Source organism: Manis pentadactyla, chromosome 6 (genome assembly GCF_030020395.1).
Source record: "Manis pentadactyla isolate mManPen7 chromosome 6, mManPen7.hap1, whole genome shotgun sequence".
In the NCBI taxonomy this organism is placed as follows: domain Eukaryota; kingdom Metazoa; phylum Chordata; class Mammalia; order Pholidota; family Manidae; genus Manis; species Manis pentadactyla.
The window spans coordinates 80,007,315-80,079,403 of NC_080024.1; positions in this window are offsets into that span (position 1 = coordinate 80,007,315).

Consider the following 72,089-nt stretch of genomic DNA (forward strand, 5'->3'; position numbering starts at 1 on the left):
GTGGGGGTAGTCTTAGGAACCATAATGTTGTTCATGTAACTTTGAAGTAGTGACAACAAAATGAAAAGGAACACACAGTACCTTGGCTCTGGATTCCATTTAGCCTGATGCTGTCAAGTTGGTCAGTGTCCACCTCACCCGAATCACACCTGCTCCTCTCAGCATACACATTATGTCTCTAGGACAGAGGCACCACTGTGACATCGTGGAATCCCCAGGCAACAGTGCTGCGCTTACAAACTCCACTGGGGGGGGGGGAAGTGCCCAGCCGGGCGGAGCTGCATCATTTTAGCAAACATTAGAGTTACTTACCTACATACATACACACACATATATATATACAGATATAAATATCTATAAATATATATATATATATATATGTACAATGATATCACTTATCATTACAGTATAAGAAAAAAGAAAAAACTGAAGAAGGAAACAGCAGCAGTCTCAGAAAACCCAAGAATGGACTAAAAGTTAACAGAGGGAAAGAGACTGAGGTGTATGGGTGGGAATGGAGGGATTAGGGAGGGGCGTAGTAAGGACACATTAGAAGAAGAATATATAATGTGGGAGGGGTGTCACAGACAGGGCGGAAAAACACAGAAAAGACAAGTAGGGATTCTACAGTATCTTACTATGCTCATGGACAGTGACTGCAATGGGGTATCTGGGGGCACGTGCGTGATGGGGGGAGTCTAGTAAACATAATGGAACTCATCTAATTGTGCATTAATGACAGAAACATCAATGGATAGATAGGTAGACAGATAATAAATGAATGAATGAATGGATGCATGGATGGATGAATACATACATACACACATACATACATACAAACATACATACATAAGGAATGCAGCAACCCAGTTCTAGAAAGACATCTGCACCCCTAAATTTATGGCAGCACTATTCACAATAACCAGTCTACAATTACATAAGGAACATTAAGGTTACTAGACTGCACAGATCATCAAGTCGCCCCCCAGACCCCATTACACTCACTGTTCACCAGCATAGTAAGATCCTACAGAATTACTGCTTGAATTCTCTGAACTATACTGCCTTCCCTATAGAACTCCCCCCCATTATGTGAGCTAATCGTAATGCCCCCTTACCAGCCTGCAACCGTCCTTCACAACCAGCCTTCTTAGTCCCTTAACCATTCCTACGTTGGTGATGGGGGAAGTGTAATAAACATGATGTTATCCACATAATTGTAGATTCATGATAAAAGAATAAATGAATAATCAGATGAATGAATGAATGAGACATTGCCGCCTAAAGTTTAAAAGCGACACGTGCATCCCTATGATCACCACAGCTCTATTCTCAATAGCCAAGCTCAGTGTCCATCAGTAGATGAACAATGGAATATTATTCAGTCATAGGAAAACAAATCACACCATTTGCAGAAACACGCATGGTGTGAGAGGGCATCATACTCAGTGTAATAAGGCAGGCAGGTGGAGAAACACAAGGATCAAATGATATCACTCGCCTGTGCAGGAGGGGAACCAAGAGACATCCGAAGAAGAAAAACGGCACCACAAGAGTGGACTCACAGTTACCAAAGGGAAAGGGATGGACGTGGACAGGTGGGAACGGAGGAAAATGTCAGGCGGAGCGGGGGCGAATGTGCACATTACCTTTGGCATGCATAAAGCAGAAGGGGGGCACGGGGAGGGACGTACGACACAGAGAAGACAGCAAGGGATTCTACAGCATCTTAATATGCTCATGGACAGTGACTGCAATGAGGTATGTGGGGGCATCTCATTGTGGGGGGCAGTTTACTAAACTACATGAGACTCACGTAGATGAAGACTAATGATAAATAAATAAATAAATAACAGATATACAAGTGAGTAATGAACTAACTAAATATATTCATACATCCGGACATACAGAAATAAACACTAGAATACAGCAGCCCAGTTTAAAAAAGACCTGTGCAGCCGTATAATTATCACAGCACTGTCCACAACAACAGACAAGGTAAGTGTCTATCAGAGGATGAAAAGTGGAATATTATTCTGCCATATGCAGAAACCAATCGTACCATGTGCAACAACATGGAGGGAGGTAGAGGGTATCATGCTCAGCGAAATAAGCCACGCAGAGAAAGACAAGTGTCAACTGATTGCACTCACCTGTGGAGTACCAGAAAAAAGAAAAGGAGTGATAGAAAAGGACAGTAGCAGCCGCACCGAACCCAAGAATGGACTCACAGTTAACAAAGGGAATGGGACTGAGGAGGATGGATTAGGAGGGAAGGGAGAGAGGGAAAATGGGGCATTATGAGTGGCACACAGGCTGTGGCCCGGCGGCAAGCTTAGGTAGGTCCGTATAACATAGCGATGATCAGCAGCACTTCTACAGCATATTCCTGGGCTGTTGGACAGCGACTCTTACGGGCTACGTGCTGGGGACTTGACAGTGGGGGTAGTCTTAGGAACCATAATGTTGTTCATGTAACTTTGAAGTAGTGACAACAAAATGAAAAGGAACACACAGTACCTTGACTCTGGATTCCATTTAGCCTGATGCTGTCAAGTTGGTCAGTGTCCACCTCACCCGAATCACACCTGCTCCTCTCAGCATATACATTATGTCTCTAGGACAGAAGCACCACTGTGACATCATGGAATCTCCAGGCAACAGTGCTGCGCTTACAAACTACACGGGGGGGGGGGAAGTGCCCAGCCGGGCGGAGCTGCATCATCTTAGCAAACATTAGAGTTACTTACCTACATACATACACATATATATATATATATAGATATAAATATCTATATATGTATATATATATATATGTATAATGATATCACTCATCATTACAGTATAAGAAAAAACAAAAAACTGAAGAAGGAAACAGCAGCAGTCTCAGAAAACCCAAGAATGGACTAAAAGTTAACAGAGGGAAAGAGACTGAGGTGTATGGGTGGGAATGGAGGGATTAGGGAGGGGCGAAGTAAGGACACATTAGAAGAAGAATATATAATGTGGGAGGGGGGTCACAGGGCGGAAAAACACAGAAAAGACAAGTAGGGATTCTACAGTATCTTACTATGCTCATGGACAGTGACTGCAATGGGGTATCTGGGGGCACGTGCGTGATGGGGGGAGTCTAGTAAACATAATGGAACTCATCTAATTGTGCATTAATGACAGAAACATCCATGGATAGATAGGTAGACAGATAATAAATGAATGAATGAATGAATAAATGAATGAATGGATGCATGGATGGATGAATACATACATACACACATACATACATACAAACATACATACATAAGGAATGCAGCAACCCAGTTCTAGAAAGACATCTGCACCCCTAAATTTATGGCAGCACTATTCACAATAACCAGTCTACAATTACATAAGGAACATTAAGGTTACTAGACTGCCCAGATCATCAAGTCGCCCCCCAGAACCCATTACACTCACTGTTCACCAGCATAGTAAGATCCTACAGAAACACTGCTTGAATTCTCTGAACTATACTGCCTTCCCTATAGAATTCCCCCCCACATTATGTGAGCTAATCGTAATGCCCCCTTACCAGCCTGCAACCATTCTTCACAACCAGCCTTCCAGTCCCTTAACCATTCCTACGTTGGTGATGGGGGGAGTGTAATAAACATGATGTGATCCACATAATTGTAGATTCATGATAAAAAAATAAATGAATAAACAGATGAATGAATGAATGAGACATTGCCGCCCCCAGTTTAAAAGCGACACGTGCATCCCTATGATTACCACAGCACTATTCTCAAAAGCCAAGCTCAGTGTCCATCAGTAGATGAACAATGGAATATTATTCAGTCATAGGAAAACAAATCACACCATTTGCAGAAACACGGATGGTGTGAGAGGGCATCATACTCAGTGTAATAAGGCAGGCAGGTGGAGGAACACAAGGATCAAATGATATCACTCGCCTGTGCAGGAGGGGAACCAAGAGACATCCGAAGAAGAAAAACGGCCCCACAAGACTGGACTCACAGTTACCAAACGGAAAGGGATGGACGTGGACAGGTGGGAACGGAGGAAAATGTCAGGCGGAGCGGGGGCGAATGTGCACATTACCTTTGGCATGCATAAAGCAGAAGGGGGGCACGGGGAGGGACGTACGACACAGAGAAGACAACAAGGGATTCTACAGCATCTTAATATGCTCATGGACAGTGACTGCAATGAGGTATGTGGGGGCATCTCATTGGGGGGGCAGTTTACTAAACTACATGAGACTCACGTAGATGAAGACTAATGATAAATAAATAAATAAATAACAGATATACAAGTGAGTAATGAACTAACTAAATATATTCATACATCCGGACATACAGAAATAAACACTAGAATACAGCAGCCCAATTTAAAAAAGACCTGTGCACCCGTATAATTATCACAGCACTGTCCACAACAACAGACAAGGTAAGTGTCTATGAGAGGATGAAAAGTGGAATATTATTCTGCCATATGCAGAAACCAATCCTACCATGTGCAACAACATGGAGGGAGGTAGAGGGTATCATGCTCAGCGAAATAAGCCACGCAGAGAAAGACAAGTGTCATCTGATTTCACTCACCTATGGAGTACCAGAAAAAAGAAACGGAGTGATAGAAAAGGACAGTAGCAGCCGCACACCGAACCCAAGAATGGACTCACACTTACCAAAGGGAATGGGACTGAGGAGGATGGCTTAGGAGGGAAGGGAGAGAGGGAAAATGGGGCATTATGAGTGGCACACAGGGTGTGGCCCGGCTGCAAGCTTAGGTAGGTCCGTATAACATAGCGATGATCAGCAGCACTTCTACAGCATATTCCTGGGCTGTTGGACAGCGACTCTTACGGGCTACGTGCTGGGGAGTTGACAGTGGGGGTAGTCTTAGGAACCATAATGTTGTTCATGTAACTTTGAAGTAGTGATAACAAAATGAAAAGGAACACACAGTACCTTGGCTCTGGATTCCATTTAGCCTGATGCTGTCAAGTTGGTCAGTGTCCACCTCACCCGAATCACACCTGCTCCTCTCAGCATACACATTATGTCTCTAGGACAGAGGCACCACTGTGACATCGTGGAATCTCCAGGCAACAGTGCTGCGCATACAAACTCCACCCACGGGGGAGAGGGGGCAGTGCCCAGCCTTGCGGAGCTGCATCATCTTAGCAAACATTAGAGTTACTTACCTACAAACAAATATATATATATATACATATATGTATAATGATATCACTCATCATTACAGTATCAGAACAAACAAAAAACTGAAGAAGGAAACAGCAGCAGTCTCAGAAAACCCAAGAATGGAATAAAAGTTAACAGAGGGAAAGAGACTGAGGTGTATGGGTGGGAATGGAGGGATTAGGGAGGGGCGAAGTAAGGACACATTAGAAGAAGAATATATAATGTGGGAGCGGTGTCACAGACAGGGCGGAAAAACACAGAAAAGACAAGTAGGGATTCTACACTATCTTACTATGCTCATGGACAGTGACTGCAATGGGGTATCTGGGGGCACGTGCGTGATGGGGGAAGTCTAGTAAACATAATGGAACTCATCTAATTGTGCATTAATGACAGAAACATCCATGGATAGATAGGTAGACAGATAATAAATGAATGAATGAATGAATGAATGAATGAATGAATGCATGGATGGATGAATACATACATACACACATACATACATACAAACATACATACATAAAGAATGCAGCAACCCAGTTCTAGAAAGACATCTGCACCCCTAAATTTATGGCAGCACTATTCACAATAACCAGTCTACAATTACATAAGCAACATTAAGGTTACTAGACTGCCCAGATCATCAAGTCGCCCCCCAGACCCGATTACACTCACTGTTCACCAGCATAGTAAGATCCTACAGAATCACTGCTTGAATTCTCTGAACTATACTGCCTTGCCTATAGAATTCCCCCCCCACATTATGTGAGGTAATCGTAATGCCCCCTTACCAGCCTGTAACCGTCCTTCACAACCAGCCTTCCTCGTCTCTTAACCATTAATACATTGGTGAAGGGGGAGTGTACTAAACATGATGTTATCCACATAATTGTAGATTAATGATAAATAAATAAATGAATACATAGATGAATGAATGAATGATTCATTGACGCCCCCAGTTTAAAAGCGACACGTGCATCCCTATGATTACCACAGCACTATTCTCAATAGCCAAGCTCAGTGTCCATCAGTAGATGAACAACGGAATAATATTCAGTCATAGGAAAACAAATCCCACCATTTGCAGAAACACGGATGGTGGGAGAGGGCATCATACTCAGTGTAATAAGGCAGGAAGGTTGAGAAACACAAATATCAAATGATATCACTCGCCTGTGCAGGAGGTGAACCAGGAGACATCAAAGAAGAAAAACGGCACCACAAGAGTGGACTCACAGTTACCAAAGGGAAAGGGATGGACGTGGACAGGTGGGAAAGGAGGAAAATGTCAGGCGTAGCGGGGGCGAATGTGCACATTACCTTTGGCATGCATAAAGCAGAAGGGGGGCACGGGGAGGGACGTACGACACAGAGAAGACAACAAGGGATTCTACAGCATCTTACTATGCTCATGGACAGTGACTGCAATGAGGTATCTGGGGGCAACTCATTGTGGGGTGCAGTTTAGTAAACTACATGTGACTCACGCAGATGAAGACTAATGATAAATAAATAAATAAATTAACAGATATGTAAGTGAGTAATGAATTAACTAAATACATTCATACATCCGGACACACAGAAATAAACACTAGTATACAGCAGTCAAGTTTAAAAAAGACCTATACACCCCTATGATTATGACAGCAATATCCACAACAGCTAAGGTAAGTGTCCATCAGAGGAGGAACAGTGGAATATTATTCTGCCATATGAAGAAACCAATCCCACCATGTGCAAAAACATGGAAGGAGATAGAGGGTATCATGCTCAGTGAAATAAGCCACGCAGAGAAAGACAAGTGTCAACTGATTTGACTCACCTGTGGAGTACCAGAAAAAAAGAAAAGGAGTGATAGAATAGGGCAGTAGCAGCCTCAGCGAACCAAAGACTGGACCCACAGTTACCAAAGGGAATGGGACTGAGGAGGATGGGTTAGGAGGGGGGGAGAGAGGGAAAATGGGGCATTATGAGTGGCACACAGGGTGTGGCCCGGCAGCACGCTGAGGTAGGTCCGTATAACATAGCGATGATCAGCAGCACTTCTACAACATATTCCTGGGCTGTTGTGCAGCGACTCTTACGGGCTACGTGGTGGGGACTTGACAGTGGGGGTAGTCTAGGAACCCTAATGTTGTTCATGTAACTGTGAAGTAGTGACAACAAAATGAAAAGGAACACACAGTACCTTGGCTCTGGATTCCATTTAGCCTGATGCTGTCAAGTTGGTCAGTGTCCACCTCACCCGAATCACACCTGCTCCTCTCAGCATACACATTATGTCTCTAGGACAGAGGCACCACTGTGACATCGTGGAATCTCCAGGCAACAGTGCTGCGCTTACAAACACCACACACGGGGAAGGGGCAATGCCCAGCCGTTCGGAGCTGCATCATCTTACCAAACATTAGAGTTACTTACCTACATGTATATATATATATGTATAACGATATCACTCATCATTGCAGTCTCAGAACAAACAAAAAACTGAAGAAGAAAACAGCAGCAGTCTCAGAAAACCCAAGAATGGACTAAAAGTTAACAGAGGGACAGAGACTGACGTGAATGGGTGGGAATGGAGGGAATAGGGAGGGGTGAAGTAAGGACACATTAGAATAAGAATATATAAGGTGGGAGGGGTGTCACAGGCAGGGCGGCCAAACACACAAAAACACGAGTAGGGATTCTACAGTATCTTACTATGCTCATGGACAGTGACTGCAATGGGGAATCTGGGGGCATGTGCGTGATGGGAGGTGTCTAGTAAACATAATGTTACTCATCTAATAGGGCATTAATGACAGAAAGATACACAGATAGATAGGTAGACAGATAATAAATGAATGAATGAATAAATGGATGCATGGACAGATGAATACATACATACACACATACATACATACAAACATACATAAATAAGGACTGCAACAGCCCAGTTCAACAAAAGACATCTGCACCCCTAAATTTATGGCAGCACTATTCACAATAACCAGTCTACAATTACATAAGTAACATTAAGGTTACTAGACTGCCCAGATCATCACGTCGGCCCCCAGACCCCATTACACTCACTGTTCACAAGCATAGTAAGATGCTACAGAATCACTGCTTGAATTCTCTGAACTATACTGCCTTCCCCACAGAATTCCCCCCCACATTATGTGAGCTAATCGTAATGCCCCCTTACCAGCCTGAAACCGTCCTTGACAACCAGCCTTCCTAGTCCCTTAACCATTCCTACATTGGTGATGGGGGGAGTGTACTAAACATGATGTTATCCACATAGTTGTAGATTAATGATAAATAAATAAATGAATAAATAGATGAATGAATGAATGAGACAATGCCACCCACCGTTTGAATGCGACACGTGCGTCCCTATGATTACCACAGCACTATTCTCAATAGTCAAGCTCAGTGTCCATTAGTATATGAACAATGGAATATTATTCAGTCAAACGAAAACAAATCTCAACATTTGCAGAAACACGGAATTTGTGAAAGGGCTTCATACACAGTGCATTAAGGCATGCACGTGGAGAAACACAAATATCTAATTATTTCACTCGCCTGTGCAGGAGGGGAACCAAGAGACATCCGGAGAAGAAAAACGGCACCACAAGAGTGGACTAACAGTTACCAAAGTGAAAGGGATGGAGGTGGACAGGTGGGAACGGAGGAGTAACTCAGGGGGAGCTGGGGAGAATGTGCACATTACCTGTGGCATGCATAACGCGGAAGTGGGGCCCGGGGAGGGACGTACAACACAGAGAAAACAACAAGGGATTCTGCAGCATCTTACTATGCTCATGGACAGTGAGTGCAATGAGATATCTGGGGTCATCTCATTGTGGGGGGAAGTTTACTAAACTACATGTGACTCACGTAGATAAAGACTAATAATAAATAAATAAATAAATAACAGATATATAAGTGAGTAATGAACTAACTAAATACATTCATACATCCGGATATACAGAAATGAACACTAGTATACAGCAGACAAGTTTAAAAAAGACCTGTGCACCCGTATGATTATCAGAGCAATGTCCACAACAGCCAAGGTAAGTGTCTGTCAGAGGATGAACAGTGGAATATTATTCTGCCATACGAAGAAACCAATCCTACCATGTGCAACATGGAGGGAGGTAGAGGGTAACATGCTCAGCGAAATAAGCCACGCAGACAAAGACAAGTGTCAACTGATTTGACTCACCTGTGGAGTACCAGAAAAAAAAAAAAGGAGTGATAGAACAGGACAGTAGCAGCCTCAGCGAACCCAAGAGAGGACTCACGGTTACCAAAGGGAATGGGACTGAGGAGGATGGGTTAGGAGGGAGGGGAGAGAGGGAAAATGGGGCATGACGAGTGTAACACAGGGTGTGGCCTGGCGGCATGCTTAGGTAGGTCCGTATAGCATATCGATGATCAGCAGCACTTCTACAGCATATTCCGGGCTGGTGGACAGCGACTCCTACGGGCTACGTGGTGGAGACTTGACAGTGGGGGTAGTCTAGGAACCATAATGTTGTTCATGTAACTGTGAAGTAGTGACAACAAAATGAAAAGGAACACACAGTACCTTGGCTCTGAATTCCATTTATCTTGATGCTGTCAAGTTGGTCAGTGTCCACATCACCAGAATCACACTTGCTCCTCTCAGCATACACATTATGTCTCTAGGACAGAGGCACCACTGTGACATCGTGGAATCTCCAGGGAACAGTGCTGCACTTACAAACTCCACCCACGGGGGGGGGGGCACTGCCCAGCTGTGCGGAGCTGAATCATCTTAGCAAACATTAGAGATACTTACCTATATTTATATATATATATATATATATATGTATATATATGTATGTATGTATATATATATGTATGATGATATCACTCATCATTACAGTATCAGAACAAACAAAAAGTGAAGAAGAAAACAGCAGTAGTCTCAGAAAACCCAAGAATGGACTAAAAGTTAACAGAAGGAAAGAGACTAAGGTGAATGGGTGTTAATGGAAGGATTAGGGAGGGGGTAAGAAAGGACACATTAGAATAAGAATATATAATGTGGGAGGGGGTCACACGCAGGGCGGCAAAACACACAAAAAGACAAGTAGGGATTCTACAGTATCTTATTATGCTCATGTACAGTGACTGCAATGGGGTATCAGGCGGCACGTGCGTGACGGGAGGAGTCTAGTAAACATAATTTACTCATCTAATTGTACATTAATGACAGAAAGATACATGGGTAGATAGGTAGACAGATAATAAATGAACGAATGAATGAATGGATGCATGGATGGATGAATACATACATACACACATACATACATACACACATTCATACATAAGGAATGCAGCAGCCCAGGTTAAGAAAGACATCTGCACCCCTAAACTTATGGCAGCACTATTCACAATAACCAATCTACAATTACATAAGCAACATTAAGGTTACTAGACTGCCCAGATCATCAAGTCGCCCCCCAGAACCGATTACACTTACTGTTCACCAGCATAGTAAGATCCTACAGAATCACTGCTTGAATTCTCTGAACTATATTGCCTTGCCTATAGAATTCCTCCCCAAATTATATGAGGTAATCGTAATACCCCCTTACCAGCCTGTAACCGTCCTTCACAAACAGCCTTCCTAGTACCTTAACCATTCCTACATTGGTGAAGGGGGACTGTACTAAACATGATGTTATCCACATAATTGTAGATTAATGATAAATAAATGAATAAATAGATGAAGGAATGAATGAGACATTGACGCCCCCAGTTTAAAAGCAACACGTGCATCCCTATGATTACCACAGCACTATTCTCAATAGCCAAGCTCAGTGTCCATCAGTAGATGAACAATGGAATATTATTCAGTCATAGGAAAACAAATCACACCATTTGCACAAACACGGATGGTGTGAGAGGGCATCATACTCAGTGTAATAAGGCAGGCAGGTGGAGAAACACAAGGATCAAATGATATCACTCGCCTGTGCAGGAGGGGAACCAAGAGACATCCGAAGAGTAAAAACGGCACCACAAGAGTGGACTCACAGTTAACAAAGGGAAAGGGATGGAGGTGGACAGGTGGGAATGGAGGAAAATGTCAGGCGGAGCGGGGGCGAATGTGCACATTACCTTTGGCATGCATAAAGGAGAAGGGGGGCACGGGGAGGGACGTACGACACAGAGAAGACAACAAGGGATTCTACAGCATCTTAATATGCTCATGGACAGTGACTGCAATGAGGTATGTGGGGGCATCTCATTGTGGGGGGCAGTTTACTAAACTACATGAGACTCACGTAGATGAAGACTAATGATAAATAAATAAATAAATAACAGATATACAAGTGAGTAATGAACTAACTAAATATATTCATACATCCGGACATACAGAAATAAACACTAGAATACAGCAGCCCAGTTTAAAAAAGACCTGTGCACCCGTATAATTATCACAGCACTGTCCACAACAACAGACAAGGTAAGTGTCTATCAGAGGATGAAAAGTGGAATATTATTCCGCCATATGCAGAAAGCAATCATAACATGTGCAACAAAATGGATGGACGAAGGGGGTATCATGCTCAGCGAAATAAGCCACACAGAGAAAGACAAGTGTCAACTGATTTCACTCACCTGTGGAGTACCAGAAAAAAGAAAAGGAGTGATAGAAAAGGACAGTAGCAACCGCACTGAACCCAAGAATGGACTCACAGTTACCAAAGGGAATGGGACTGAGGAGGATGGCTTAGGAGGGAAGGGAGAGAGGGAAAATGGGGCATTATGAGTGGCACCCAGGGTGTGGCCCGGCGGCAAGCTTAGGTAGGTCCGTATAACATAGCGATGATCAGCAGCACTTCTACAGCATATTCCCGGGCTGTTGGACAGCGACTCTTACGGGCTACGTGCTGGGGACTTGACAGTGGGGGTAGTCTTAGGAACCATAATGTTGTTCATGTAACTGTGAAGTAGTGAGAACAAAATAAAAAGGAACACACAGTACCTTGGCTCTGGATTCCATTTACCCTGATGCTGTCAAGTTGTTTAGTGTCCACCTCACCTTAATCACAACTGCTCCTCTCAGCACACACATTATGTCTCTAGGACAGAGGCACCACTGTGACATCATGGAATCTCCAGGCAACAGTGCTCCGCATACAAACTCCACCCACGGGGGGGTCGGGGCACTGCCCAGCCGTGCGGAGCTGCATCATCTTACCAAACATTAGAGTTACTTACCTTTAGGGAGGGGGGAAGTAAGGACACATTAGAATAAGAATATATAATGTGGGAGGGGTGTCACAGTCAGGGCAATAAAACACAGAAAACACAAGTAGGGATTCTACAGTACCTTACTATGCTCATGGCCAGTGACTGCAATGGGGTATTTGGCGGCACGTGCGTGATGGGAGGAGTCTAGTAAACATAATGTTACTCATCTAGTTGTGCAGTAATGACAGAAAGATACACAGATAGGTAGGTAGACAGATAATAAATGGATGAATGAATGAATGGATGCATGGATGGATAAATACATACATACACACATACATATACACAAACATACATACATAAGGAATGCAGAAGCCCAGTTCAAGAAAGACATCTGCACCCCTATATTTATGGCAGCACTATTCACAATATCCAATCTACAATTACATAGCAACATTAAGGTTACTAGACTGCCCAGATCAACAAGTCGCCCCCGCAGACCTGCCTTGTATGTAAATTATACCTTGATAAAGATGTTATAAAACTATATGTTTGATGTTCTTCAATGCTTGAAGCTCAGGATCCTTTTCCTTAAAGGATCCTTCACCACTCAATCTAGTGACCACCATTCTTTTATCTCAACTCCTGGTATTATACCTTTTCCTATCACTCACTTAGCAATTAATTTTATCCCCCATATGACAAATCTCTGGTGTTTTTTAATTACCATTACACCTTAATTATTTCATTATGCTTTGTTTACAAAACTAGTTTCGTTGCTCAAATTATCAAATTAAGACCCATATTTAATTTTTGTTTTTACTATTTTTCAAACAAGATTAATAACAGCTCACTCTTAAATCAGGATCCAGAAGCCCTCTGCCTTCTTCAAATCATCAAAAATAATTCAATTTTATACTTGTACAAATACATGAAGTAAAAATTTCAATTATGTTAAGAGAAAGCATTCTGGGAAAAAATAATCAGAATATTCATTACTTGGGCTCTCCAATTAATAAGGGATGTAACAGATTTAGTTCAGTAAAATTATTTTTAAAAATAAGATATTTTCTACAGAAAATTTTCTGATTGACTTGTCATTTTTCTTTTTCCCCAACTGAATTAAAGACAAAACCCTACACATAAAAAATTAAAACAAAATAGTCAAAGAATACACAAACATTCAGCACATGTACTGATATATTTTATGTATAAGTAGAAATGTTCAGGATATATACTTCTACTCCTGGATGGAATTAACTAAAATATGAAATTACACAGATTATTTAGTTACAATAAAGAAGGGTGTTTTGGGGCCAATGAGTATTTTTGTTTACTTAAAAAGTTCATTTAATGATTACAGTGAACTTAAATTATACTCAAGTATTTGGGGTAAAATAATGAAAGAGTAGACTTTAAAGAAAGGAAAAAGATGGATGAATATGTATTTTTTCTTTCTTTGAAAAACAGCATAAAATGTTTTTAAATGTAAAAACCAGTACACTTGAAATAAAGCCATATACTTACAGAACAGAAACATAAAGGCTAGGTGAATTTCCTACCTATGTCCTAAATTATAGGCTTTGTGAATCCACAGCAGGGCTTTAATATTTCTTGTCTGAAGAATATCTGAAATTACTTGCTCTTAAGTATGTCTTTCAAAACATATAAATACATACAGTATCAAGTTTCATGAAATTTAAGACATAATTTTGATCTAAAGGCAAACGTTTAAGTATTTGAAATATGGCATCATTACCGCAAAAGCAAACGTTTCAATGGACACCAATATACCCATTTCCTACTGAAATAGAAGGACTTATGTTCAATTTCACAGTGAAAATAGCCATTGGCATCTCAGAGAATATTGCTTTTCCAGTCAGAAAAACAGCTCTTTATCAAACTCACCTCCCCAGAAAACAGCCAATAAAGGGAAAGAAACAAAAAATGGCTTCTGTCAGACAAAATACATGCGTTAAAACTAATGGTTCATTAATTAGGAAGTCCTTAATCTCTGAGGTTTTATAATTTACACGATTCCAATAAGCTTGATTTGCTATTGCCCAGGCCACAACATGCTAGAGGGGGAGATAAAGACGACGATGACAGCAGCTGTGGTTTTCTAAGTACGTATTAAGCACTACACGTGGGAATGGAGGCTGGGGGAAGAGGAGCTTCTGTAAGAGCCAACTGTACTGACAGCTGCAGTTCAAAAAATACTAACCAATGATAGGACTCCACTTCCTTGCAACATTAAACAAAAGTTTAAAAATTCACAAAGTTAAAAAATAGACATTTAAAAAATAAGGAACATGGGCAATAGGATCTAAAGACCTACATTTTAATCCACACTGATCGCTTAATATATCACTGACCTCTGGCAATGTTAATCTCTCTCAGACCCAGTTTCTCCAAATGTAAAATAGGAGTAATGTTTTGTTAAGGAACTATGGTAAAAATCAATATATGTAAAAGCACCCAGTACAACTTATGGATACAGCAGCCGCTGAAATACTCTGAAAACTTGACCCAGAATAATTTGTTGAGATAAAAAATCTTATTGCTTTTTAAATAATACTCTTTAGATGTTTAGATATTACCATGTAGTAGTGAAATAGAGAATGCGTAAAGTAGATAATGCCAAGATTCATTTAAGTGTATAAAGAATGCTTTCAAATCTCATCATAAATCACCTCTTTGGTATGTCCAATTTATTCTTCAACCTCGATTTAGATGGTATTCCTCTGGAAAGTTTTCAACAATCTCCACTTGTGTATCTACTAGACACTTAAACACCTACTATATCCAAAACCAAAGTCCTGAATTCCCCATTCCTATCCCAAACCTGCTCCATCTGACAAACTTCAACATCTCACAGTTGATGACAACACCATCTTGCCAGTTGCTCAGCCAGAAAGTCAAATTGGGATTCATCTTGTCTTCTCGTTTTCTCATATCACATATCCACCCAATCAAAGAAACTTTTTTGTACCTTATAAACATTCAGAATTTGACTGCTACCACTATTATACAAGCCACTATCTTCAAATACTGACTCTTTGTTCCTTATGCAGACGTCCATGTCACACAAAACTTGTACCACATAAATTTGTATGCTTTCCTCCTGTTGAGCTCTTATGTCAGTTTAACCCCCAGGCCCAGGCAAAAGAACTCTAAAAAGGTGAAAGTTTACCTCTCTTACAACAGAATTAGCCCAGTTATTTGCACATACTAGGTATCCAATATATGACATTGTTATAAATTAAATAGAGGCACTACATAGGCACTACTGTTAAGTCTCACTTCATTAATCTCACTAAGCTAGAATATTTGCTAAACATCTTAGAATCTCCTTAGGAAGCACCAATAATTTATATTTAAAAATCCTGAGTTACTAAATAACTCTGATAAGCATTTTGTAAAATAAGGTACCTTTAACTCTCTCAATAAAAGTAGGATTCTATTTACATCATCAGAGACTATACCTGTATAATATAGTAAGAGCATTAAATGTCAGCTATTTGAATGAATTAATAAATGCAGGTAATCTAGTCTGGCTGTGTATAGACCATATGCAGAAAATAGTGGTTGAAAAGGTAGTTTAGGACCTTATAATAGATAACCCTGAATACCACATTAAGTGTTTAAATTTAACACTGCAAACAATGGTAAACTACTTACATGAGAAATACTGATCTAGCACTTTTAAGCAGGATGGATTGGAGCAGGAAGAGATTTCCAATAGAGAGACTACAATATTCACTCCGGTGCAATAGTTTAGGAAACAAGTAAGGGTCTCATCTAAGGTTGTAGCAGTAGAGTCAAAAATACAGAGATGATTAGGAATACGAGATAAAATGAATCAAAAATTTTTCTCACTTCGTGGCTGGGCAAAGAAGAGCTAGAAATAAAAAATTGTTGAAGTAAAATCTACTGGACTTCATAGCAAGTTCTATATAGAGAAAGTGGGAAGGCAAAAAACAAGGAACTCCCAAAGATTGGCAAAAATGTAGAGCAGGAAATCTCTTAAGCACTGGTGGTGCCAACGGGTATCAACACTGTCTAAAAATATTAAGCAGTACATTGTAAAATCAAAGCTGAATGCCATTTCCATCACAGCAATTCCACTTCCAGATATAGAATCCAGAAAAGTTCTCATCCATGTGCACAAGAGGTCATTTACAAAAATGTAAATTTCAGCACTATTTGTATACTGAAATATTGGAAAAATAAATTAAGAGGCTGTGGTATGTTTATAAAACAAATTAGTATATACCAGTTAAAATGAATGAACTAGAGCTACACATATTAACATGGACATGTATCTTTAGTATATAAACACAACCACCTGAGGAAAGAAAAAGTTATGTTTATTTACTTCTATTCATCATTTTTAAGACAGAGCAATCCTAATAAACCAGTGAAAAAAGGAAATGGGTATGTCTTATGAATGATCAATGAAACAAGTCTCTGGAGAACATAGAAGAGGAAGAAAATCAAAAAGTACGAATAGTCTCAGGTTTAGTGGGGGGATGAAACAGTTTTTTGTTTGTTTTGACAAATATAACACTTGAAACCATAGAACTCTGGAGAGAAAGAATAGGTAGTAAGCGCTTGGATGTCGGTTTCAGCAAACTTTTTCTGCGTATGTCTCCCCAGGCAGGGGAAACAAAAGCAAAAGTAAACAAGTGTGGCTACATCAAACTAAATGGCTTCTGGGCAGGAAATGAAACCCTCTAAAAGACAAAAAGGAAACCTACTTGTTAGGCAGGAAAATAGCTGTAGCGAGGTGGAAAGAGAAAAAGGCCAGAAAGTCCACTAAAAAGACCCAAAATTAATCAATCAAAGCTCAAAACGCCAAGAGCAACTTAGTTACTTCTGGGCAAATAGTGAATCTGTGGCATCTTACTACACTGATGGACAGTGACTGCACTGGGGTAATGGGGGTGGCGTCTAGATAATATGGGTGAATGTAGTAACCACATTGTTTTTTCATGTGAAACTCTCATAGGGGTGTATATCACAATACTTTAATAATAATAATAAAAAGAATCTTACTTCTCAACTGCCTGGGTGTTAAAATGCAATCTCATCTTTAAGATGGGATGCTTCCTGCCTTTTACTATGTTGTCTGTGGCTGGGCTTACTTGCCATATTAATTGCCCAGGTTATACATTACTTGATTAGGGGCTGGAGGAGGAAAAGCAGCATCTGGGCAAAGTTAAAGGTAAACTGGGCCTTTTACTGGGCTTAAGTAAATTTCACAACAGCCTCATTTAATTGACACAATGAAGACATGATCTATTGAACTTGCTGGGTGTAAAAATGCAATCTTATCCTTAGGATGGGGTGCTTCCTGCCTTTTAGTATGTTGTCTGTGGCTGAGCTTACTTGCCATATTAATTGCCCAGGTTATATAGTACGTGATTGGGGCTAGAGGAGGAAAAGCAGCATCTGGGCAATGTTAAAGATAAGCTGGACCTTTTAGCGGCTAAAGTAAATGTCACAACAGCCTCATTAAATTGACACAATGAAGTCATGGGCTATGTGGAGGTATTTTCTTATCTGGGGGATATTTAATCAAACATTCCAGGACAGGTTACTCCTGGCTTTTTAGTTTTAAATAATCTTCACTGAAGAATGCTTATACTCATAATTTGGTATTTTACTTTAGAGAATTAATGTGATCCTGACTTTGCTGAATTGTTTAACATGGAATTTTGGTAGGGGTATTTTTCCAGAGGCCCCCACTCTACTGTGACTACACCCACGGTCCCTGTCTCAGAATCTCTGTGGCTAGTTATAAATTACCCAACTGAAGATTACAAACAGAAAAGATAGAAAGATAGGAGTTTCTAAATACAAGAGAATGCACTGTCAGTTCCCAGACCAAAGTAAAGAAACTTGATTCAAAAAAAAAATACAGGAGGTGCCTCATGAAAAACTTCTAATTCTAAAGCTGCCCCACCGCGGGTCACACTTGAACCTCAGCCCACCCGGCCCGCGCCCTCGAGGCCCCCGCCGAGAAAAGCCACACACGTCAGGGCGTCCGCCAGCCTCCCCATCTGCCCGGCCCAGCCCGGCCCCTCTGCCTGGAGCCCCGGCCCGGGCGGCAGCGCGACACCGGGCCAGGCAGACGCGCGCCGCGGCGCGGAGAGCAGCCGCTCTCATTATACGGGCCGGACGGAGGAGCAGCGGCTCCAGCGGGCCCCTTTATCCCCACCCCGGCAAACTTCGCAGGCCGGTGGGGCGTCCGCCCCGGGCCCTCCTACACCGCTCCCTCCCTTCCCGGGCGGCCCCTTTGGCGGAGTGCGCCAACTCCTGACCCCAGGCCGGGCCCCGCGAGTCCCCCACGCGTGCTGGCCGCCCGCACGACCCCGCGGGCCACGCGCCGCCCGCCGACCTCGCACGGCCTTCCAACTCCGGGCCCCGCGGCCACGTACCTTAAGGCCCGCAGAGCCGTCGCTGTCGCCTTCACCCCTGAAGAGGGGCCCTATCTAGACGCTCCGCCGCAGGTCTGACGGCGACAGGCTGGAGGCGGCAGAGCTGGACGAGCGCAGGTCAGCCCGGGGCGGCGGCTCCAAGTCCGAGCCGGTCGCCGCCCTCCGTCCGCCGCGGGAGAGCCGCGAAGGGGCGAGTGCAGCGCTGGGAGCCCAGCCGGCCCAAGGAGGAGATACGAGGCCGAGGGCGAGGTCGGTGCGGCCTGGCGCCTGCGCGCCGGTAGGACGGCGCAAGTCCGCCATCTAGGCTCCGCCGGTCTCGCTGCGCGGACGGGACGGCGGCCCAGAGGCGCCCGGACAGGGATCGCTGGCCGGAGGATGGACTGAGCAATGGGAGCAGCCCCTCCCAACGGCGCTCGCAACGCTTCTGACTCTTCAACATGGCGGCGGCGGCGCCGGCGGCTACAACGCAGCCGCTGGAGTTACGTGTTTGGCGCACGCGCCCAATGGCGGCCTGCTCCACGGAGCCGCTCCCTCATTGGTCGCGAGTGCCGCCAGTCGGGGGCGGGCCCGAGCGCGGCGCCCCAAGCTCATTGGCCGCGAGGGCTGTCAGGCAGGTGCTTTCATTTTGTTCAAAGTAGTTTCCAATTTTTCATGAGATGACCCACTGGTTATTTTTTACTTATTTATTTTAATTAATTTTGCTGTCGTTAATCCACGATCACATGAGCAACAATGTGGTTACTAGAGTACCCCCGTTATCAAGTCCCCGCAACACACCCCATTACAGTCACTGTCCTTCTGCGTAGTGAGATGCTGTAGAGTCACTACTTGTCATCTCCGTGTTGTACCGCCCTCCACGCGCCCCCCCTGCATTATGTGTGCTGATCTCAATGCCCTCATTTCCCTTCTCCCTCCCTTCCCACCCGCCTCCCCAGTCCCTTTCCGTTTGGTAACTGTCAGTCCATTCTTGGGTTCTGCGAGTCTGGGGCTGTTTTGTTCCTTTAGGTTTTTCTTTGTTCTTATACTCCACAGATGAGTGAAATCATTTGGTGCCTGTCTTTCTCCACCTGGCTTATTTCACTGAGCATAATACCCTCTAACTCCATCCATGTTGTTGCAAATGGTTGGATTAGTTTTCTTCCTATGGTTGAATAATATTCTACTGTGTATATGCACCACCTCTTCTTTATCCATTCATCTACTGATGGACACTTAGGTTGCTTCCATTTCTTGGCTATTGTAAGTAACTCACGTGTTATTAAGTTACTTAATTTTCAAGTGACTGGGATTTTCTAGATATCTTTCTGAAGGAACAAAACAGCAGCAGACTCACAGAACCCAAGAATGGACTGACAGTTACCAAATGGAAAAGGACTGCGGAGGGTGGGTGGGAAGGGAGGGATAAGGTGGAAAAGGGGCATAAAGATTAGCACACATAATGTAGCGGGGGGACACGAGAAAGGCAGGAAATACAGAGAAGACAAGTAATGACTCTAGCATCTTACTACGTTGATGGACAGTGACTGTAATGGGGTATGTGGGAGGGGACTTGATAATAGGGGGAGTCTAGTAACCATAATGTTATTTACGTAATTGTACATTAACGATACCAAAATAATAATAATAATAAAAATAAGCAAATCCATTTAAGCACTACTGTTGTTTTTGTGTCTGTTCTTTGGATCCTCCCTTAAAGTACTAGTGACATCTACTGGTTCCCTTGTTAATTAATGAATTTAATAGAATCTTTACAAATGTTCGTTTTATGTTTGTATGAAAGTCATGATCGTACCTTTTTAAAATGATTATCCCCTACCAGCATTTCAAATACTAAACTATGATAGGATTATAGTAAATGAAACTGCAGAGAAATCAGAGTGAATTTTAGAATTACTTTCTGCATGGCCAGCGCTATGCCAGAGGCTGGAATAAATGAAGCTCAAGACCTGGCATCTGGCCCTGGGAGCTTAGATGCTGTCATGCACGGCCAACGTATGTGGCTCTTATCCCATCAGTGTTCCTCAGGGATTGGTTAGTTTTTCTCATCCATTCTCCCCTCTCCTGTGCTCTCAGCTATGCCTTAGTTGTCACTCCCATCTTCACAAGATCCCCTCATCCATTGCTTCTCCACCATCCACTTCTTGCCCCCCCCCCACCAGAGCCCTGTAAACAACCACCTGCTTGTACTATTTCACTTTGATGCCCCACCAGTGCCTCAAGCTCAGCATGTTCAAAGCATTTGCAAGGTCCATCCAGGAGTACCAGCCTCCTCCAACCTGCTGTACTTTCAGTATGGCTGAGACCATGCCTGGAACTGCTGGGACTATGGGCAGTACCCACTTTAGCTAAGCCTGAATAGTCTCTATGTGCCATCCACCTTTGCACAGGCCAGACAGGACCTACTGTACAGCAAATCTGTGGACACCAGCGCTCCAGCTTCCAGCATGTCACTCCTAAGAATGGTGATATGTTTGTCACCTTCCAGCCATTCCCAATTTAGCATGTCCGACTAAACAGGCCTGAGGGCAGGCTTACATGCCTTCTGTTCTACTGTATTAGGCAGGGGAAGCCAACCCCAGTCAGACATAGTATCCATACCAATAATACTTTCAGGTAAAGGGGATGCAACCACCTCAAGAAAAACCTGATCAAACACCCAATTTTCACCCAAACTTCCACCTCAATACCATCAGCCACTGCATCTCCATACCTTCTCAATCTAACCTTAGCCCTGCTAGGACTTCACCAACAGGTTTTGGTATCACAGAGCATTGGGCTCCTGTACCAAGGAGTCCCAGGGCCATTTTCCTCCTCTCCTGGCCATTTTTCTCACACATCCAACTAAAATGCTCTGTACTGCGAAGGACACCATCAACCATACAGAAGAATAATGTACTGAATGGTAGAAGATGTTCGCACAGGATATGTTCAATTTGGGGTTAACATACAAAACATACAAACTACTCCTACAACTACTATTGAAAAGACAATCCAATTAAAGAAATGGTCAGAAGACCTAGACAGGCACTTTGCCAAGGAAGATATGTAGATGGACAACTGACAGGAAACAAGTCTCAGTATCACTAAACGTCAGGGATATAAAAATCAAAACCACAATGAGATCTCAATTCAAACCTGTTAGAATGGAAGTTAGAACTGAAGACAAAAAGTAAGTAGACAAGGATGTGGAGAAAATGCAACCCTTGATTATTGGGAATTGGAATTGGCATATCCAATGCGAAGAACAGTATGGAGGCTCCTCAAACAATTCAAAATAAAACTCTCATATATCCCAGCAATTTTGCTGTAGTATTTACCCCAAGACAGTGAAAATATTAATTTGAAAAGATATATGCACTTCTATGTTCACTACAGCATTATTTACAATAGACAAGATAAGGAAGCAGCCTAAATTTCTGTAGATACATAAATGGATAAACATATCACACACACACACACACACACACACACACACACATACACAGTGGCATATTACTCAGCTTTAAGAAAGAAAAAAATCCCTGCCATTTGGGACAACATCAACAATATCAGTCTCTTTCAGAGCACTTGCCCTTGACATGAAGTGCTGTGAACTGGACTTGCCCTCTGTGACCTTCTTCCCCATAAAACACAACTCCAAGTAATCACAAGAGAAATGTCACAGTAAGTGTCATTGGGGAAAAATTCTACAATATTAATAGCAAAGAATCTTGAAATGGAAAACATCATCCAAAACAAAGAATGTCTCAGAAATGCCAACAACAAAGAGTGTCCTAAGAAGAAGAGGTCACTGGATGTACTGAGGTGTCATGAACTGGATCTTCGAGAAAGGGTCCAACTATGGAAATCTGAGGGAAAGAATGGATGGTGGATGGTGACAGTGCAGCATCACTGTTTGTAACTGTAACAAAGAACTGTAATGATGGTAGGAAGAGGCAAGGTGATCTGAGCAAACTGCGAAACCCTGCCCCGTCTTTGCAAATTTTCTGTAAATCTGAAACCATCTTAAAATAAAAATGTACTAAAACACTTTTCATAGTTCAACACTTATTACCTTTCAACTATCTGCTAGAAATTACTATTATTTTTGATTGTCAACTAGTTCTGTTTTGTTTTTTAAAGATACTATTTACGTCACAGAGAAATAATTAACCCAGGAAGATAATATCCAAACTATGTTGCAGTTTTCACATCTAATGGAGAATGCACGTGCGTATTTACTTATTACACATAACATTTGCAGGGTCTTTTTTAAGTCACTGTTTCACTGGTATGGCTGTGTCCTGGGGTCCCACTGTAAAAGTGTCATCATAAATATATGTAGAGATTCAGATACTATGGGTGTGTATTTCACTTCATGGCTGAACATATTCAAAAGACTGCTTAAAAGAACACAAAATAAAGTGGTCCAGTGTGACTGGCTCACAAACTCCAAGAATATCTCTATATTTCAGTAGTAATGAAACAAAATCAACTGTCTGTGACTCAAATACTCAGATTACAATAACGAGAACAGACATGTGACCATGAAGAGATTCAATGTTTCATCTCGATATTTTATAATCAGAAAATGTCTAAAACATATTCAAACATCAGTTCCTATGTGAAAGTGAGCAAACAGTGAAAAAAATCAAAGAATTAGAACTGGCAGACATTCCTGCAAATGATAGTAGGGGTTGTTGATACACTGTGTGCCAGACGTAAGTGATTCTTAAGCGATCACAGATAATTATTCAAAGCTAGAACACTGGTATGCTCCACAATTTGATAAAACTTACAAGTTGATGTAATTCTTTATACCTAATGATGTAGGTTAACACAAAAAGTGATCCATTGCTTTATGCTTACAATTCAAAAGGAACATATAACGTGCCTAAGAAACTGGGTTAGATCTGAAATACAACTCAGAACATAAAAATCTAATCATTTTCCTACACTTTTGATTGCATAAGAGAAGTAACCCTGCATGAATACGTCAGAGGACAAGCTATGTTTAAGGTAAGAGGACTGCCATCACCACAGAAGCACGGCCCCTCAACAGACCCAAAGGCACATCTAGCAGAGATGCACCCCACTGCCCCTCTCAGTCTACAATCACAGGAAATGCAAAAATAGGAAAGAAACGTGGGACAGAGAGAACTCCTGGCAAACAAACAGTGATCAGAAAGAGTAATTTTTTCAATAGCCTCTGGGAATATCTTGCCAAGTGTTTCTATGCAGTTTTAGAAAGATTTTGCTTGAAATGTGGTGGGGACCACTCTGAACTATGAAGTTAGTTAACGTAATAAACCAGGACAGGAGAGCAAAGAGCACCAATGGTGTGTCTCCTGTGTATTAGGCCAAGGTGTAGGGGCTTTATTTCTACTACATCACTTCATCTCGACATGACTGATGTGACTTTACTCATCACTTTCATACATGTGTAAAAAATTACTTCACAATCATTTCCCTAAACAGAAATGCAAGGACATAAATATTCTTAGAATTCCTGCCACCTTCACCCAACTCTTTAGGCTCAGCACCTTTTTCATACAAACAAAAATAAACATAGCTCTAAAAGCTACAATTCCATTTCAAATAGAACTCACTCAAACCTAAATGCCTAAATGTAGTGAAATACCACCTCCACCTTGACAGAAGAGAGGGAAGCAATTTCCCAGCAAGCTAGCTGGCCTGCCACCTCAGCAAGCTCAAGGGCCACTAATCCAAACTAGGCCTAGGTATCCCCAAAAGGTGACTCCCTTACCTGTGACTACCCATACACTCTGGAGATGGGCCACCAGGCAGGGCCATGGGGGTGACATCAGTGCACAGGCACAAAGACCTACTGGGCCTGCACCTGCCTCGGACCCCACAGGCAAGCCAGGGTGCTCCCTCTGTGGGGCCTCACATCCAGCACCTGGTCAGCCTCTCTCTCCATGAGGGTGTACCCTCGCCTTGTAGCCTGGGTGACAGTGGTCGATCACCTCCTCTGCCAGGCCTACTGGGCTTCACCACTGCTAACCACCATGGCCTGCACCTTGCCTTGATTTCCCTCTTGCCTTCCTACTAAGCAAGAGTCACCTCAGAGCTCTGGATTTTTAGTGCGACCTTACCAGTGTGCTCCTACTTTATGCCTTTTGGGAGTTCTAATCTAGATCCTACTTTTCTCTGCACAAGCTTTAGCATAGTACACTCTGGATCATTCCTTGAGAGCCCCCTGCCTGTCTGATAAGTGCAGGGACTGTGTGACCTCTCACTGCCAGAGCCTTGGTCAGAGTCACAAGCCTTCTACTAGTCTGGTCTGCCCTCGCAGTCTGCAGATCAGGAGAGGAAAGGAAGAGATTTGCTCTGCCACTCCCTGACATACCTGTCCATCCAGAGGCGGGGGACCAAGGAGTGGCAGACACTGGGAAACCTTTCACACGAGACTTAAGACTGGTAGACGATGATGATTGTCTTTTAAGTGGCTAACTGGTGTCCACACACACTTTTAGGACATACACACAACAGCATTTAGTCAGGAATAAAAGTGACCCGAAGATCTCGTACCTTGTGGTGGTGAGCATTGGGTTCTGTGACATTGATGAAGTTAGAAGAGAGTTAGGGATGCCCCCTGCCTCACAAAGAGGCCAGAGCAGCCTTAAGAACCAGACTGTAAGTGAAAGAGAGACAGAAAGAGAGACACTCCTCATGGATACCCAGTTGGGCTGCCGGAGTCTGATTCCAGACATGCGGGCCTTTAAGGAGCCGCAGAAGTATAGCCTCAGCCTAGACTCTGGCAGTTGCCCATGGCCTTCCTCAGTCCCTCGCATCCAAGGAGATGCCTCTCAAGGGGAATCCTGGCCTCCACTCAGGTGACATTCCTGGCTCCCAAGGGAGATGGGGGATCCACTGAGGGAGACACAGGGGAACCTGTCACTCGAGACTTTGAGATCGGCAGCTGGGCTAGTCCCATTTAAGTGGCTGACGAGTGCCCAATGTTCTGTGCCATAGACGGCTTCCTTCTATAAAGACAGTGAAAGAAAAGGCAGGCTGGGATGCTGATACTCACCTCCGAAATTATCCCAGATGAGCCCTCAGAAATGATGCAGCTTCTCACACCACAAGGGTATGAAACTAGAAATAACTTGCATGAATAAAATGAAAAAGCATACCATCATGTGGAGACTTAACAACATGCTCCTAAATAACCAACACATCAATGACCAAATAAAAACAGAAATCAAGCAATATGTGGAGACAAATGACACAATAATTCAATGACGCAAAATCTGTGGGACACAGACAAGGTGGTGCTATGAGGGAAGTATAGTGCAATACAGGCCTACCTCAGGGAAGAACAATCCCATATGAACAGTATAAATTCACAATTATCACAACTAAAAAAAGAAGAACAAATGAGGCCCAAAGTCAGAAGAAGGAGGAACATAATAAAGACTAGGGCAGAAATAAAGAAAATTGAGAAGAAAAAGCCATACAAAGAATCAATGAAAGCAGGAGCTGTTTCTTGGAGAAAATAAGCAAAACAGACAAATCCCTTGCCAGACTAATCAAGAAAAAAAGAGAGCCTGCACACATAAACAGAATCAGAAATGAGGAAGAAAAAATCACTACAGAAACCACAGAAATACAAAGAATTATTAGAGAAAACTATGAAAATGTATATGCTAACTGGATAACCTACAAGAAATGAACAACTTTATAGAAAAATGAAACCCTCCAAGGCTCACCCAGAAAGAACAGAAAATCTGAACAGATCAATTACTAGCAACAAAATTGTACTGCTAATGAAAAAACTACCTGAGAACAAAACACCTGAACCAGATGGCTTAGCCGATGACTTTAATCAAACATGCAGTGTAGATTTAATAGTCATCCTCCTTAAACTTTTCCAAAATGTAGAAGAGGAAGGAATACTTCCAAACTCATTCTACGAAGCCAGCATCACCTTAATACCAAAACCATCCAAAGCCTGGAAAAAATAAAATTACAGACCAATATCGTTGACAAATATACATGCAAAAATACTCAACAATCTACTTCTAGGAATTTACCCTAAGAATGCAGCAGCCCAGTTTGAAAAAGACAGATGCACCCCTATGTTTATCGCAGCACTATTTACAATAGGCAAGAAATGGAAGCAACCTAAGTGTGCATCAGTAGATGAATGGACAAGGAAGATGTGGTACATATACACAATGGAATATTATTCAGTCATAAGAAGAAAACAAATCCTACCATTTGCAACAACATGGATGGAGCTAGAGGGTATTATGCTCAGTGAAATAAGCCAGGTGGAGAAAGACAAGCACCAAATGATTTCACTCATGTGGAATGTAAGAACAAAGAAAAACTGAAGGAACAAAACAGCAGCAGAATCACATGAACCCAAGAATGGACAAGCAGTACCAAAGGAAAAGGGACTGGGGAAGATGGGTGGGAAGGGAGGGATAAGGGCGGGGAAACAAAAAGGGGGAATTATGATAAGCATGTATAATTTAGGTGGGGAGCATTGGGAGGGCTGTGCAACATAGAGAAGAAAAGTAGTGATTCTACAACATCTTACTACGCTGATAGACAGTGACTGTAATGGGGTTTTTAGGGGGGACTTGAAGAGGGGAGCCTAGTAAACATAATGTTCTTCATGTAATTGTAGATTAATGGTAACAAAATTAAAAAATTATTAGATAAATAAATAAATAAAAGAAGAGCATCAGAGTAAATATTGTTACCTTTTTGGAAAGATACAGCTAACCTTAACATAGTGCTCCACTTATTGTTATAAGGCCACAGATTAACTGTTGAATAGCCTTAGTTTCTTCACTTTTAAAATAGGGAAGGATAACAGAGCCAACCTCATAGTATATAATTCAACATGATTAGCACAATTCCCATTGCACAGCAAAAACACAATAAGTATTAGCATGTATCTATTATAAGTCCTTCCTATCAAACATGAACTCATGGAGGTAAACTTTTGATGGAGATAATAGGACCAACCTTAAATAGGCTGAAGACCAGACTCTATTCAACATCCTGGAGATGTTACTTTTGCAAAGGCAATGTGCTATAAAGAATTTTTTCTTTCTCTTTATTTTTCCAGTCAGCTCACACAACACACTTCTTGTTTCTGAGGGCCACCAGTAGGGAATCTCACTGTAATTAAAATATTGATCTTCTGGAAACAATGCTTAATAACAGGCATGAAAAAGTGTGAGTAATTCTGCATTTTCAAACACTGTCCTCAAGTTAATTTAACCTGAGTTGTTTGTGAACAACCTAGAAAGTCTACAATCAGTATGTCCAGGCTGAAATCAATGGACCAGAGAGAAGAGGAGACAAACTACAATTTGCCAGTTCATTCGGATCAGGGGAGCCTAGTTAAAAAAAAAAAAGAGGTGAACACACATTTTATATGCTCCAGATGCTAACAGTTCAAATTTGCAATGGTAATTTTTTTGTATTTTCTGTGTTCTCTAAAGGAAAAATCTATCCTTATACATATGTGTGTGTGAGTGTTTGCGCACGCGTGCTGCAGGTATAGTGGGAAAATCACTTTGTATATTGAAAGGCAAAAAATAAAAGTGGCTCTGTTTTTTTTTTTGTTGTTGTTGTTGTTTTTTGTGAGGGCATCTCTCATATTTATTGATCAAATGGTTGTTAACGACAATAAAATTCTGTATAGGGGAGTCAATGCTCAATGCACAATCATTAATCCACCCCAAGCCTAATTTTCGTCAGTTTCCAATCTTCTGAGGCATAACAAACAAGTTCTTACATGGAGAACAAATTCTTACATAGTGAATAAGTTACATAGTGAACAGTACAGGGGCCGTCATCATAGAAACTTTCTGTTTTGCTCATGCATTATGAACTATAAACAGTCAGTTCAAATATGAATACTCATTTGGTTTTTATACTTGATTTATATGTGGATACCACATTTCCCTCTTTATTATTATTATTTTTAATAAAATGCTGAAGTGGTAGGTAGATACACGATAAAGGTAGAAAACATAGCTTAGTGTTGTAAGAGAGCAAATGTAGATGATCAGGTGTGTGCCTGTAGACTATGTGTTAATCCAAGCTAGACAAGGGCAATAAAACATCCAGGTATGCAGAAGATTTCTCTCAGAACGGGGGGGTGAGGTTCTAAGCCTCACCTCTGTTGATCCCCAATTTCTCACCTGATGACCCCCCTGCGACTGTGCCTGTCTTAGGTTGTTCCTCCCTTGAGGAATCTTACCCGTCTCTGGCTAACCAGTCATCTTCCGGGGCCATACAGGGAAATGTAAAGTTGGTAAGTGAGAGGGAAGCCTTATTGTTTGAAATGGTTAGCTTTTTATTTCTTTGCATATTTTTGCCCTGTAGCTTCTATGCCCAGCATTTGTCTTGAGGTATCTTTACCACTTGGAAGAATTATGATAATTGGTAAATTTGATATGAGGCACGAATTCTATTTAAGGGTTGTAATTAGGAAGGAAGAAGAAAAGCTATAGAAGTAGCAGGTGGAAGAAAACATGGGAAGATTGATTATTTCTTTGACATATCTTCTTGTAGAGTAACTTCAGCATGTATAGGTTTTAAGCTACTACTTAAATTGCGCACACACATTTACATAATAGGAGTATAGTTACATAACCAAAGCATACCTGTAATTACCAGCCATCTCCAGTGAAACCAAGAAAACCAGTTAGGCACCTTAGGCATTTGTGAAAACTTATCTATGATATGGTGGATATTGTCCAACTGAACTTGACAGTCTGAGAGAAATCAGAAAAATTAAAACAACCCACTCCTGGGGAATGTACACATCCCTTATGTTCTTTTAACAGTAAATAGTCTGTAGTTGTAAGATTTTGGAGCGCTACAATTTGCACTTCTCCTAATTCTTGAATGAGTTCCAACAGTATAGATCCAGTCAAATTTGTTGTTTTACTGTATGCACAGGCCAGCTTAGATATCTCCTTCCTCATTCCCATGGCAAGTCCAGGAACTGGTGGGATGAGTGCATCTACAGCTGTAGCAGTGCGTGGATCTTTGTTGGTGTTTTTTGATGATCATCTTCTGGCATGAGTCTTCCAGAGAGTGCTGATGTTGGAAGTTATTTTTCATATCGTATCTTAGTTCATTTTTGGGGTAGCCCAATTAGGCTTTGATCCTCTGTATAAACACAAACAGACCCTTTGCCTGCACTTTTATATGCACTTTATACTCTTGTGTAGAATTCATTTGAGGTTACCACACAGGAACTGCCCGTTTTTGTTTTTTTTTTGGTATCACTAATCTACACTTACATGACGAATATTATGTTTACTAGGCTCTCACCTATACCAGGTCCCCCCTATAAACCCCTTTACAGTCACTGTCCATCAGCATAGCAAAATGTTGTAGAATCCCTACTTGCCTTCTCTGTGTTGTACAGCCCTCCCTTTTTTCCTACCCCCCCATGCATGCTAATCTTAATACCCCTCTACTTCTCTCCCCCCTTATCCCTCCCTACCCACCCATCCTCCCCAGTCCCTTTCCCTTTTGTACCTGTTAGTCCATTCTTGAGTTCTGTGATTCTGGTGCTGTTTTGTTCCTTCAGTTTTTCCTTTGTTCTTATATTCCACAGATAAGTGAAATCATTTGGTATTTCTCTTTCTCCGCTTGGCTTGTTTCACTGAGCATAATACCCTCCAGCTCCATCCATGTTGCTGCAAATGGTTGGATTTGCCCTTTTCTTATGGCTGAGTAGTATTCCATTGTGTATATGTACCACATCTTCTTTATCCATTCATCTGTCGATGGACATTTAGGTTGCTTCCAATTCTTGGCTATTGTAAATAGTGCTCCAATAAACATAGGGGTGCACTGATCTTTCTCATACTTGATTGCTGCATTCTTAGGGTAAATTCCTAGGAGTGCAATTCCTGGGTCAAATGGTAAGTCTGTTTTGAGCATTTTGATGTACCTCCATACTGCTTTCCACAATGGTTGAACTAACTTACATTCCCACCAGCAGTGTAGGAGGGTTCCCCTTTCTCCACAGCCTCGCCGACACTTGTTGTTCTCTGTCTTTTGGATGGTAGCCATACTTACTGGTGTGAGGTGATACCTCATTGTAGTTTTAATTTGCATTTCTCTGATAATTAGCGATGTGGAGCATCTTTTCATGTGTCTGTTGGCCATCTGTATTTCTTTTTTGGAGAACTGTCTGTTCAGTTCCTCTGCCCATTTTTTAATTGTGTTATTTGTTTTTTGTTTGTTGAGGCGTGTGAGCTCTTTATATATTCTGGACATCAAGCCTTTATCGGATGTGTCATTTTCAAATATATTCTCCCATACTGTAGGGATCCTTTTTGTTCTATTGATGGTGTCTTTTGCTGTACAGAAGCTTTTCAGCTTAATATAGTCCCACTTACTCATTTTTGCTGTTGTTTTACTTGCTCGGGGAGATATGTTCAAGAGGTCACTCATGTTTATGTCTAAGAGGTTTTTGCCTATGTTTTCTTCCAAGAGTTTAATGCTTTCATGACTTACATTCAGGTCTTTGATCCATTTTGAGTTTACTTTTGTATATGGGGTTAGACAATGGTCCAGTTTCATTCTCCTACATGTAGCTCTCCAGTTTTGCCAGCACCATCTTTTGAAGAGACTGTCATTTCCCCATTGTATGTCCATGGCTCCTTTATCAAATATTAATTGACCATATATGTCTGGGTTAATGTCTGGATTCTCTGGTCTGTTCCATTGGTCTGTTGCTCTGCTCTTGTGCCAGTACCAAATTGTCTTGATTACTATGGCTTTATAGTAGAGCTTGAAGTTCGGGAGTGAGATCCCCCCTACTTTATTCTTCTTTCTCAGGATTGCTTTGACTATTCGGGGTCTTTGGTGTTTCCATATGAATTTTTGAATTATTTGTTCCAGTTCATTGAAGAATGTTGCTGGTAGTTTCATAGGGATTGCATCAAATCTGTATATTGCTTTGGGATGGATGGCCATTTTGACGATATTAATTCTTCCTAGCCACAAGCATGGGATGAGTTTCCATCTGTTAGTGTCCCCTTTAATTTCTCTTAAGAGTGACTTGTAGTTTTCAGAGTATAAGTCTTTCACTTCTTTGGTTAGGTTTATTCCTAGGTATTTTATTTTTTTGATACAATTGTGAATGGAGTTGTTTTTAAGGAACCATTCTTTTTAAAAGAGGCCAATAGCCTTTCTTAATGGAAACTATTTTGACAGACATTTTCAAGATTGAAAAAGTAAGGCTCAGCTATTTTCAGTGAGTTCACGAACATCATAAGACCATGGCAGTGACTTCAAGTCCTGTCTCTGGTTCTAGTCTCTTGCCTATATGACATTACCAAGCCTGCTCCCGTATTTAGATTCGGCTCTATAATCCCCTGCAGTTTTATGTCAAATCTTCTCCTTCTAATTGTCACTATCATTTAAAAAGTTTCATTTGGTTTTTGAAACAATGCTCTTGCACTCCCTCTGCTGGCCTAGCTGATTAAAAGAGCCAGTGCCCAAGCAGGCCTGGTGTGTACCCAGGGGTCATCCGTGGCTAGCTGATCCACTGAGCTCCGCTTTTGGGTTGGAACCCAGTAGGGGAGTCATGTTGGTTGGCCTTCATATGAAACAAACAAGCCAAAAGAAAATGTGTTTGTAGATGGTGAAACAAAAAGCATGATTATTTTAATACTCTTAAGAAAGACTTTAATGCAATGGACAAATTCAGAAATCTTAAAAATGTGTCTATTTTTCAAAACAATAAACCTGTTATCTATATTCTATTAAAATGTATATGCATTTACTGAAAGGCATATTTTACTACAGGGTGTATCACTTTTGCATCTCTGTGTTTGAACATTGGAGGATTAAATGAAAGGTTGCCTGGCTCTGTTGGTAGGACTCTGAACCTCAATTAGATATATATGTAGCTTCCCACATCCTAGAGTTCCATTATGGAGGTACAGAGAATGACAGCGCTTGGTAAATCCCAGGCCTAATCATAGCATACAGAAGTGACTTTTGGAAGGTACATTACCAAGAAATTAGGACCCATTTAATAAATCACCCCTTATGGAACACTTTGAACCCTAGTGGTCTGAAGAGGCTAATGCACATCTCACAACTGAGTGCTACTCACTTTCCAGGGGTAACTTCAATGCCACAGTTAATCCAAACCTTCTTCTCATCAATGGCCTCTTACTCTTGAGCCACTTCTGTAGTCTGGCATCAGTGAGCACCACACACTTGCATTTCCCCATGCGCATTTTACATGCTTTCATTTTCTTGCAGCTGAATCTGCTGGGTGGAGTGTCAATGTGGCCAGATGACCCAGTGCTGCACATTAACTCCCTTTGGCTTCCATGCTTCCTATTTGGAGTCTTTCTGTTTTTCTTAATTACAGAGAGTTTTAACTTCTGGGTTTAGTGTAAATGTTACACCTAATGTAATAAACTTTCCTCCAAAATTGTTGAGTAGCAACCACATTTTATATGAATCTAATACACAAAATTAGGCTTTAGGGTATTATTAAATTTGGAAAAAACCCATAGTAGACATGTATTTGTAAACTGGAATCTTAACTATGGATAGACACTAAAAAATATTTAAGATTTAACTGTAAGGGAGAAAAAGACTGATGCTACAATATAGTTAGACCTTTTAGATTCTATTTTAATTTTTGAAAATTCAACTTGAGTTTTTGGAATAAAAGTGCTGAGGAAACTTTACGTACTTTTTATTTAAAAAGATATCCCAGGAATGGAACTGGAATAGATAGAAATATAAAAATGTTACTGTGCATCAGTAATGGTTGACACTGCTGTCACGTGTCCCTGGTCTGCTGAATGACACTCCTGTAAGTCATGATTAAAATCATAACGATCTCTAGCACATGTATTGAATGTTTTTTCTATCCAAGCTCTGCTGAGAGCTACAAGAGATGAGCAAGAGATGGCTTATGCTTTCAAGAAGTTTACAACTGTATTGTAGAGCTTGGATATACAGGCATGCAGAAAAAGAACTCACACCCTTAATTAGGATTTTGATAGGAAAGCTGAAAATTAGAAAATGAAAGGAACTGTTCCAACACTGAGAAGTAATTAAAGTTGCCTTCAGATGTGTCTATGAACATATTTTGCAGGATATACTGGGGAGGCAGCTTTTCAACATGAGAGTAGACAACAGTAAATTTTTTGGAATATTCTACTTTACCTTTATTACATACAGAGAAACAAATAAGACACAACATTTTCCATCAAGTAAGGTGATATAATATGGCAAGTATTGTCTGTTGTCAACTCGATAATCAGGATATATTTTAAAGTTTTTTTAAAGCCAATATAACTATAAAATGACAAATTACCCTTTCCTAGGGTTTTCAATGATTCACTGGATGAGTCATACCTTTTAAAATCCCTTCTCCACTCATTGTAATGTGAAAAAAAATTTCCATATTGTAAATTGGGTTATCTTACATGCCTGTAGAAACAAAGACTATGTTTGGAAATCCAGCTTCCACCATATTTGTGCTGTACAACTTGGTTCTTCCTGAATTTTTTAAAATTACAAGGCCATAGATGTGGCAAATTCTTTACTATGCCACAGTTTCAAAGGTTTGTAGAAAGACCTGAGTATTGTGTAGCACACTAGATGTGGTACGCCAGTGGGTGTGATTTATCTGGTTGTACCTTGAAATCAACCTCTACTTCTATTAACAGAGTTGCACATCAGAAGTGAACTAGTATTTTTTTTATCACTGGTAAGTAAACAGTTAAAAAACTGGAACCCCACCTTAGGTGTAATGGTGAGATTGTATTGCTCTTCATTCATACCTAGAAGAACCTTACTCTGGTTACCCCATAAGCAAAGCATTACTTGTGCAATACTCCCTCTTGTTTTTGCCTCTTACATTATTCACAGTAATGCCATTACAGATTTAATAACACCAGTCTGCAAATGGCATTAATCCACAAACTCCAATAATTTGCCTTCTGGAATTAGCAACATTTATAGAGTGATTAAAGTAGTATCAGTGGATAGAAATCACACTGTCTGCTGCATTTTTCCTTCTAGGATTTCTAAATATACCCAGACTGTTGATCAGCAAACCCTGACTTAAAGACCACTGCGTTTGGGCACTGCATCCCAGAGGTACAGAACTCTAAGAAGAGTTCCCTACTTCAAAGAACCTAGAGACTAGCCTGGAATGGATCGACATTTAGGAAACACCAGCAAACACAATGATGCTCTATAATTACATACTAAGTACTATGGTACAAACTATTCATGTTATAGACATGCATGAGCCATATGGCAGCTACTAGATACATGTGGCTATTGGGTATTTGAAATATAGTTATTCTGACTTGAACGAGCTATCTGTGCAAAATATATGCTGGGTTACAAAGCTATGATGTGACAGAGGGAATATAAAGTATCTCACTAATCATTAAAAATAGAGATATGCTGAAATAATATTTTGGATATATTGGGTTAAATAAAAATATTATTGAAATTAATTTAATTCAATTTTAATATTTTTAGTTTCTTAACCTGGCCATATAAAATATAAAATTACAGATGTGGCCCACATTATATTTCTATTGGACAGTGCTATAATAACCTTCAAAGAACGGATTCAGCAACAAGTTGAAAAAAATGAAAAACTAGGGAGAACAGGTGAGATCTCAAGCTGGGTTTGAAGAGATACATGGGCTTTGAATGGAAAATGAAAGCCAGAGAAGGGTTAGGTGGCCTCAGGGACTTGGTGGAGGTCACACGGCTAGGTAGGGATTGAAACCTTGGTGGGCCTGGCCCCTAATCTTGTGCTTTTAACTACTGCAGCTGAGGCAGATTCCTCATGAAGTTCATGAAGGTTACAATCTCAGGTCCCACACTTGTGTGTACACTTTCCATGGGAGGCACACAAGGGATATGTTCCTATGGTTATATACTTTTGGAAATTTTGCCATATTAAACTATTTTAACCAAAATCAATTATGATTCTCTTTGTTTCCACTCTGATGTTCCACTAGTCATAAATTCTTTCACTTCAGGCAAAGATTGGCATTGGATTGGCATTTGGGGAGATCTGGCTAAAGGGAGAGTTCAGGAGGCCATATACTTGATTTGGGTTTACTGGGTTATTTATGTGTTTCACAGTTGCTTTTATGTATAGTTAACTATTTCTCTAGCCCCCCCCCCAGGGTAGGAATGGCAACTTTGAGTACTCTTACTTTCACTCTACCAACTTACCTGGGTTCTTGGCCAAAGATACAGAGCAAGTGTTCAAATTGTACTATTAACTTGTCCTATGGTATCAGAAGGATGTAGATCATTGAAGAAAGAAAGACACTAAATGCAAACAGACAGAACTAGTTTGTGAAATATCCTTCCAATCCCCAGGTGTGTAAAATTAGAAGTAGAAAATTCAATTATCTTGAAATTTAGTCAAAATGGAATACTTGATTTAGGGGCTTATACAATCATGAAATAAGGCATATTAATTTTCTATTTTTATTTGAGTCATGCAAAATAGAATGTAAGAATCATGTGTTTGTAGACACAGACCTGTAACATGACTCTGAACAATGAATGTGGCCATGTGAAGTCATAATATATGGGATTTTGTTTTAGTCCATCCAGCAGGCCTTGTTCTGACAGAGTGTGGTGGTTCCAGATATTGTAACACATCAAAATTGCTGTCAACAGAGCAAAAAAGACTGAAGCTTTTCTAAACTATTAGTAATAAAAAGTTTTTGATGACCATGCTAGATGAAAGAATGAACTTCTCCTCTATTATAAAATTATTGTAATATGTAGTATACAGCCAAAAAGTAGTAGAGATGTCAGATAGTTAATGAGGAGGAACATTATATTATTTTTTCTGAACTTTATGGTGTTTCTGGTACTTCTCATTCCTTAATATTTGTATTTTATTGTGATTTATTTCTTGTCCTATAGAAATATTTACTTTTAGACCTAAGTTACCGTTGGCAATTTTTTCTTACATACAGCTTCCCAAATTGTATATGCATCAGGTTTTATAGGACATGGACTCATCCTTGAGCTAAACTGTATAACTTCACAGGCATTATTGTGGATTCTGGAGAAGCACATATGAAATATTTAAAGGTCACAAAACCCTAAAGGATGTGTAGAGGGAAAGCCTATTATGTTATTGATTCTTGCAACTTCCCTTTGCATAGCAGTGGATCAGACAACGAGCTCTCTAATTTGCAAGAAGAGAAAGTAGATCCAAGACAGATTCCATATTATGTATACCAAAATCCATAGCTGAGGCTGATAATCACATTCATTCCCATTACCAAGAGATTAGATTGCCTACTACAATGTAGTGAAGCAGCAATAAGATGATGGCTAATGAGAGAGAGAGAAAAAAAGAAGTGAGGTGAAGGAGAGTGAATTAAGGAGGGTAGGAAGAGATGAAGGTAATAAATGAACATTTATTGAGGGCCTGACTCTGTGTCAGGATGTGTGTTATTCACTCTCACATGATAATCTTAGCTAATGAATCTTGAATGTCTGTAATATATAAAGAAATACCTATGATGCATTACATTCTTACTAGTTGATTTTGTGACTTCTTTAGACCCATCTGGACTGCTCATAATTCAACAGAAAATAGGGTAAAGAAAGAGGGCTTTTGAGACACACTCAGAATGTTTAGATAGATGGATCATCTTAAAATTCACCCATCACATTGAATGACACCATAGAGATATTTTCCTTGAGAGTTCAAATACTTTCAACTCTGGGAAAACATTACCTCACCCAATACTTGTCAGGCACTACAGTGTAGGACCCATGATCCGGGTTGGCAAAAAGCAATTATTTTATTCATCTAAGGAAGCAACTTAGGAGAAAGTCCAAGGTGGTGGTGTAGAAAGAGCCTGGACTCACCTCCTCTCACATTTTTCTGAATTCACACTTAGATACAGAGCAATTCCTCCTGAGGAAAAACTAAGGGCGAGGGGAACACCTTCTGCACAACAAGGAATAGAAAGGCCATATAAAAATAGGAGAGACAGACCCAGTAACGTGGGAACCTCATCCCCAGTCCCATTACCTGAGGTAGGGAGGGATTATCACTGTGGGACCCATGCACAGATTCTCCTGCCCTGGGCACAGGAGAAAAAGCATAACAAAATGCAGCTAGCCTATAAGTGAAGGAAGCCAACTTAAAAAACAAAGCACATATCAAATGGCTGGGGAACTGCTACAACTCCCAGATAAGAGGTGCTGGCAAGTGCCATTGTTTACACTTCCCCTGCACACTGATAGCATGGAGCAGGATGCCCACACTGGCTCTGGATGTGCCCCAAGTTACCTATCCACCTAGGCCCAAGTGTGCCCACTGGTGATCTGGCAGTCTTACCAAGGCAGTACCAGTAAGCAGAGGGACTCTCTTGGCCTATTCCTTATTGGCCCCTGGCTGTCCCTACAGAGAAATCTTGGCCCAAGGCATACTGAGATACGATTGTCTGATGCTCTGTTGCCCCCCAGTCCCTCCACCAGGGTGACTGCAGTGTGGTGCACACTGGGACACCCCCATCCCATGCTTATCCAGACTCTACTCAGCCAGCCAAAGCTGCCTGGAACAGGCAGTGCACCAAGGGGACATTCCTACACAAGGCCGCTCCATCAAGACTGGGACAGGTAGCTATTGCACCTAATTCAGAGAAACAAACACAGAAAGTCAGACAAATAAGGAGATGGAAGAACATGCTCCAAATGTAGAACAAGACAAAACTTCAGAAGAATAGCTAAATGGAACTGAGTAAAGCAATCTAACTGATAAAGAATTGAAAGTAATGGTTATAATGACATGCACTGGGCTTGATAGAAGAATGGATGAACTCATGGAAGATGTCAGCAAAGAGAGAGAAAATATAAAGGGAATCAGTCAGTTGAAGAATACAACAAATGAAATGAAAAAATAAACTAGAGGGAATCAACATCAGATTGATCTGGAATTAATCTGGAAAAATCAGTGATCTGGAAGACAGGGTAATGGAAAGCACCTAAGCTGAACAGCAAAAGGAAAAAATAATATAAAGAAATGAGGATAGGTTACGGGATCCCAAGTCAACATCAAATGTCTTAACATTTGCATTATAGGAGTACCAGAAGGAGGAGAGAGAAAGGGCTGGAAAACTTATTTGAAAAAATAGCAGCCAAAAACATCCCTATCCTGGGAAAGGAAATGGACATCTGGGTCCAGGAAGCACAGAGAGCCCAAGCAAGATGCACCCAAGGAGGTCCGCACCAACACATGTCATGATTAAAATGTCCAAAGCTAAGGGAATCTTACAATCAGCAAGAGAAAAACAATTAGTTATATATATATGGGAAACCCCATAAGGCTATCAACTGACTTTTCATCTGAAACTATAGGCCAGAAGGGAATAGCATGACATATTCAAAGTGCTGAAAGGAGAAAACCTACAACCAAGAATATGCTACCTGTAAAGGTCATCATTCAGAATTGAAGGAGAGAGAGTTTCCCAGATAAACATAAGTGGCTTTATAAAAAAATGTTAAGGAGGAAAATAAAAGGCCATAACTAGAAGCAAATAAATTATGAAAGGAAACAATGTCACTGGTAAAAACAAATACATTAAAGGTAGTAGGCCAATCACTTAAAAGCTAATATGAAGTTTAAGTTAAAAGACAAAAAGTAGTGAAATAAATTGTGCCTAAAAATAAGGGAATCATCAAATTAAAAGGCATAAAGTAAGACATCACGTACATAAAATGTGGAGGAGAGGGAGTAAAAATGTAGTGCTGTTAGAATGTGTTTGAACTTAAGCTACCATCAATTTAGCATAAACTGTTGTATATGTAGGACATCACATATGAACCCCACAGTAACCACAAACTAAAAGCCTATGATGGATACACAAAAAATACAGAGAAAGAAATCCAATTATAACACAGAAGAAAGTCATCATGCACAAAGGAAGGGAGCAAGAAAAGAAGAAAGGATCCGAGAAGAATGACAAGAACAAAAAGAATACTTTACAACATAGCAGTAAATATATACCTATCAATAATTATTCTAAATGTAAATTAATTAATGCTCCAATCAAAAGATTAGTGACAAAATGGGATAAAAAACAAGACCCATCTTTAAGCTGCCTATAAGATACTCTCTTCAGACCTCAAATAAACAATCTAACACCACATCTAAAGGAGCTAGAAGAAGCACAAAGCCCAAAGTAAGTAGAAGGAAGTAAAAAGTAAAGATTAGAGCAGAAGTGAAATAGAGACTAAAAATATTTATATATAAAAGAACAATGAAACTAAGAAATGTTCATTGAAAAGATTTTAAAAACTTATAAACTTTTAGCTAGACTCATCAAGAAAAAAAAGAAGACTCAAATAAAAACAGTGAACAGTGAGGAGAAGTAACAGTGAACACCACAGAAACACAAAAGATTATAAGAAACACAGAAACAAAGAATTATAAAAGATTACTGTGTAAACTTTATTGCCAACACATTGGACAACCTAGAAGAAATGCATAAATTCTTAGAAATATACAATCATCTAAGACTGAACCAGGAATAAATAGAAAATCTGGACAGACTGATCATTAGAAATCAAGTTGAATCAGTAATAATAATAAATTAAAAAACCACCACACAAAAGATGGCTTCACAGGTGAATTCTAGCAAACATTTAAAGAAGGGTTCATTCCTATTCTGCTCAAACCATTCAAAAAAAAAAAGAGGAAGAAAAAGAAGAAGAAAGAATGCTTCTAAATTCATAGTGGCCAGCATTACCCTGATACAAAAAGCAAAGACACTACAAAAAAAAAGAAAATTACAGATCAATTACATCCCTGATAAATACAGACATAAAACTCCTCAACATAATATTAGCAAACCAAATTTTAAAGATACATTATAAGGACCATTCACCATGACCATGTGGGATTTTTACTAGGAATGCAAGGATAGGTCAATCACAAATCAATCAGTGTGATACACCACACTACCAAAAGGAAGGATAAAAACCTTAAGTTTATCTCAATAGATGCTGAAAGAGCATTTGACTGAATTTGACATCCATTCATGATTAAAACTCTCAATAAAGTGGGTATAAAAGGAAAATATCTCAACATAATAAAGGCCATATATGACAAACCTGCAGCTAACATCATACTTAGTGGTGAGAAACTGAAAGACCAGGAACAGGACAAGATGCCCACTTTCACCAATTTTATTAAACATAGTTTTGGAAACCCTAGTCACAGCAATCAGACAAAAAAAGAGAAATAAAAGGCACCCAAATCTGTAAGGAAGTAGTAAAACTGTCACTATTTACAACATGATACTATATATATAAAACCTTAAGGACTCCTCCAAAAAACTATTAGAATCAGTACACGAATTCAATAAAGTTGTGGAATATAAAATCACTATACAGAAATCTATTGCATTTCTTTATGCTAATAAATAAGTAGCAGAAAGAGAAAATAAGAAAACAATCCCACTTAAAACTGCATCAAAAAATACAACACCTAGGAATAAATTTAACCAAGGAGATAAAAGATCTGTACTCTGAAATCTGTAAGACAGTGATGAAAGACATCAAAGAAAACACAAATAAATGGAAAAATATTCCACGCTCATGGATTGGAAGAATTAATACTGTTAATATGGCCATACTGCCCAATGCAATCTACAGATTCAGTGCAATCCCTATCCATATACCAATGACATTTTTTATAGAACTAGAGAAAAAAATCCCTAAAACATGTAGGGAATGACAAAAGACCCCAAATAACTAAAGAAATTTTTAGAAAGAGGAACAAAAATGGAGGTGTCATGCTCCCTGATTTCAAGCTATACTATAAAGCTACAGTAATACAAACAGTATGGTACTGGCACAAAAAAGACACATAGATCAATGGAACAGAATAGAGAGCCCAGGTACAAACCCATACTTATATGATCAATTAATCCATGACAGAGGCAAGACTATGCAATGGGAAAAAGACAGTTTCTTCCATAAGTGGTGTTGGAAAAACTGGATAACTATGTGAAAAAGAATGAAACTGGACTGCTGTCTTATACCATACACAAAAATAAATTTGGAATGGAATAAAACCTACATATAAAACACCTGAAACCACAAAACTCCGAGAAGAAAACAGGCAGTAAACTCTTGAACATCAGCATTAGCAATTTTTTGGAGAGGTATGTCTCCCCAAGCATGGGAAACAAAAGCTAAAATAAACAAATGGGACCACATCAAACTTAAAAGCTTTTGTATAGAAAAGGAAACCACCAAAATGAAAGGCAACCGATTTAATGGAAGAATATACTTGCAAATAATATATCTGATAAGGGGCTAATATCCAAAGTATACAAATAACTCATACAAATTAACACCAAAAACCCCAAATAATCCGATTTAAAAATGGGCAGATGACCTGAATAGACATTTTCCCAAAGAAGACATACAGATGTCCAACAGACACATGAAAATATGCCTGACATTTTATTAAAAACATCAGGGAAATGTAAATTAATATCACAACAAGGCATCATCTCACACCAGTCAGAATGGCTAGTGTCAAAAAGACAAGAGTTAAGTGTTAGCAAAGATGTGGACAAAAGGAAACCCTTGTGGACTGTTGGTGGAATGAAAATTGGTGCAGCTACTATGTAAAACTGTATGGATGTTTGTGAAAAAATTAAAAATAGAAGTAACATATGACCCAGTAACTCTACTTCTGGGTACTTAATTAAACAAGATATATGCACCCCTATGTTTGGTGTAGCATTATTTGCAATAGCCAAGATATGGAAGCAGCCAAAGTGTCCATCAATTGATGAATGAATAAGGAAGATATGGTACATAAACAGAATGAACAAAACAACAGTAAACTCATAGATACTGAGAAGTGACTGGTGGTTACCATGGTGGAGGGGTTGGGGTGGAAGGGTGGGAAGGTTGAGGAGGATAAAGGGGATCAAAAAAAATTCTCAATCATAACATAAGCTGGTCATGCGGATTGTAGTAGAGCATGGAGAACATAGCCAATGATTCTGTAACATCTTTCAATGTTAACAGAGAGCAACTGTACTACTGAGGGGATGAGGATTTAATAATATGGGTTAACTGTTGAACCACTGTGTTATATACTTGAAAATACTATACGATTGTATATGATTGATACTTCAATAAAAATAAGAAGAGGTATAAACACACAATGGAATATTACTTAGCCATAAAAAGGAATGAAATCTTGCCTTTTGTAGCAAAATGGACTGACCTAGAGGAATTATGCCAAGTGAAATAAGTCAGAGAAAGACAAAAGCCATGTGATTTCACTTATATGTGGAATCTACAGAAAAAAAGAAACAAAGAAACAAAACACAAAAAGACTCATAAATACAGAGAACAAGCTGGAGGTTGCCATAGGGGAGGAGGACAGCATCTTGACTGAAATAGGTGAAAGGTATAAAGAAGTACAAACTTCCAATTATAAAATAAATAAGTCATTGGGGTGAAAAGTATAACTCAGTGAATATAGTCAATAATACTTTAATATCTTTGTATGGTGACAGGAGACACTGATACCTTTATACTTTAGACATGGCTCTGCCCTATTCTGGGGAGTGTGATACTTAGTCACACAATGTAGTACTAACAGATTTTTATTTAATGCAAGGAAAGGAGAGAAAGTCTTTAAAAAATTCCATTTGTATACATCGTCATATTTATTACTTAATAAAATAACTTGAAATTTGACAAGTGGATCATTCTTCAGAATACGATAACTTAATTTATAAGTTTACTGCCAGTTGTAGCTCTTCTTCAATTTTAAAACTTGTGTCTCCACTGTGGGCAGAAACTGAGGCCAGGCTGGCATAATAAATCAATAAATGGCTCTGTGTACAAGGAGGGAAGATACGGGTTTCTTGGCGCATGGCATACTACTAAGGTTTCATTTTCAATTCTTTTCAAAAATGGCCAAATAATCTGATCAAATTTTCTGGATTTTGACTTGACTGTGTAATAAATTATTGAGCATCTTTTGTGAACTGTACTGGAATGCTAAAAAGAAAAAACCATTACCAGCTGCTTCCAAGGTTACAATCTTACATCTGCCATGTATTTGTGATTGATGCTACCAGAGCTGAAACCAGACTTCTCTCCCTGGGAACCAGTTTATAGGTCTTTGTTTTCTGTTTCAAAGTGGAGTATTTTAAGTGCAATGGGTTGTTTGGACTCTTGAAAGAACTTATCTTATCAACCTTAGGGAATCTTTGTTTCTGAACCCCGGGCATCACAGAAAGGTGGAACTATTTATCAGATGATTTGACGTCATAGATGGGGACACTAGGGCAGCAATTTATGTTATTAAACTGGTGAACATAAAACAACAGTAGTTTGGAACTAAAATTTATAGTTCATTAAAAATGGCAGAATTCTGAAGGTTTGGTTTTAACTTACAACATTTCCTCAATGATTCATTGTAAATGCTCAGAAAAGGTTAGCCATTACACTCAATCCTTTTTCTACTTTACTGTTCTTTTAGAAGAATCTTGCTTGTTATTACTGAGATAGGAATTACTTTCCCATGAGCAAGTTATTACAGATTTATCTAAATTAAATCTCGTTCCATTAAAAATTTTCCACCTATGATCTTCCTTTGTGCTTGCAGGCCTTTCTACTTTGGTATGTTCACAGCTGTTTGCTTTTCCATTAGGGCATTAATTTGGACATTTCATTTAGCATTGGTCCCAACCCTATTTCTTCAAAACCCCACTGTCCCCAATTTAATGATGTATTACTAACAGTCGCTTATTATTTATAGCCTATCAGTCCATTTGAGAATAATCCTAATGTGACAGAATATTACCAATGTCTATAATTTTTATTTGTTTCCAGCAGAAATTCTGGGAACTTTAAGAAGCTGCTTATAGCAATCTATTAAATAGTCTTCATGGTATGTTTTAGAAAGAAGATGGCATATTTATGCCATTTTTTCTTGCTAAATGATGCTATTTGGAATAAAGTCCTTAGAATAAGGAATCATTCAGGGTAAAGAAGAGGAGAGGATAGGGCATCCTCTTCTGGAGAACCTGGTGCCTTCTTTATCACCTTAGGTGTATCACAAACTTTCTTTCGCCTTAGTCCCCTTCAGGCCACCGTCCCTCCCATTCAGTTTTGCAGAAACTGGGGATAAAATAGTAACCCAACTCTATGACACAGTGAGAGTAACATGAAATATCAGATATAAATGAATTTGGAAACACAAAACCACTTACATGCAATCCTTTCACAGGAAGATGACTCTGCTAATCCAATTTGAAGGACATGCACGGTAGGAGGCACTGAGACCTTCCTACTATTTTGCCTGATTCTTGCAATATTAATGGCATATATGCACATGGAGTATGTGGCCTGTGCCTGTTTCATTTGTTAAATAAGAATATCTGAAAGGAATGTTTTAACATGAAATTCACTGCTATCAGTGTTCCATATTGAGCTTCAGAGGTGCCTGGTTCTAAGAAGTGTTAGAGGGAGTTCTTGGGGCAATGGTAGGCTCTTCCAGAAATAAGTGCCAGGTGTCTAGTGAAGCCCTGTAGGAACTCAGTCGCTCAGTTACCCTCTGGTCCTTTGCTGCCTTTAATCTTCCCTCCTCTTCTGTCTCAATTCTCATGATATTCCAACAAATAAGGGCTTTCTCTACCTTATAAAGTGTTGGCTTGACTTTCCTATTTGCAATATTTAAATTTTTGAGTATCCGATTTAGAACCCCTGCTACTCATGCTTTTCTGCAATCTTTTATCTGGTCTCTAGTTCTCAGTCCATTCTCATGAAATAGTTCTTGTACAAATGCCTCCCTAAAGCCTTTGTGGATGGAGTGTGGACAGGTAAATAGATGAAGTGGAGCACTTGAAATGTGACCGGGAATGGTATGCTCTTTTAGATTGGGCTGAGGGTTGCTGCTGGCTGGAGCAGAAGTGGTCTTTTTGGAAGACAGTCAGTTAGGTGCAGCTGTTCAAAAAGAACCAAGATGCTACAAAACTGCTGGAGCCTGGAATTCCTCAAAGAAAGTCCAATTTATAAATTCATACATTCATATACAGAAAACTGTTGAGACTCTGAGTTGACACCTAAATTTCCTGATCCAATAGACAAAAATCCCAAGTTCTGATATCAATTGAAACAGCTATAAATGAACTGTTTTCCCTGTATGTTATAAGATCTAGTCCATGAGTAGGAGGTTCTTGACTGCATGAGAACAATGGAGGAAATTACAGTGACCCCTAGGCTGCATGCATTTACCCTGCCACTGTCTTTCTAAGCATAGCAGAGGTCATTCTCTATGTCTCAATTTATGTGAATGAGAAAAATACCAGGTAAAACTTTATATTACTCAACAACATGAAAACAGTTCACTATATAACCTTTGCAACAAAAAGGCAGTTTCTCTCGAAATTTGTGAGAAAATGAGAAAGGGTGCTAAGAAAACACAAATCTTCATTAACACAAAATAATTAAATAAGTGCCATGGATGCTCATCTAACTTGAATGTCAGAAAAGGGTAACAAGGTGGTGAAAGAAACAGAACATTGTACAAATAATGGAAGATGTCCAGGAAAGACAGAAATAGAAAGAAACCTGATGGAAATATTTAGCTTTTTGAAGGCTAGAGTGAAATCTGCCAACTAATAGAAGAGGAAGTCACACTGTGCAATTAATAACCAGTAAATTTAGAACAAATAAAACAGAAATGCTTCTGCACAGCCTTTAAGCAGCCCATGGTACTGATAACTGCAGGAGGTCAGAGAGCTAAATTCTGCCAAATCAGAATTAAAGAAGTGAAGAGCAACATTGTCATTCTTACCACCATCATTGGCAGCTAGGTGGACGGTGATTCGGGTAACTTCATTGTTGGCTTTAGAATTTAATTATGATTGCACTTTGTGGAAGGCTAATAAGGATGTAAGATAAAACAGCACGAGTGCAAGTAGATAAGGGCCCCTCTCTGTGAGGCTACCGACAGAGTGAACACGGGAAAAGTATTTGATGATACGGACAACTGCTGAGTTTCACAATCTTGCAGCTATGTAGGGTAGTCTGATTCTTGAGTTTTCATTCAACCTTCTCATCTTCAGCAGGACAATGTATAGTGATTCTTGGGAAATCAGAATTCCTTTCAATTTACAAAATCTACATGAAGAAGGAGATTTATTTATTATCCTACTCCCCTGAAATCTAGTATTTAGTAAAATCATTGTTTTCTCTGGATCTGTTAATCCCAGTTGGGGCCCCCCAAATGATACCTTTTGGCAAATATTGGGTTTGATGCTAATGCTCTTGGTCAGGGTACCCCTGGCTTTTTTCATAGCACAGGAGTGGCATCATCTCAGGTGTAAAAGATGCCTCACCTAAGCCTTACCTAAGATCATTAGCACATCGAGTACTGTAGCAGCCAAGCCCAAGCTCCAGTTCTAAAAATGAGCCTTAAATGTGACTTTGAGTTTCATTGCTAACTATAATCAATGCCCAGCCACTGGTCGGCACTATTCTTCCTATGCTCAGAAGGAGCTGTGGGTCCCCCTCCTCCCTTCTCCACCCCCAGCATAACCAGTTTGAGTTAATGTTCAACTAGGAATTACTTGGTGTGGTGAGGAGGTAAAAACATGTGGACACTTGATTTTTCATTAATCTTTTCCTTGCCATAACTAGCAAAGGTATAAATATTAACATGTCTGTTCTAGACATGAGTAGAAACTATTACTCATAAACTTGTTACCACAGAGGGCACATCCTTCAAAGACAATGACACCTGACCATTTCACCCAGTATCTTAATTTGTTCACATTTTGGCCACTAAGCATTCCGCTTTCCTGCTACTGTAATATAAACAATTGTGCTCCATTAGTTTGCATTATTTTTCACTCACTTTAGAATTGTTAGGTTGAAATTGAACAGTATGTTTTTTTGGTTATTCTTTCTATTTTTGACTTTAAATGCAGTTGGCCTTTTGTTTCCTTCCCTATGTTATATATGTATTTTTTATTTTTATTTCACTATTTACATTGTGATCATGGTTATAATCAACAGCTTTATTATACCGGGGGGCACAGTTGAGGTCTTTCTCTTTTCAAACACTCTTCTCAATCCACAGCAAGGGCTGTTTTCCTTTGTTTCTTTGCTGTCTGAGAAGAGGCAGAAGATCAGAGAGAGTTCCTGGTGGTGGTAGACTATTACATTCCATTGTAACTGGTAGTTTACATAGACTGTGCTGCTAAATATTCTGTGAAAACAATTGAAAAATACTTTTCTTTTTCCTGTGCAAATACAAGGTTTTCAAAAACCAGGAGGAAAATACTATGGTTTTGAAAACCTGAAATATTTGTATCTACTTCTTAATTGTTGATGTGCTGATGTCAAACCACCACACTGAGTATTTTTAGTACCTATTCCTGTGACTGATGGTGTGTGTAGAAATCAGAAGTAAGGGTATTACTCCTGGCAGAACTGGAGTGAATTAGAAATTCCATTTTCAAGGCATTTAAAAATATTCACTTTATACCCTCCTTTTAAAGCTGCCTCTTGCTGCATTTTGCAAGGGTGAGGACTTAATGCGTGATGCCTACACATGTGTACATAATATTCTCTATCTTTTGTCTTTAATATTCCTCAGTTTTTAATTATTAAAGATAAGTATTTGAATTATAAATATTCTAGTTATACAGGAATAGGCAAAGCAGGCATGTACCCTTCTGTCTCCTGCCTCCATTTCTCTGCTTCCTATCTTTATGTTGCCTCAAAAAACAGAGGCATTCTTTTAAACCAACCTTCTCCTCCCCACTTAAACCATAGAAATCCCTTCTCAATATGTATAGGGGCCTCTTCCTTGAAGTGTTATGTCATACTTGTCCTAAATATAATAAAGTGCTATCTTCAAGGCATTTCTGCATCCAAAACACTCCCCAGAAACCTGCCGAGCCCTCCCATCTAACCAGTCTGAATGTTACAAATCAGAGCCCAGAAACTGCTTTATAGTGAATCATTAACATTGTCAGGAATGAGGTGGCAGAGGAAAGAAAGCTTTCTGTTAGAGAACTGAAGGAGAATATACAAATGACAGCATTGTCATTCTACTCCTATTGTTTTATGAAGCTCAGAACTGATTAGTAAGCATTTATTACAAAGGAATATGACTGTGTATTTTATAGACAGCATGCATTGTGCTAGGTATTTTCATCTTAGAACTTCATGGCTTATTTTAAATGTTTTGTTTTTGAATTCTACTTGCAGTGCTGACTGAAACTTTACAGGATGAATGAAGGTGGTGAAAATATATAGAGAGATGTATGTAAAAAATATATATACATATACAGCTATATTGATAGACATATAGACGTATGCAAGACAGCTGAGCTGATTATTTGGTAAGTGAGAAGCCACTGTCATGGCTGCCTGTTGGGATCTCAGTTCTGCTGGTTCTTCTGCCCAGCAGGGGCAGGGATGCCTCAAGCAGACAGCATGCTGCACCAATTATGGGATGGGCAAGAGTGAGTTTGGAGGAGTATTCTTTGCCAGCAGGGCTTGCATTACTTTCAAAGGGTAGGGTTTAGAATCATTTGTTGCTTAGTATTTATCTGAAGTTGCATTCTCCAACATTAGAACAGCTAGTTCTAATTGACACTGATGGTTGAACTGACAGTTCTTGTTGATCACCTGGTATCTCTCTGTCTCCTTCACCTTGTGTTGACAGGTGAACTGAATGTGGCGGTATGCTAGCAGATTTCTGCTGGGATGGACACACTCACTCCCCTAGGCCACAGTGTTCCTTGTCACTGGCTCACTGTCATGAGCGACCCTAGGAATTACCTTGGCCAAAGGAAGTGATCTTTCCCAAAGTTATAACCTTTCTCCAGGTCCAGCCTGAACCCAATGACTGACCCAGCTTCAGAGCCCCCTGGGGGATTGGCTGAGGCTTCTGTTGTGACCCCATCACAGTTCAACATCTCTCTGACAAGTCCTGATACTTTTACTCTCTTATACATCATGTACCTGAAAGTGTTCCCCATTAAACCCCTTGTACACAAATCCTAGTCTCAGAGTCTGTTTATAGGAAACTCAATCTATGACAGTTGATACTGGAGATGGTCCTATGGAAGCAGGCTCTAAAAGGGGATTTTGGAGTTTAATTATCTGCTGGCTGGTTATACCTAACTGGTGGTAGGTAAGGTATCAACAGCACTGGGATGTGGCAGTGGTGCAGTTGTTAAAACCTTTACTGATACTGAATTGTGATGGAATATCAGCAGAAAAGAGTACTTTGAAAGGTGTTAATAGCTCAGGCATTTGAGAGTTTAAGAGTAAATCATTAAAGGACTATAGAATTGGATAGCTGTTGCTGCAAGCTATCCATGCATTGGAGAAGACATGAAAAGTTGATGGGTGATTAATTACCAAATCGAGGTGAAGTATAAAAGCCAGAGGACCCCTTGGCAGCATACAAAGAGACTGCCATCTCCTGCAGCTGGGAAGTGAAAAAGAAGAGGATCTGAGTCAGGATTTGATAATGCAAGAAGACTATCTCTAGAGATGGCTGAGTTTTTAACTCCACGTTGTCTCTGCCAAGGTTTGGGGCCTGGTTGGGAAGGAGTGGGACCCTGGCTCAATATGATTCAAAATCTTGAATCCCCAAATTTCCCTGTCTGAGCCTGCAGAAGTGGCCCACTCTTCCCCATTGAAAGCTAATGCTCTTCCCTTACTTGAAGGAATGCAGACACTTCAGTAAGGGTGGATGTGCCCTTTCCCTCGGTTTCTACTCTCAACTTCCCTTCTGGTTACCAAAACCACAATGAGGATTTAGGCATAGCACCTTCCAGCCGGAGATGTGTTGGGCCTGAGTTGCTGCACAATGTAGCCAATATGTGCCTGTGAAGCCCAGGAGAATACGTATGGAAACTGGATCCTGAAGTGATGAATAAAGTGGGCAGAACATAGAGTTGGAAAGGAGAGAATTTACTGACAAGGGAACATTATCCTGTGATAGGTTGTAACATTCTGTTAAGGACTCCAAGAGGAGGAGCTAATATGAATCTAATGGCACTCTGAATTTTAAAGAAAGTGATGGCTCACACAAAGTGGAATAGAAAGTGCCATGGATGATGGTAGAAGAAGGGATCAAAAGATCCAGGGAGTGGGAATCCTATAGTGGACATCCATAAGGCCCAAACGCCAACCGAATGTGTTCCTTTGCAGGGCCTAGCTGAAACTGGTTAGAAATTTATGGCAAATCACAATAGGAGAATCACAACACTGAACTCATGAGTTCTGAAGAAAGGCCAATGCTCCTCAGTGGAAAATTTTACAACATTTCAACATTTGAGAAATTATTCCTGGCTTTCTACTGGGCCTGATTCCAACCCTAGAACACCACACAGCTAAGTGGACAGAAATGCCCATCCTGCCCTGAGCACCCCCAAGATCCATAGCAAGGTGGAAGTGCCACATCTCTGAGCTGGAGCTGCCAGAGCCAGAGAACATGATCAAGCACCTTGGGCAAGCAGCCCACTGTCCCAGGAACCGACCACTGCTGCATCAGTGCTTCTCTCTCAGCTCACACGGAAGGCCGTGGCAATGACCCTTTGGTTAGCTAATCAGCAAGAAAGAGGACACATTTGGTTCAGGGCTCAGTATGAGAGTGCATGCTAACAGCAGACTGCTCTGACCTACATCCCCACATGGGTGCTGCCCTGAAAGCCTATAGTGAGGGGGATTCTCCCAATGGGTGTACCTGGTCATTCACTTCACGTGGAAAGGGAAGAGGCCCTAGGTTAGAAAATATGTGGACTTTTGGACAGTTGCAAATTGCTTGAATGGTTGATCAAGGTCCTTGAAGGAGAAAGAGTAGAAGGGTGGTGGGATCAAGGAGTTTTGGAGAAAAGGAATTTATATAGACACAGGAGAATGGTCACAGAGCATGAAGAAATTTGTATCACATGTTGATACTCACCAGAGAGCACCTATCATGTACTAAATGACCAAGTAGATAGAATAACAAGCCAGTGGATATCAGCCAGCCTGTCATTGTTTATCCACGGGCTGGTGCAGTGGATGTATCAACAGAATAGTCATGGTGTTGGAAACGGGAACTGAGCATGCGTCCAGCAGCATGAAATCCCACTTACCAAGGCTGTTACAGTAACTAGAACTGCCAAATGTTAAATCTGCAAACAACAGAGATCTACTAAGCCCTCAGTATGCCACCATTTCTTGAAGAGATCAACCAGCTACTTGTCAGCAATTGATTACAATGGATCCCTTCTACCCTAAAAGGGCAACAATTCATTTAACTAGCATAAACGATGTTCCAGATTTGGATAAGCTTTTATTGGTCCACAGGGCCTATATCAGTTTTCTAAGCTGCATTACAAATTACCACAAATTTAGTGGCTTAAAATAACACATATTTGTTATCTCATCGTTTCTCTAGGTCAGAAGTCTGGGTGTGGATTAACTGGGCATTGTGTTTCAGTGTCTCACCAGGCTGTGCTGCCAAGTGTCAACCAGGGCTCTGGTCTCATCAGGGGCTTTGTGTGTACAATCAGTGCCACTACCTGAAGACCTTCAGAGACTCAGTATTCCGACATGAGATTCCACATCACACTTAACAGATCATGGACACATAGCCACAAGACTCCCTGGTTCTATCACTACCATACCATCCAGAAGCTGCTGGCCCATAAAGCAATTAAATAGCTTTTTGAAGATGTATCTAAGTCACACGCTTGGAGATGATACCCTGAGAGGTCAGCATCTCAAGGATGCAGTGGAATGCAAATGCCCTAATCCAATGACCATTTTATGATGCTATGTACCCAAAAGGTAGAATATATCAGCTTGAAACCAAGGATAGAAGTATGCATGGATATTTTTTGCCTTCAGTTGTAGTAACTCACTTGGGAATTTGTGCTGCTTGTCTCCACAACTCTGCAAGTCTTGAAGTGTTTGTTCAGAAAGGGGGAATACTCCTACCGGAGTACACAGCAGGAGTCCCATTCAGCTTTAAGCTATGATTGCCAACTGGTCGCTTCACAGTTCTTGTGCCAGGGAAATAGCAGACAAGGAAAGGAGTCACTCTCCTGGCAGGTGTAATTGACTCTGGTCATTAGGACGAGATAGGGCTGCTATTTCATAACTACAGGAAATAGCTGAAATTCCATTACAGGAAAAATACATTTAGCCCTCCTTTTGGCACTCTCCTGTCCAGTGGTGGTTAAGGGGACAAGAGCATAAACGACATCCTGAAAAGGATACAGTGATCAGGGGCTCAAGGAAATGAAAACAATATCCCAAAAAGACAATGTGCCCCCCAATGTTCATAGCAGCACTATTTACAACAGCCAAGGCATGGTAATGACCTAAGCTTGCATAGATGGATAATGGACAAAGACGTTGTATACACACACGAACACACACACACACACACACTACTATTATGCCATAAAAATGAGGAAATCCTGCTATGCTACAACATGCATGGACCTAATGGACTTATGCTAAGTGAGATGAGGTGCACAGAGAAAGACAAATACTATATAATCTCACTTATGTTTGGAATCTTAAAAAAAACACAGAAAAAAGACAAACTCATAGAAAAAGAGATCAAATTGGTGTTACCAAAGACAGGGGGAGAGGAGAGGAAATTGGAATAACGTGATATTCAACTATAAGAAATAAGTACTGATCAGAAGATACAAAACTTTTAATTACAAGAAGTACAGTATGAGGATACCAGACTGCTGGGTGTGATAGGTATGGAAGTTGTTCAGAGTAAATTCTAAGAGTTCTAAGATCCTAACAAATTGTTTTCTTTTCTTGCTTTCTTTGCATTCTATGTATATGAGACGACAGATGCTGAAATCAGGAAAACAATTCTATTCACAAATGCATCAACAAGAATAAAATACCTAGGAATAAACCTAACCAAGGAAGTGAAAGACCTACTATACGCTGAGAAACTACAAGACACTCTTTAGAGAAATTAAAGAGGACACTAACAAATGGAAACTCATCCCATGCTCTTGGCTAGGAAGAATTAATATTGTCAAAATGGCCATCCTGCCTACAGCAATCTACAGATTCAATGTAATCCCCATCAAAATACCAACAGCATTCTTCAATGAACGAGACACATTTTTATGAGATAAAAAGTACAGCATTTTGTCAGGAATGAGAGCAAAGCGTACATCTCCTACCTTGCGGTGGTGAGCATTAAGTTCCGTGATGTTGATGATGTTAGAAGAGATTAGGGACGCCCCCTGCCTCACTCAGAGGCCTGGGCGGCCTGAAGAATCAGGCTGGAAGTCAAAGAGAGACAGAAAGAGAGACACTCCTCATGGACACCCAGTCGGGCTGTCAGGGTCTGATTCCAGACACACGGGTCTTTGAGAAGCCGCTAAAGTGTAGCCGCAGCCTAGACTCTCACAGTTGCCCACAGCCTTCCTCAGTCCCTCGCATCAAGGGACATGCCTCTGAAGGGGAATCCTGGCCTCCACTCAGGTGACTTTCCCGGCACCCAAGGGAGATGGGGGATCCCCTGAGGGAGATGCCGGGAACCTGTCACTAGGGACTTTGAGATTGGCAGCCGGGCTAGTAACATTTAAGTGGTTGATGAGCGCCCGATGTTGTGTTCCACAGATGGCTTCCTTCTATATGGACAGTGAAAGAAAAGGCAGGCTTGGATGCTGATACTCACCTCCAAACTTATCCCGGACGAGCCCCCAAAAATGATGCAGCTTATCACACCACAAGGGTATGAAACTAGAAATAAATTATGCAGATAAAGTGAAAAATCCTACCATCACATGGAGGCTTAACAACATGTTCCTAAATAACCAACAGATCAATGACCAAATAAAAACATAGATCAAGCAATATATCGAGACAAATGACAACAATAATTCAACAATGCAAAAATCTGTGGGACACTGAAAAGGAGGTGCTAAGAGAGAAGTACACTGCAATAAAGGCCTACCTCAGGAAAGAACAACAATCCCATATGAACAGTCTAAGCTCACAATTATCACAGCTAGAAAAAGAACAAATGAGGCCCACAATCAGCAGAAGGAGGAACATAATAAAGATTAGAGCAGAAATCAATAAAATCAAGAAGAATGAAACAGTACAAAGAATCAATGAAAGCAGGAGAAAGTTCTTTGTTTATTTCAAAATAAACAAGGTAGATAAACCCCTAGCCAGACCAAACAAGAGAAAAGGAGAGCTTGCACACATAAACAGAATCAGAAAAGAGAAAGGAAAAATCACTACGGAAACCACAGAAATACAAAAAATTATTAGATAATACTATGGAAAATTATATGGTAACAAACTGGATAACCCAGAAGTAATGGACAACTTTCTAGAAAAATGCAACCTTCCAAAGCTAACCCAGAAAGAATAGAAAATCTGAACAGACCAATTACTAGCAACCAAATTGAACTAGTAATCCAAAAATTACCTAAGAACAAAAGACCTGAACCACATGGCTTCACCGCTGACTTTAGTCAAACATTTAGTGAAAATCTAATACCCGTCCTCCTGAAACTTTTCCACAAAGTAGAAGAGGAAAGGATACTTCCAAACTCATTCTATGAGGCCAGCATCACCCTAATACCAAAAAACAGGCGAAGACACCACAAAAAAAGAAAATTACAGACCAACATCCCTGATGAACACAGATGCAGAAATACAAAAGATTAGCAAACCGAATTGAAAAACACATCAAAAAGATCATCCGTCGTGAACAAGTAGGATTTATTCCAGGGATGCAAGGATGGTACAGTATTAGAAAATCCATCAACATCATTCACCACATCAACAAAAAGGAGGACAAAAACCGCATGATCATGTCCATAGATGCTTAAAAAACATTCGACAAAATTCAACATTCATTCATGATAAAAACTCTCAACAAAATGGGTAAAGAGGGCTAGTACCTCAACATAATGAAGGCCATTTAGGACAATCCCACAGCCAACAACATACTTCACAGTGAGAAGCTGAAAGCATTTCCTCTAAGATTGGGAACAAGACAAGGAAGCCCACTCTCCCCACTTTTATTCCGCATAGTTCTGGAGGTCCTAGCCATGGCAATCAGACAACACAAAGAAATAAAAGGCATCCAGATTGGCAAGGAAGAAGTTAAACTCTCCCTGTTTACAGATGACATGATATTGTACATAAAAAACCCTAAAGTATCCACTCCAAAACTACTAGAACTAATATGTGAATTCAACAAAGTTGCAGGAGACAAAATTAATACACAGAAATCTGTTGCTTTCCTATGCACTAACGATGAACTAGCAGAAAGAGAAATCAGGAAAACAATTCTGTTCACAATTGCATGAAAAATAATAAAATACCTACGAATAAATCTAACCAAGGAAGTGAATGACCGGTGCCCTGAAAACTATAAGACAGTCTTCAGAGAAATTGAAGAGGACACTAATAAATAGAAACTCATCCCATACTCTTGGGTAGGAAGAATTAATATTGTTAAAATGACCATCCTGCCTAAAACAATCTACAGATTCAATGCAATTGCATTCAAAATACCAACAGCATTCCTCAATGAACTGGAACAAATAGTTCAACAATTCATATGGAACCACAAAGACCCAAACTAGCCAAAGCAATACTTAGAAGAAAGAAAAAAGCAGGGGGGACTTCCCTTCCCAACTTCAAGCTCTCCTACAAAGCCACAGTAATCAAGACAATATAGTACTGCCACAAGAACAGACCCACAGACCAGGGGTACAGAATTGAGATTCCAGATATTAACCCAAGCATATATGGTCAATTAATATACGATAAAGGAGCCATGAATACACAATGGGGAAATGACCGCCTCTTCAACAGCTGGTGTTGGCAAAACTGGACAACTACATGTAAGAGAATGAAACTGGATTATTGTATAACCCCATATACAATAATAAACTCAAAATGGATTTTAAAAAGACCTGAATGTAAGTCATGAATCCATAAAACTCTTGGGAAAAAGCACAGGCTAAAATCTCTTAGACATAAATATGAGCAATTTCTTCATGAACATATCGCCCCAGGCAAGGGAAACAAAAGCAAAAATGAACATGTGGGACTATATCAAACTAAGAAGCTTCTGTACAGCAAAGGATACCATCAGAAGAAAAAAAAGACATCCTACACTATGGGAGAATATACTCATAAATGACATATCCGATAAGGGGTTGACATCCAAAACATATGAAGAGCTCATGCATCTCAACAAACAAAAAGCAAATAATACAATTAAAATTTGGGCTAAGTATCCGAACAGACAATTCTCCAAAGAAGAAATTCAGATGGTCAACAGGCACATGAAAAGATGCTCCACCTCACTAATTATCAGGGAAAATCAAATTAAAACCACAATGATATATCATCTCATACCAATTAGGATGATCAACATCAAAAAGACTAGGAACAACAAATGCTGGAGAGGATGTGGAGAAAAGGGAAACCTCATACACTGCTGGGGGGGAATGTAAAGTAGTTAAACTACTGTGGAAAGCAGTATGGAGGTTCCTCAAAAAACTCAAAATAGAAATACCATTTGACTTGGGAATTCCACTCCCAGGGATCCGCCCAAAGAAAACAACCTCTCACATTCAAAAAGACATGCACCCCTATGTGTACTGCAGCACTATTTACAGGAGCCGAGATATGGAAGCAACCTAAGTGTCCATCAGTAGATGAATGGATAAAGGAGAGGTAGTACATTTATGCAATGGAATACTACTCAGCCATAAGAAATAAACAAATCCTATCAATTGCAACAACATGGATGGAGATAGAGGGTATTATGCTCAGTGAAATAAGCCAGGCAGTGACAGACAAGTACCTAATGATTTCCCTCATTTGTGAAGTATAACAGCAAAGAAAAACTGAAGGAACAAAACAGCAGCAGTCACAGAACCTGCTGCCTGGGGCCCACATCCCACTAAACACACAGCCCACCTGCCTGCACCTCAGGGGTCCCCGCGCCCACGCCCCGCCTACCTTAAACCAGCGCCTGGAGAAGGTGTAGCTGGAGCGTCATGAGCGGCCATCACCTGCGCCGCCAGGCTGCTCAACTTTGGAGTCGGCCGCCCGCAGCAACAGCCCACGTCCTGTCAGGGCTCTCGGGCACTGCGCAGACTCAGCAGCGCAGCCGCCACAGCCGCTCGGGGTGGGAAAGGGAGCCCCGTGGGCCATATTGAGGGGCTGCAACCTACCCATGGCTTAGGGCCCTCACGTGCTCGCAGAATGGCCCATTAATGGTGGAGGGGTGCAGGCTTTGAAGGGCATGGCAGCGGCGGCGGCCAAATTGTCAGCATGGCAATTCCCATCGGAATGCCTTCAGCGGCCCTGCAGCAAGAGCACCCGGTCCATGCCACGCCTCGCGAGGAGTCCGACTGCAGCTGAGGAGACGCTGCTTTTGTTTTCCTCCCCTCCCGGTGCAGGGGAGAAAGTGCACCCCCACAGGTGCCCGCTGCAGCTGCTGATTGGCCAAAGGGAGGTGGCTCGTGGGCCCCGCGTGCCCCACCCTCCCCGCCACCCTCATGTGTTTTCTAACTTATCGAACTGCCTGCTTGGAATTTTGCACAGACCAGCAAGCCCAGGCGGCTGGCCGCATGGCTCGCTCCCTAAGGACATGCGGCAGGCCCTCCTGCCCTTAAACCTTTGGTAACCACATATCCAAAGCCTGCGATGGCAGTAAGTATATATCTATCAATAATTACCCTAAATCTAAATGGACTGAATGCAACAACCAAAAGACAGAATTGCACAGTGGCTAAAAAAGCAAGACCCATCTATATGCTGCCTACAAGAGACTCACTTCAAACCCAAAGACATACAAAGACCCAAAGTGAAGGGATGGAAAAAGATATTTCATGCAAACAATAGGGAGAAAAACACAGGTGTTGCAGTACCTGTATCAGACAAAATAGACTTCAAAACAAAGAAAGTAACAAGAGACAAGGAAGGACAGGACATAATGATAAAGGGGTCAGTCCAAAGAGTGGATATAACCATTATAAATATCCATGCATCCAACACAGGAGGGAGCACCAACATATGTGAAACAAGAACTAACAGAATTAAAGGGGGAAATAGAATGCAATGCGTTCGTTTTAGGAGACTTCAACACACCACTCAAAGGACAGATCAACCAGACAGAAAATAAGGAAGGACACAGAAGGCCTGAACGACACCCTAGAACAGATGGACCTAACAGACATCTACAGAACTCTACACCCAAAATGGCAGGATACACATTCTTCTCAAGTGCACATGGAACATTTTCAAGAATAGATCATATACTAGGCCACAAAAAAAGCCTCAGTAAATTCAAAAAGATGGAAATTGTACCAACCAGCTCCTCAGACCACAAAGGTATGAAACAAGAAGTATATTATGCAAAGAAAATGAAAAAGCCCACAAACACATGGAGGCTTAACAACATGCTCCTAAAAAAACCAATGGATCAATGACCAAGTAAAAACCGAGAACACGCAATTTATGGAAACAAATGACAACAGTAATTCAACACTGCAATATCTGTGGGATGCAGCAAAGGCCATGCTAAGAGGGAAGAACATTACAATACAGGCCTACCTCAGGAGACAACAACAATCCCATATGAACAGTCTAAACTCACAATTAATGAAACTAGAAAAGAAGAAAACCTGAGGCCCAAAGTCAGAAGGAGGAGGGACATAATAAAGATTTGGGCAGAAAAAAATAAAACTGAGAAAAATAAAACAACAGAAATCAATGAAAGCAGGAGCTGGTTCATTGAGAAAATAAAATAAATAAACCCCTAGCCAGACTTATCAAGAAAAAGAGTGTCTACATGCATAAATAAAATCAGAAATGAGAAATGAAAAATTACTACAGGTGCCACAGGAAAAAAAATTATTAGAGAATACTATGAAAAATGATATGCTGACAAACTGCATACCCTAGAAGAAATGGACAACTTTCTATAAAAATACAACCTAGCAAGGCTGACCCAGGGAGAAACAGAAAATCTGAACAGACCAATTACCAGCAACGAAATTTAATTTGTAATCAACAAACTACCTAAGAACAAAATCCCTGGACCACATGGCTTCAATGCTGAATTTTATCAAACATTTAGTGAAGACCTAATACCCATCCCCCTTAAAGTTTTCCAAAACGTAGAAGAGGAGGGACTTACACTCATTCTATGAGGCCAGCATCACTTTAATGCCAAAACCAGGCAAAGACACCACAAAGAAGGAAAATCACAGTCCAACATCCCTGATGAGTATAGATGCAAACTACTCAACAAAATACTCCAAACCAAATACAAAAATACATCAGAAAGATCATCCATAATGATAAAGCAGAATTTATTCCAGGAATGCAAGGATGGTACAACATTTTAAAACCTATCATTATCATCCACCACATCAACAAAAACGGTAAAAACCACATGACCATCTCCATAGATGATGAAAAACTATTCAACAAAATTCAACATCCATTTGTGATAAAAATTCCCAACAAAATGGGTATAGAGGGCAAGTACCTCAACATAATCAAGTCCATATATGACAAACCCACAGCCAACATCATACTTAACAGAGAGAAGCTGAAAGCATTTCCTTTAAGATTGGGAATAAGAGAAGGATGCCCAATCTCCCTCCTTTTAGTCCACATAGTTCTGGAGGTCCTAGCCATGGCAATCAGACAACACAAAGAAATAAAAGGCATCCAGATTGGTAACGAAGAATTTAAACTCTGACTGCTTGCAGATGATGCGATATGGTACATAAGAAAACAAGAAGAATCCACAACAAAACTATGAGATCTAATATCTGAATTCAGCAATGTTGAAGGAGACAAAATTAACACATAGAAATCTTGCATTCATATACAATAATGATGAATTAGGAGAAAGAAATCAAGAAATCAATTCCATTCACAATTGCATCAAAAAGAATAAAATACCTAGGAATAAACCTAACCAAGGAATTGAAAGACATATACCATGAAATTACAAGACACTCATTAGAGAAATTAAAGATACCAATAAACGGCTAGGAAGAATTAATATCATCAAAATGGCCATCCTGCCCAAAGCAGTATACAGATCCAATGCAATACCTATCAAATTACCAACAGCATTCTTCAATGAACTGGAACAAATGGTCAAAAAATTCATATGGAACCGTCAAAGACCCCGAATAGCCAAACCAATCCTGAGAATGAAGAATAAAGTGGGGGGGATCTCGCTCCCCAACTCCAAGCTCTACTACAAAGTCACAGTAATCAATACAATTTGGTACTGGCACAAGAACAGAGCCACAGACTAGTGGAAGAGAATAGAGACTCCAGACATTAACCCAAACATATATGGTCAATTAATATATGATAACGGAGCCATGGACATACAATGGGGAAATGAAAGTCTCTTCAACAGATGGTGCTGGCAAAACTGGACAGCTACATGTAAGAGAATGAAACTAGATCATTGTCTAACCCCAAACACAAAAGTAAACTCCAAATGGATCAAAGACCTGAATGTAAGTCATGAAACCATGTAGAAAAAAACATAGGCAAAAATCTCATGAACATAAATATGAGTGACTTCTTCATGAACATATCTCCCCGGGCAAGGGAAACAAAGGCAAAAATGAACAAGTGGGACTATACCAAGCTAAAAAGCTTCTGTAGAGCAAAGGACACCATCAACAGAACAAAAAGGTATCCTACAGTATGGGACAACATATTCATAAATGAAAGATCCGATAAAGGATTGACGTGCAAAATATATAAAGAGCTCACATGCCTCAACAAACAAAAAGCAAATAATCAAATTAAAAAATGGGCAGAGGAGACTGAAGAGACAGTTCTCTAAAGAAGAAATCCAGAAGGCTAACAGGCACATGAAAAGATGATCCACATCGCTAATCATCAGAGAAATGCAAATTAAAACCACAATGAGATATCACCTCACACCAGTAAGGATCGCCATCATTGAAAAGACAAACAACAACAAATGTTGGCGAGGTTGTGGAGAAAGGGGTACCCTCCTACACTGCTGGTGGGAATGTCAACTAGTTCAACCATTGTGGAAAGCAGTATGGAGGTTCCTCAGAATGCTCAAAATAGGAATACCATTTGACCCAGGAATTCTCCTTCTAGGAATTTACCCTAAGAATGCAGCAGCCCAGTTTGAAAAAGACAGATGCACCCCTATGTTTGTTGCGGCATGTTTACAATAGCCTAGATATGGAAGCAACCTAAATGTCCATCAGTAGATGAATGGATAAAGAAAAGGTGGTACATATACACAATGGAATATTATACAGCCATAAGAAAAAAACAGATTCTACCATTCGCAACAACATGGATGGAGATAGAGGGTATTCTGCTCAGTGAAATAAGCCAGGCAGAGAAGGAAAAGTACCAGGTGATATCACGCATATGTGGAGAATAAGAACAAAGGAAAACTGAAGGAACAAAACAGCAGCAGTATCACAGAACCCAAGAATGGACTAATAATTACCAAAGGGAAAGGGACTGGGGACGATGGGTGGGAAGGGAGGGATAAGGGCGGGGAAAAAGAAAGAGGGCATTACGATTAGCATGTGTAGTGCGTTTGGGGCACGGGGAGGGCTGTGCAACACAGAGAAGACAAGTAGTGATTTTACAGCTTCTTACAACGCAGATGGACAGTGACTGTGATGGGGAAGGTGGGGGTTACTTGGTGAAGGGGGAACCTAGTAAACATAATGTTCTTTCTGTAATTGTAGATTAATGATACCAAAAGAAAATAAAGCAGTAAAAATAAATAAATAAATAAATATAGGAAAGCATGCTGGCAAAATGTAGGAGGGAAGCTCAAATAGTTTGCAGAACGTCTACTTCTGTGTTATTATCTTCCATTGATGATAAAGTTCTTAGCAGTTGTTTATGTTCAGTGGCATACACAACACTGAGCCAGAAAATATGTAAATTATGCGACATACATACATACAAGTTTTCTTTGGTATCTATAGTCTTAGTTGTATAAAGCTGAATTTGGAAAAACTTTTTGAGTTCTTGCATTTAATGCCCTATGAATGGCTGATGCACACGGATGAGAAATAACACTGAAAAACAGGCAGGCCATGTGACTGCAAAGAAATGGGCCAGAACTGTCACATTCTCTCTAGACCTGAGCTGTCTAGTATGGTATCCACCAACTGCAGATGGCTACTAGTACTTGAGATGCGTGTAAGTCTGAAGGGAGGTGTGCCACAGGGCATAATCCACGCTAGATGTGGAGGACTTTGTGCAATAAAACAGTGCAAAGGATCTCAAGAATAATTTTATATGAATTTTATGTTGACATATTTTGGCATGCTGGGAGAAATAAAATACATCATTCAATTTAAAAGAAAAGATACCAATAAATGGAAAAAAGCACAGTGCTTATGAATAGGATAATTAATACTGTCAAAATGTCCATACTGCCTAAAGCAAAGTACAGATTCAATGCTATCTATCAAAACACCAACACCATTCTTCAACAAACTGGAACTAACAGTTCTAAGATCATATGGAACCACAAAAGATCCCGAGTAGCCAAAGAAATACTGAGAAGAAAGAATAAAACAGCAGGGATCTTGCTTCCCCACTTCAAGCTCTACTACAAAGCCACAGTAATCAAGACAATTTGGTACTGGCACAAGAACAGACTCAAAGACCAGTGGAACGGAATTGAGAGGCCAGATATTAACCCAAACATATATTCTCAATTAATATACAATAAAGGAGTCATGAATACACAATGGGGAAATGACAGCCTCTTCAATAGCTGGTGTTGGCAAAACTGGACAGCTACATGTAAGAGAATGAAACTAGATCATTGTCTAACCCCATACACAAAAGTAAATTCGAAATGGATCAAAGACTGGAATGTGAGTTATGAAACCATAAAACCCTTAGAAGAAAACATAGGCAAAAATCTCCTGGACATAAACACAAACAACATCTTCATGAACAATATCTCCCCGGGCAAGGGAAACAAAAGCAGAAATGAACAAGTGGGACTATATCAAACCATAAAGCTTCTGTACAGCAAAGGACACCTTCAGAAGAACAAAAAGACATTCTACAGTATGAGAGAATAGACTTATCAATGACATATCTGATAAGAGGTTGACATCCAAATTATATAAAGAGCTCATGACCCTCAACAAACAGAAAGCAAATAAGCCAATTAAAAGATGGGCAGAGGAGCTGAACAGACACTTCTCCAAAGAAGAAACTCAGATGGCCAACAGGCACATGAAAACATACTCCACGCAGCTAATCACCAGAGATATGCAAATTATAACCACAATGAGATATCACCTCACACCAGTAAGGATCGCCATCATTGAAAAGACAAACAACAACAAATGTTGGCGAGGTTGTGGAGAAAGGGGAACCCTCCTACACTGCTGGTGGGAATGTCAACTAGTTCAACCATTGTGGAAAGCAGTATGGAGGTTCCTCAGAATGCTCAAAATACGAATACCATTTGACCCAGGAATTCTCCTTCTAGGAATTTACCCTAAGAATGCAGCAGCCCAGTTTGAAAAAGACAGATGCACCCCTATGTTTGTTGCGGCATGTTTACAATAGCCTAGATATGGAAGCAACCTAAATGTCCATCAGTAGATGAATGGATAAAGAAAAGGTGGTACATATACACAATGGAATATTATACAGCCATAAGAAAAAAACAGATCCTATCATTCGCAACAACATGGATGGAGATAGAGGGTATTATGCTCAGTGAAATAAGCCAGGCAGAGAAGGAAAAGTACCAGGTGATATCACTCATATGTGGAGAATAAGAACAAAGGAAAACTGAAGGAACAAAACAGCAGCAGTATCACAGAACCCAAGAATGGACTAATAATTACCAAAGGGAAAGGGACTGGGGACGATGGGTGGGAAGGGAGGGATAAGGGCGGGGAAAAAGAAAGAGGGCATTACGATTAGCATGTGTAGTGCGTTTGGGGCACGGGGAGGGCTGTGCAACACAGAGAAGACAAGTAGTGATTTTACAGCTTCTTACAACGCAGATGGACAGTGAGTGTTATGGGGGTATGTGGGGGGTACTTGGTGAAGGGGGGAACCTAGTAAACATAATGTTCTTTCTGTAATTGTAGATTAATGATACCAAAGGAAAATAAAGCAGTAAAAAAATATATATAAATAAATATAGGAAAGCATGCTGGCAAAATGTAAGAGGGAGGCTCAAATAGTTTGCAGAACGTCTACTTCTGCGTTATTATCTTCCATTGATGATAAAGTTCTTAGCAGTTGTTTATTTTCTGTGGCATACACAACACTGAGCCAGAAAATATGTAAATTATGTGACATACATACATACAAGTTTTCTTTGGTATCTATAGTCTTAGTTGTATAAAGCTGAATTTGGAAAAACTTTTTGAGTTCTTGCATTTAATGCCCTATGAATGGCTGATGCACACGGATGAGAAATAACACTGAAAAACAGGCAGGCCATGTGACTGCAAAGAAATGGGCCAGAACTGTCACATTCTCTCTAGACCTGAGCTGTCTAGTATGGTATCCACCAACTGCAGATGGCTACTAGTACTTGAGATGCGTGTAAGTCTGAAGGGAGGTGTGCCACAGGGCATAATCCACGCTAGATGTGGAGGACTTTGTGCAATAAAACAGTGCAAAGGATCTCAAGAATAATTTTATATGAATTTTATGTTGACATATTTTGGCATGCTGGGAGAAATAAAATACATCATTCAATTTAAAAGAAAAGATACCAATAAATGGAAAAAAGCACAGTGCTTATGAATAGGATAATTAATACTGTCAAAATGTCCATACTGCCTAAAGCAAAGTACAGATTCAATGCTATCTATCAAAACACCAACACCATTCTTCAACAAACTGGAACTAACAGTTCTAAGATCATATGGAACCACAAAAGATCCCGAGTAGCCAAAGAAATACTGAGAAGAAAGAATAAAACAGCAGGGATCTTGCTTCCCCACTTCAAGCTCTACTACAAAGCCACAGTAATCAAGACAATTTGGTACTGGCACAAGAACAGACTCAAAGACCAGTGGAACGGAATTGAGAGGCCAGATATTAACCCAAACATATATTCTCAATTAATATACAATAAAGGAGTCATGAATACACAATGGGGAAATGACAGCCTCTTCAATAGCTGGTGTTGGCAAAACTGGACAGCTACATGTAAGAGAATGAAACTAGATCATTGTCTAACCCCATACACAAAAGTAAATTCGAAATGGATCAAAGACTGGAATGTGAGTTATGAAACCATAAAACCCTTAGAAGAAAACATAGGCAAAAATCTCCTGGACATAAACACAAACAACATCTTCATGAACAATATCTCCCCGGGCAAGGGAAACAAAAGCAGAAATGAACAAGTGGGACTATATCAAACCATAAAGCTTCTGTACAGCAAAGGACACCTTCAGAAGAACAAAAAGACATTCTACAGTATGAGAGAATAGACTTATCAATGACATATCTGATAAGAGGTTGACATCCAAATTATATAAAGAGCTCATGACCCTCAACAAACAGAAAGCAAATAAGCCAATTAAAAGATGGGCAGAGGAGCTGAACAGACACTTCTCCAAAGAAGAAACTCAGATGGCCAACAGGCACATGAAAACATACTCCACGCAGCTAATCACCAGAGATATGCAAATTATAACCACAATGAGATATCACCTCACACCAGTAAGGATCGCCATCATTGAAAAGACAAACAACAACAAATGTTGGCGAGGTTGTGGAGAAAGGGGAACCCTCCTACACTGCTGGTGGGAATGTCAACTAGTTCAACCATTGTGGAAAGCAGTATGGAGGTTCCTCAGAATGCTCAAAATACGAATACCATTTGACCCAGGAATTCTCCTTCTAGGAATTTACCCTAAGAATGCAGCAGCCCAGTTTGAAAAAGACAGATGCACCCCTATGTTTGTTGCGGCATGTTTACAATAGCCTAGATATGGAAGCAACCTAAATGTCCATCAGTAGATGAATGGATAAAGAAAAGGTGGTACATATACACAATGGAATATTATACAGCCATAAGAAAAAAACAGATCCTATCATTCGCAACAACATGGATGGAGATAGAGGGTATTATGCTCAGTGAAATAAGCCAGGCAGAGAAGGAAAAGTACCAGGTGATATCACTCATATGTGGAGAATAAGAACAAAGGAAAACTGAAGGAACAAAACAGCAGCAGTATCACAGAACCCAAGAATGGACTAATAATTACCAAAGGGAAAGGGACTGGGGACGATGGGTGGGAAGGGAGGGATAAGGGCGGGGAAAAAGAAAGAGGGCATTACGATTAGCATGTGTAGTGCGTTTGGGGCACGGGGAGGGCTGTGCAACACAGAGAAGACAAGTAGTGATTTTACAGCTTCTTACAACGCAGATGGACAGTGAGTGTTATGGGGGTATGTGGGGGGTACTTGGTGAAGGGGGGAACCTAGTAAACATAATGTTCTTTCTGTAATTGTAGATTAATGATACCAAAGGAAAATAAAGCAGTAAAAAAATATATATAAATAAATATAGGAAAGCATGCTGGCAAAATGTAAGAGGGAGGCTCAAATAGTTTGCAGAACGTCTACTTCTGCGTTATTATCTTCCATTGATGATAAAGTTCTTAGCAGTTGTTTATTTTCTGTGGCATACACAACACTGAGCCAGAAAATATGTAAATTATGTGACATACATACATACAAGTTTTCTTTGGTATCTATAGTCTTAGTTGTATAAAGCTGAATTTGGAAAAACTTTTTGAGTTCTTGCATTTAATGCCCTATGAATGGCTGATGCACACGGATGAGAAATAACACTGAAAAACAGGCAGGCCATGTGACTGCAAAGAAATGGGCCAGAACTGTCACATTCTCTCTAGACCTGAGCTGTCTAGTATGGTATCCACCAACTGCAGATGGCTACTAGTACTTGAGATGCGTGTAAGTCTGAAGGGAGGTGTGCCACAGGGCATAATCCACGCTAGATGTGGAGGACTTTGTGCAATAAAACAGTGCAAAGGATCTCAAGAATAATTTTATATGAATTTTATGTTGACATATTTTGGCATGCTGGGAGAAATAAAATACATCATTCAATTTAAAAGAAAAGATACCAATAAATGGAAAAAAGCACAGTGCTTATGAATAGGATAATTAATACTGTCAAAATGTCCATACTGCCTAAAGCAAAGTACAGATTCAATGCTATCTATCAAAACACCAACACCATTCTTCAACAAACTGGAACTAACAGTTCTAAGATCATATGGAACCACAAAAGATCCCGAGTAGCCAAAGAAATACTGAGAAGAAAGAATAAAACAGCAGGGATCTTGCTTCCCCACTTCAAGCTCTACTACAAAGCCACAGTAATCAAGACAATTTGGTACTGGCACAAGAACAGACTCAAAGACCAGTGGAACGGAATTGAGAGGCCAGATATTAACCCAAACATATATTCTCAATTAATATACAATAAAGGAGTCATGAATACACAATGGGGAAATGACAGCCTCTTCAATAGCTGGTGTTGGCAAAACTGGACAGCTACATGTAAGAGAATGAAACTAGATCATTGTCTAACCCCATACACAAAAGTAAATTCGAAATGGATCAAAGACTGGAATGTGAGTTATGAAACCATAAAACCCTTAGAAGAAAACATAGGCAAAAATCTCCTGGACATAAACACAAACAACATCTTCATGAACAATATCTCCCCGGGCAAGGGAAACAAAAGCAGAAATGAACAAGTGGGACTATATCAAACCATAAAGCTTCTGTACAGCAAAGGACACCTTCAGAAGAACAAAAAGACATTCTACAGTATGAGAGAATAGACTTATCAATGACATATCTGATAAGAGGTTGACATCCAAATTATATAAAGAGCTCATGACCCTCAACAAACAGAAAGCAAATAAGCCAATTAAAAGATGGGCAGAGGAGCTGAACAGACACTTCTCCAAAGAAGAAACTCAGATGGCCAACAGGCACATGAAAACATACTCCACGCAGCTAATCACCAGAGATATGCAAATTATAACCACAATGAGATATCACCTCACACCAGTAAGGATCGCCATCATTGAAAAGACAAACAACAACAAATGTTGGCGAGGTTGTGGAGAAAGGGGAACCCTCCTACACTGCTGGTGGGAATGTCAACTAGTTCAACCATTGTGGAAAGCAGTATGGAGGTTCCTCAGAATGCTCAAAATACGAATACCATTTGACCCAGGAATTCTCCTTCTAGGAATTTACCCTAAGAATGCAGCAGCCCAGTTTGAAAAAGACAGATGCACCCCTATGTTTGTTGCGGCATGTTTACAATAGCCTAGATATGGAAGCAACCTAAATGTCCATCAGTAGATGAATGGATAAAGAAAAGGTGGTACATATACACAATGGAATATTATACAGCCATAAGAAAAAAACAGATCCTATCATTCGCAACAACATGGATGGAGATAGAGGGTATTATGCTCAGTGAAATAAGCCAGGCAGAGAAGGAAAAGTACCAGGTGATATCACTCATATGTGGAGAATAAGAACAAAGGAAAACTGAAGGAACAAAACAGCAGCAGTATCACAGAACCCAAGAATGGACTAATAATTACCAAAGGGAAAGGGACTGGGGACGATGGGTGGGAAGGGAGGGATAAGGGCGGGGAAAAAGAAAGAGGGCATTACGATTAGCATGTGTAGTGCGTTTGGGGCACGGGGAGGGCTGTGCAACACAGAGAAGACAAGTAGTGATTTTACAGCTTCTTACAACGCAGATGGACAGTGAGTGTTATGGGGGTATGTGGGGGGTACTTGGTGAAGGGGGGAACCTAGTAAACATAATGTTCTTTCTGTAATTGTAGATTAATGATACCAAAGGAAAATAAAGCAGTAAAAAAATATATATAAATAAATATAGGAAAGCATGCTGGCAAAATGTAAGAGGGAGGCTCAAATAGTTTGCAGAACGTCTACTTCTGTGTTATTATCTTCCATTGATGATAAAGTTCTTAGCAGTTGTTTATTTTCTGTGGCATACACAACACTGAGCCAGAAAATATGTAAATTATGTGACATACATACATACAAGTTTTCTTTGGTATCTATAGTCTTAGTTGTATAAAGCTGAATTTGGAAAAACTTTTTGAGTTCTTGCATTTAATGCCCTATGAATGGCTGATGCACACGGATGAGAAATAACACTGAAAAACAGGCAGGCCATGTGACTGCAAAGAAATGGGCCAGAACTGTCACATTCTCTCTAGACCTGAGCTGTCTAGTATGGTATCCACCAACTGCAGATGGCTACTAGTACTTGAGATGCGTGTAAGTCTGAAGGGAGGTGTGCCACAGGGCATAATCCACGCTAGATGTGGAGGACTTTGTGCAATAAAACAGTGCAAAGGATCTCAAGAATAATTTTATATGAATTTTATGTTGACATATTTTGGCATGCTGGGAGAAATAAAATACATCATTCAATTTAAAAGAAAAGATACCAATAAATGGAAAAAAGCACAGTGCTTATGAATAGGATAATTAATACTGTCAAAATGTCCATACTGCCTAAAGCAAAGTACAGATTCAATGCTATCTATCAAAACACCAACACCATTCTTCAACAAACTGGAACTAACAGTTCTAAGATCATATGGAACCACAAAAGATCCCGAGTAGCCAAAGAAATACTGAGAAGAAAGAATAAAACAGCAGGGATCTTGCTTCCCCACTTCAAGCTCTACTACAAAGCCACAGTAATCAAGACAATTTGGTACTGGCACAAGAACAGACTCAAAGACCAGTGGAACGGAATTGAGAGGCCAGATATTAACCCAAACATATATTCTCAATTAATATACAATAAAGGAGTCATGAATACACAATGGGGAAATGACAGCCTCTTCAATAGCTGGTGTTGGCAAAACTGGACAGCTACATGTAAGAGAATGAAACTAGATCATTGTCTAACCCCATACACAAAAGTAAATTCGAAATGGATCAAAGACTGGAATGTGAGTTATGAAACCATAAAACCCTTAGAAGAAAACATAGGCAAAAATCTCCTGGACATAAACACAAACAACATCGTCATGAACAATATCTCCCCGGGCAAGGGAAACAAAAGCAGAAATGAACAAGTGGGACTATATCAAACCATAAAGCTTCTGTACAGCAAAGGACACCTTCAGAAGAACAAAAAGACATTCTACAGTATGAGAGAATAGACTTATCAATGACATATCTGATAAGAGGTTGACATCCAAATTATATAAAGAGCTCATGACCCTCAACAAACAGAAAGCAAATAAGCCAATTAAAAGATGGGCAGAGGAGCTGAACAGACACTTCTCCAAAGAAGAAACTCAGATGGCCAACAGGCACATGAAAACATACTCCACGCAGCTAATCACCAGAGATATGCAAATTATAACCACAATGAGATATCACCTCACACCAGTAAGGATCGCCATCATTGAAAAGACAAACAACAACAAATGTTGGCGAGGTTGTGGAGAAAGGGGAACCCTCCTACACTGCTGGTGGGAATGTCAACTAGTTCAACCATTGTGGAAAGCAGTATGGAGGTTCCTCAGAATGCTCAAAATAGGAATACCATTTGACCCAGGAATTCTCCTTCTAGGAATTTACCCTAAGAATGCAGCAGCCCAGTTTGAAAAAGACAGATGCACCCCTATGTTTGTTGCGGCATGTTTACAATAGCCTAGATATGGAAGCAACCTAAATGTCCATCAGTAGATGAATGGATAAAGAAAAGGTGGTACATATACACAATGGAATATTATACAGCCATAAGAAAAAAACAGATCCTATCATTCGCAACAACATGGATGGAGATAGAGGGTATTATGCTCAGTGAAATAAGCCAGGCAGAGAAGGAAAAGTACCAGGTGATATCACTCATATGTGGAGAATAAGAACAAAGGAAAACTGAAGGAACAAAACAGCAGCAGTATCACAGAACCCAAGAATGGACTAATAATTACCAAAGGGAAAGGGACTGGGGACGATGGGTGGGAAGGGAGGGATAAGGGCGGGGAAAAAG